The sequence below is a fragment of the Aegilops tauschii genome, chromosome 3, assembly GCF_002575655.3.
Source record: "Aegilops tauschii subsp. strangulata cultivar AL8/78 chromosome 3, Aet v6.0, whole genome shotgun sequence".
In the NCBI taxonomy this organism is placed as follows: Eukaryota; Viridiplantae; Streptophyta; class Magnoliopsida; order Poales; family Poaceae; genus Aegilops; species Aegilops tauschii.
In genome coordinates this window covers 521,647,661-521,719,749 of record NC_053037.3, presented here as the reverse complement: position 1 = coordinate 521,719,749, position 72,089 = coordinate 521,647,661, and the positions used below count along the sequence as shown (strand labels likewise).

Sequence of the window (72,089 nt, the reverse complement as noted above, 5' to 3'; positions counted from 1 at the left end):
CAGGGAGGCGCGCCCCCACCCTCATGGGCCCCTCGTGGCTCCCTTGACCAACTTCTTTCGCCTATATATATCCATATACCCTAAAACCATCGGGGAACAGAATAGATCGGGAGTTCCGCCGCCGCAAGCCTCTGTAGCCACCAAAAACCAATCGGGACCCTGTTCTGGCACCCTGCCGGAGGGGGGATCCCTCACCGGTGGCCATCTTCATCATCCCGGCGCTCTCCATGACGAGGAGGGAGTAGTTCACCCTCGGGGCTGACGGTATGTACCAGTAGCTATGTGTTTGATCTCTCTCTCTCTCTCGTGTTCTTGATTTGGCACGATCTTGATGTATCGCGAGCTTTGCTATTATAGTTGGATCTTATGATGTTTCTCCCCCTCTACTCACTTGTAATGGATTGAGTTTTCCCTTTGAAGTTATCTTATCGGATTGAGTCTTTAAGGATTTGAGAACACTTGATGTATGTCTTGCATGTGCTTATCTGTGGTGACAATGGGATATTCACGTGATCTACTTGATATATGTTTTGGTGATCAACTTGCGGACCGTAACATTGTGAACTTATGCATAGGGGTTGGCACACGTTTTCGTCTTGACTCTCCGGTAGAAACTTTGGGGCACTCTTTGAAGTACTTTGTGTTGGTTTGAATAGATGAATCTGAGATTGTGTGATGCATATCGTATAATCATACCCACGGATACTTGACGTGACATTGGAGTATCTAGGTGACATTAGGGTTTTGGTTGATTTGTGTCTTAAGGTGTTATTCTAGTACGAACTCTATGATAGATCGAACGGAAAGAATAGCTTCGTGTTATTTTACTACGGACTCTTGAATAGATCGATCAGAAAGAATAACTTTGAGGTGGTTTCGTACCCTACAATAATCTCTTCGTTTGTTCTCCGCTATTAGTGACTTTGGAGTGAGTCTTTGTTGCATGTTGAGGGATAGTTATATGATCCAATTATGTTATTATTGTTCAGAAAACTTACACTAGTGAAAGTATGAACCCTAGGCCTTGTTTCAACTCATTGCAATACCGTTTTCGCTCACTTTTATCATTAGTTACCTTAATGTTTTTATAATTTCAGATTACAAAAACCTATATCTACCATCCATATTGCACTTGTATCACCATCTCTTCGCCGAACTAGTGCACCTATACAATTTACCATTGTATTGGGTGTGTTGGGGACACAAGAGACTCTTTGTTATTTGGTTGCAGGGTTGTTTGAGAGAGACCATCTTCATCCTACACCTCCCACGGATTGATAAACCTTAGGTCATCCACTTGAGGGAAATTTGCTACTGTCCTACAAACCTCTGCACTTGGAGGCCCAACAACGTCTACAAGAAGAAGGTTGCGTAGTAGACATCAAGCTCTTTTCTGGCGCCGTTGCCGGGGAGGTGAGTGCTTGAAGGTATATCTTTAGATCTTGCAATCGAATCTTTTAGTTTCTTGTTTTATCACTAGTTTAGTCTATAAAAGAAAATTAAAAAATGGAATTGAGTTTGCTTCATACGCTTCATCTTTTTAATATCTTTCGTGAGAATGATGGAAAGGAAAATTGTGCTCAAGTGCTAGAAGAAGAAGTCTATAAAATGTTTGGCACTAAATCTTTGAATGATGAGCATGATTGCAATGTTGTTAGTATGAACTCTTTGAATATCCATGGTACTAATGATGATTGCACTATTCATGATGAAAATGTTTCCTATAAGCATGTCGATTTCTGTGGAGTGCATAGAGTTTGCAAATACATACCAAAAAGGGAAGATAGATTTTGTAAGAGGCACAAGCACTTAGAAACTAAATGGTTGCAAGAAAGGCTAGATGATTGTGCTGAAAGATTCAATATTTATCCCCATCCTTGTGAACTTTGCAATGAACATGGTCATTTAAAGCTCCAATACTATTTGTTTCATGATCAAATCGTGTCCAAAAATTGTGATAACTTGATTACCCTTGAGCATCATAAAGAGCTTAGTCTTCTTTTGGGGTATGAAGAAAGGAAACGTATAACTGAGGGTATTCCAAAATTTAATCTTGATAAATTTCTTGATTTTGATCTAGAAGAAATTTTTATGTATTGTGCGGTGAATTGCATTGAAAATCCTTATATTGCCAATTACATAAAGAAAAGAAAACAAATAGAGGATGAAGAGAATACTAATGAAAGGGAAGAGGCTTCCCAATATCCTCCTATTATTTCTTATGATGAATCAGGTAACGAGGAGGAGCCTTCTATCCAACCAATCTCATCAATAAGGAGCTCAAAAAAGAGGATTGAACCCACACATAATGTGAAGAAGAGAAAGAAAAGACGGAGAAACAAAGGTAAAAAGGTATCCCTCCCAAATGATGTTGCTCCTATTACTCCTTGTGATGATGATAATTGCTATACTATTGGTGCTATCCATACTATTAATGATGAGAGTGATTATGCTTATGATATGAAAAGGCTCAAGCTTGGGGATGCTATGTTTGATGAGAATGACATGTTTGAGAATATATTTGCTGCAATTAATGTTTGTCCCAAGCTTGGGGATGCTATGTTTAATGAAGATGATATTTTTAGCCTCCCAAGTTTTGATATGCAAATTTGTTATGATGATAGCATGCCTCCTACTTATGATGATTATATTGATGAAAGTGGGTTTGGAAGAGTGTCAACTTTAGGAAGTAATGATCCCACTATTTTGGAGGATGTTGAATCTTATTGTGATAATTATAAAAGTGGATTTGGAGAGGTCATGACTTTATTTAGTGATGAATCCACTATTTCGGAAGAAGTTTCAATTGATTATGATGAGAACAAAGTTGCTACTTATGATGATTATTGTGATGACACTTATGCTATAAAAAGTAGTGATGATTGTACTTATAAAACTTGTCATAATTATGATTACCCTTTTTCTGAACATTACTCTTTTAATGTGGAAACAATTTATAGTATTCGAGTCTCTTATGATACTCCCACTATTCCGATTGAGAAGAATTTTGCTTATGTGGAGAGTAATAAAATTTCTATGCTTGTAGATCATGAAAAGAATGCTTTAGGTGCTGGTTATATTGTTGAATTCATTCATGATGCTACTGAAAATTATTATGAGGGAGGAATATATGCTTGTAGGAATTGCAATAATATCAAGTTTCCTCTCTATGTGCTTAAAGTTTTGAAGTTATGCTTGTTTTGCCTTCCTATGCTAGTTGATTATTGTTCCCATAAGTTGTTTGCTCACAAAATACCTATGCATAGGAAGTGGGTTAGACTTAAATGTGCTAGACATATTCTTCATGATGCTCTCTTTATGTTTCAATTCTTACCTTTTATGTGAGCATCATTGAAATCATCATGCCTAGCTAGGGGCGTTAAACGATAGCGCTTGTTGGGAGGCAACCCAATTTTATTTTAGTTTTTTGCTTTTTCGTTCTGTTTAGTAATAAATAATCCATCTAGCCTCTGTTTAGATGTGGTTTTATGTTTTAATTAGTGTTTGTGCCAAGTAGAACCTTTGGGAAGACTTGGGTGAAGTCTTTATGATCATGCTGTAAAAAACAGAAACTTTGCGCTCACGAGTTTAGCTGTCATTTTTTACAGAAGAGTGCTTTTAAGTCGATTCTTTTTGAATAAGATTAATAGACAAATTCCTCAGGTCCAAAATTTTATTTCAGAATTGTTGTAGTTCCACAAGTATACGTTTGATACAGATTACTACAGACTGTTCTGTTTTTGACAGATTCTATTTTCTATGTGTTGTTTGCTTATTTTGATGAATCTATGAGTAGTATCGGAGGGTATGAACCATAGATAAGTTGTAATACAGTAGATATTACACCAATATGAATTTAGAATGAGTTCACAACAGTACCTAAGTGGTGATTTATTTTCTTATACTAACGGAGCTTACGAGTTTTCTGTTGAGTTTTGTGTTGTGAAGTTTTCAAGTTTTGGGTAAAGATTCGATGGACTATGGAATAAGGAGTGGCAAGATCCTAAGATTGGGGATTCCCAAGGCACCCCAGGGTAATATTCAAGTAAAACCAAGATCCTAAGCTTGGGGATGCCCCGGATGGCATCCCCTCTTTCGTCTTCGTTCATCGGTAACTTTACTTGGAGCTATATTTTTATTCAGCACATGATATGTGTTTTGCTTGGAGCATCAATTTATTTTGTTAGGATTTGCTTGCTGTTATTTATAATAATGTTTTGCATCTCTATTTTCAATAAAAATGACAAGGATAGCCTTTACTATGCTTGTTTTTACAAGTCTACATGTTGCTGTTTGAAAACATAAAGTTTACCGCTGTTGCAAAAATTCCCTAGAAAAGTCAGAATGTGATAAAATGTTGAAACCTTTTGCATAATAAGCTCTGATAAATTTACTACAGTGGGAATTTTCTTTCATAATGTTTGGAGTTAGGGAAGTATGATGAATCTTGCATTCTTTACAGACTGTACTGTTTGGGCAGATTGCTGTTATGTTTGCATTGTTTGCACATGTGTGCTTGTTTAATGATTCTATTTGAGGATAGGACTATTAAATATGCAGAGGCATTTAGTATGCAATGTTGAATAATAATTTTAGTGATTTGCTACAGTATAGTATGGTAAGGTTTTTGCATTGGTTTATACTAACTTATCTCACGAGTCCTTGTTGAGTTTTGTGTGGTTGAAGCTTTTGAGATTTAGGGAGACCGTGATATGAGAGGAATTAAGGAGACACAAAAGCTCAAGCTTGGGGATGCCCAAGGCATCCCAAGATAATATTTCAAGAAGTCTCAAGCATCTAAGCTTGGGGATGCCCCGGTAGGCATCCCACCTTTCTTCTTCAACAATTATCGGTTAGTATCGGTTGAGCCTAAGTTTTGGCTTCTTCACATGATGAGTGCTATTCTTGAAATGTCGTTTTATTTAGCTTTTCTTGTTGTTTGAATAAAATACCAAGATCTGAAATTCTTAAATGAGAGAGAGTCTTCACAAAGCTACATAATTATTTAACTACTCATTGATCTTCACTTTTATCTTTTTGGAGTAGTTTGTCATTTACTCATGTGCTTCACTTATATCCTATGAGTAAATGGTTGAATGATTTGAATGTCATAAATCTGAAATTATATATGTTTCATATGCCTTTCCCATGGGGAGTAATGCCTTCACATATAAGAAGTAGAGGTGGTAATTTTTTTGAAGGTTAGCAAACATTGTATTGGTCACTTGAACAATTCATGAAAGAACATTGAAGGAAGAGAGATTTCACATATAAATATACTATCTTTGACATCTTCTATGATTGTGAGCCCCATTAATTATTTTCAAACCTGAGCAAATTAGTTGAAGTTGGACAAGGAAGATAGCATAATGAGTTATGCTTGGGTATATTTGTATAGAAGTTATATTGTTATAGATCCTCCAACATGTGGTGCTTGCTATTTAGAATCCTTTGCTAGCCAAAATATCTGTACTAAGCGGGAATACTGCTTGTGCATCCATATTCCTTGAACCAAGTTTATTCCATGAGTGTCCACCATATCTACCTATATGCGGTATTTACCTGCCGTTCCAAGTAAATTTGCATGTGCCAAACTCTAAACCTTCAAATAATAATCTGTTTTGTATGCCCGAATCGCTCATGTAGCAACTAGGGGTTGTCAGTATCTTCCATGCTAGGTGGGTTATTCTCACGATGAGTGGACTCCGCTCATCATTCACGAGAAAATGGCTGGTAACTGGGATGCCCAGTCCTATGATCAAAAGATCAAAAACAATTTCGCAAATAATTTAAACAAAACTCCCCCAGGAATGTTGATAGTTGGACGGCACCCGTTGTTTCGGACAAGCCGTGGAGTGTGAATGTTGGTGGAGGGGGAGTAAAAAATTTACCTTTCTGCGTGGGAACCGCCTATGATGTATCTAGTATGGAAGATATTGGGAACTCTTGGTCGTTATGTTGACAATGAAAGCATACCTCTCAAAATTATTTTCATCTATGTTTTAGCTTCGAGCTCTGGCACCTCTGCAAATCTCTGCTCCCCTCTGCGAAGGGCCTATCTTTTACTTTTATGCAAGAGTCAGTAGTATTCCTTCTCATTCCAACCTACTCTTTAGTTGGCAAGCATCATGTGGTGGAGAAAGATCTAAGCATATATGGCCATTCAAATATATTTGATCATGAATTATTATTGCTGACAATTATCTATATGATAAATAGTTGGGAGGCAAAACATTAAGCCCCTATCTTTCTCTGTGTTCGATGGATGCTATTTGTTCTAAAAATATGCTTTGAGTGGTAGCAATCATGGAAGACTATATGATAGTTGAGTATGTGGGATTTGCTAAATCAAAGCTCTGACATAGACTCTTCCTGAAAATAAGATGAATTGTAATTGTTTGATGACTAATAACACGGTTTGTTAGTTTTCAAGAAAGTTTATGATCTATAATTTAACATGTGAATAGTTTGTTACTTGATCATGAAAAGTTTTATGAGATGAGCTACTGTTATGACATATGATGATGCTAGAAAAGGTGATTGAAATTATCATTGATCAAACTTGTGCACCTGCTAGCATTCACACTTCATAAATTATTTCTTTTATCATTTACCTACTCCAGGACGAGCAGGAATTAAGCTTGGGGATGATGATACGTCTCCAACGTATCTATAATTTATGAAGTATTCATGCTATTATATTATCTGTTTTGGATGTTTATGAGCTTTACTATGCACTTTTATATTATTTTTGGGACTAACCTATTAACCCAGAGCCCAGTGCCAGTTTCTGTTTTTCCCTTGTTTCAGTGTTTCGCAGAAAAGGAATATCAAACGGAGTCCAAACGGAATGAAACCTTCGGGAGCATGATTTTTGGAACGAACGTGATCCAGGAGACTTGGAGTTGAAGTCAAGGAAGCTTCTAGGTGGCCACAAGGCAGGGAGGCGCGCCTGCCCCCCTGGGCGCGCCCCCACCCTTGTGGGCCCCTCGTGGCTCCCCTGACCGACTTCTTTCGCCTATATATATATCCATATACCTTAAAACCATCGGGGAACAGAATAGATCGGGAGTTCCGCCGCCGCAAGCCTCTGTAGCCACCAAAAACCAATCGGGACCCTGTTCCGGCACCCTGCCGGAGGGGGGATCCCTCACCGGTGGCCATCTTCATCATCCCGGCGCTCTCCATGACGAGGAGGGAGTAGTTCACCCTCGGGGCTGACGGTATGTACCAGTAGCTATGTGTTTGATCTCTCTCTCTCTCTCTCGTGTTCTTGATTTGGCACGATCTTGATGTATCGCGAGCTTTGCTATTATAGTTGGATCTTATGATGTTTCTCCCCCTCTACTCACTTGTAATGGATTGAGTTTTCCCTTTGAAGTTATCTTATCGGATTGAGTCTTTAAGGATTTGAGAACACTTGATGTATGTCTTGCATGTGCTTATCTGTGGTGACAATGGGATATTCACGTGATCTACTTGATGTATGTTTTGGTGATCAACTTGCGGGTTCCGTAACATTGTGAACTTATGCATATGGGTTGGCACACGTTTTCGTCTTGACTCTCCGGTAGAAACTTTGGGGCACTCTTTGAAGTACTTTGTGTTGGTTTGAATAGATGAATCTGAGATTGTGTGATGCATATCGTATAATCATACCCACGGATACTTGAGGTGACATTGGAGTATCTAGGTGACATTAGGGTTTTGGTTGATTTGTGTCTTAAGGTGTTATTCTAGTACGAACTCTATGATAGATCGAACGGAAAGAATAGCTTCGTGTTATTTTACTACGGACTCTTGAATAGATCGAGCAGAAAGAATAACTTTGAGGTGGTTTCGTACCCTACAATAATCTCTTCGTTTGTTCTCCGCTATTAGTGACTTTGGAGTGACTCTTTGTTGCATGTTGAGGGATAGTTATATGATCCAATTATGTTATTATTGTTGAGAGAACTTGCACTAGTGAAAGTATGAACCCTAGGCCTTGTTTCAACTCATTGCAATACTGTTTTCGCTCACTTTTATCATTAGTTACCTTGCTAGTGGTATGATAGTTCAAAAGAGTTTTTGTTTTTTGAGGAAAATGAACCAGGGAGCTAGCAAAAACTAACTAGATGGGACTGGCAGATGTCGTTTATTTGCCACTTACATCCCTAGTTTCATCTTACCATTTTAATTTCTTTTCGGCTGATGCTGCTTCGAACCATTTAAATATAGCTTGCCATGCTCGGAAATAATTCGTATGTCGTTTACCATGTAAGATTACTGCCTGGATCATGCGATAACTATCTCTTACTTATTTCCAGCGGAAACCTTTCAGGATGCCGTTCACACTAGGACACAATGTACAACCACAGAATCTATTTGTGGAAGCAGTGCGCCATCCATGTTACCATATGGTAGCAGTTCAGAGGCAACACCATCCGAGAGCAGTCTGAGCACATATATTATAGTTCTTGAGGCTCTACTAGAGGCAGAAAGAGATGGTGTGGCTGCCATGAATGAGGTAATCTCGATCTTGAAGCTGGAAATTATGCAATTAGCTGCACACATTATGAAACCAACCCAAGAATTGGAGGAAGTAAGAATGTTGCATTTGAAGACGGAGGAGGTCCTGCTGCTTCTGCTATCTGAAGCCCAGGGTAATCCCAGTTCTTCTTTAGATAGCAGTTGAAATTGTCATTAGATTATTGTACTTGCATGTTGTGTCATGTCTCTGAATGGATTATGTTGTAAGACCCCCTATGTTGTCCATGTGTTGTAATGATCCGAATTTTTTAGGCGAGGTAATCCTCAGTACTTGTATGATTGACATAAGGTGAACTATTTTTCGTGCGAGCATATTGTTTTGGATGAAATAACTGTTTGACTCAAAGTGTATCCAACCTATTGAATTCGAAGATCACGACATTTCTAAATCATAATCATATATAAAGGTGGAATAAATCTTTGTTGTGGTTTTGAAGAAATAAATAACAAAACGTAGAATTATCTGTGGATATTCGTAATCGAATAAAAATTGGATTTGGATTTAGTTGCCAGGGCCCAGGGCAAACGTGAATGCTAATTCTCCCAAGTTTTGAACGAAGTGGCTAAACACCCACTATCATTTGTGGGCTGCCCGAAGCAAGTGTTTGCGAGATGGAAATTACTGTCTACCCCTGACACTTGACATCCTTATCGACCGGATTTACACTGCTGTCGATAGGGGTAGACTAGTAACTCCAATCAGATGTGACACGACGGCCTCTGAGCCCATTCAGACACGGTGGGCGCCAAACATGGGCGGCAAAACACATTTGATTCAAGCTCGTCCGAAAGACATGTGTCTCTCCCTCCATTTCCCCATTCATCCATGGTGGGCGGCAAAACAAACTCTCCTCGTCCGAAATCGATGTAGGCTAATATTTTAAATAGGGGCAGATGTGTAACTTCCCTCAGACGTGACACAACCGCCCTACCTGTCAGCCCCGTTCATACACTGTGGGCGCCAACCGTGGGCGGAAAAACACCCTCTCCTCGCCCGAAATCATTACCGGCAAATATTTGGGAGATGCGAGATTACCGTCCTATCCCCAACCGACGTGATGTCCGAAATTTTAAACGGGGGATAAGTTCGTAACTTTGCCACATTTCAGACAAGCGCGTCCCAAAGTTTGAGATCCCCCCTCCCCCTCCATTTCCCCATTCATACACCGTTGGCGCCACGACAACCTCCCCACTGCGGCCAGCCTCCTCCGTCCGCCACCCCATCCTCCACCTTGCCGGAGCCACTACCCCTACCCCGTCGTCCACTGCAAGAGATGGACGTCTCTCATCCACGGCGCCGGACCAGGATCCTTTCACCGCATCGTCCCGCTTCATCGGCACCGCCGTCCACTTTGCCATTGCCGCTCCTACGACCGCCTCGTCCACGGCAACAGGATTTATCCCCCAACACGGCCGTCTGCCATCTAAAGTCTTCTTCCCCGCCGCCGATAGCCATCGCACCCGCAGCGCCCTCAACGTATCAGCAGGGGCCTACACGGCGTCGCAAGAGAGGTGGTACTCTTCCATATGTGCTTAAGTTATTGATCTCACCTGGAAAATAGATCTTAAATTGTTTACTGTACTTTTCTTGTCCGTACCAAATCGTAGTGGCTAGTTGGATGCAAACATTGGTTGCGAAGTAGCTTTGTCCGGTTTGCACCTTCAGATCTGCCATGTCACGGTCACTATACTCGTAAAGCTTATGGTTTCCCCCCTTTATATTCACTACCATCATCGTAGGTGCTTCACTGCTTCGTGTCGTGCTAGCACTGCTCCTCAAGACCTCAACCCATCAAGCGAAACAACATGCCACTCATAATTCCAAAGCTTACGTGTTGAAATACGATTCTGATATGATGCTCATATTACTAAAATAGAGAATGTTTAATTGGTCACCTATTGTTCCTATATTCGTTTCGAAAAGCATGTGCGCCACCCACTGGTCCAGCTAGTTCCACTTTCCTGATTTTACTCTTGATGCTTAGGGTTTCCCCTTTTATCTACTCTACTATGTTCTGCGTAGGTGCTTTCTGTCATACTAGCATTACTCCACCCTTCAAGCTAAACAACACAACACTCAAAATTCCAAAGCTTAGTTGTTCAAATATGATTGTGATATGATACTGATATTAGTTAACAGACACATTTAATTGGTTAGCTAAAGGTCCCACTTGAGTTTCCAAATGCATGTCGCGACATATAGAGAGGCGGCAAAATTGCATTTCTTTGTCACTTGTTGACTGTACTTTCTTGTCCGTACCAAATCTTAGTTGTTATTTCAAAGCAAATATCGGTTGCTAACTACCCTTTGCGCGGTTTGCAGCTTCAGATCTGCCATCCCACTGCCACGGTCAACACTATACTCATCATGCTTACGGTTTCCCCATTTTATGATGACCACGATTAGCCTACGTGGTTCGTGTCATAATAGCACTGCTCCACCCATCGAGCTAAACAAGCTTAGTTGTACAAATTCAAATATGATATTATGCTGATATTAGTAAAACTGAGAGATGTTTAATTGGTCAGCTAAATGTTCCTACTTTAGTTTTGAAATGCATGTGAGCCACATATGGAGAGACCGGAAGGAATGGTATTTCTCTGTGCGCTCTGGTTCATCATGGGTGGCCAACCGACATTGTATAGAAAGAGTTGTAATATCTTCAATCTGCTTGCTCTTCTGCTCTTCTTTAAGATGATCCTCTTCTCTTGCGGTCGACTGGTCAGGTCGAGTTATTCTCCCTTAGTATATTTTGAATCTGTCAGGTCAGGTCGACTTGTTCTTCTTTACTATATGTTGAAGCTGTCATCTGCGAAGTATCATCACTTCTGGAGCTCTCATATTTTGAGTAGTAGGCCACATTATATTAATGCACACACCAAATTACAGCATGCATGGCACCTCTTAGAAGAATTGCAGAGATAGCACAAAGGGGTTTATAGGGAGGAAGTATTGGATTAGAATCACTTCTGCATTACAAAGATAATCTCACTTGTTTTTATGTTTTCATGCATGTCAGGTATTGAACATTATCAAAATGAATATGAGAATGGGCGGACGAGAGGAATATTGCGGAACAATCCACTGGCTAACAAACTTGGCATGGTGGAGGATGGCCTATCTTATTCACCCATCAAGGTGCATGCTCTAACTTGGCAAGGTTGCATTGGTCGCACATATTTTGCATCTGACCTCTTGCATTACTTCTACTTTGTTACACCATCTGCTTAGTTTAAGCATCATATATGAGTATATGCCATACCTATCCATTTTCTGTACCTATTCCATGTGTCGTCATACTATGTTTTCCAGTCAAATGTTGTTCTTTCGTAATAGATGTCCAAAAGGAAGAAGGTGATTGCAGATCCTCGAGGAGTACAAACTAGGTATTTGGAAAAGGTAGTGATACCTGTTAAATCAGATAGATCAGCAGCCACAGAAAACACAAGCCCAACTATAACAGACTTTACCCCTACTCCAGTGGCCAAACCCCTATTAGGACTGTTGACAGCCCAGCGTCAGGTACTGTTTATGATATCCATTCAAAATTTGAACTCCTAAATTTCTGCATGTGCCTTACCTTCTCTCTTGTATGAAAACTAATTTCAGATGAATCTCCTTGCTCAAAGGATCATAGGATCTCACGACAATACTGGGCTCTGCATTGCTCTTGTCAGTACCTCTTGCCCTTTGCCAGCATACTTACACTCATTGTTGTTTGATTATGTAGCATCACTGTAAATGTTCGCTTCTTTATCCTCCCTTTGCTTGAAATTATAAGATCTATATTTACTCTTAGATAAATGTAGAATTAACACAATGGTTATGAAGTTTTGGATTGCTCATGTAAGTCCCTGTTGTCATGTACTCCCTCTGTATCGAATTAATTGTTGATCAATTGGATGTATTTAGAACTTAATAGTGCTAGATACATCCATTTGAGCGACAACTAATAACGGACGGTGGTGGTATTACTGTACATGCATCGCGAGATAGTTGATTGTCTAGCATTACTCTACATCTTATCTGCCCTGCCCTCCACTTTCTCCAAATTATCATATCTACATTTACTCTTACCAAAATGTTGAATAAAGCCAATGCCACTGCACACATTGATGTCTGCATTCCTCTTGTCAGTACCTTTTGCCTTGTAACGCTGTACTTAATTAATTGCTATTTGATTATGTATCATCAGTCTGCACCTGAGCTTCATTATCCTCTATTTCTTCCAATATTATTTGATCTATATTTACTCTTTGCAAAATGCAGAATAATGGCAACGCTTATAAAGAATTTTCTTTGGGGAATTTATTGAATTATCTTTCCATCAACATGGAGAAGGGCTTTGTCCAGCCCGTGTTAACATGTAATGTAAGTTCATCCTTCTCAAGCCTTCAAACTTTGTTCTAGTATAGATTTGGATAGGCATCATTTCCTCCACTGCTGTTTACATCTGATTGGATGTTTGCAACAACTACCAGTTTTAAATTGTAGTTGTAAAAACATGTTCCTTATGCAGAACAGATCCATTTATTTCCTTATATAATTGTGAAACCTGTTACGTGTCTCCTTGTTTCTCTTTCAGAGTCGTATCTCTTATGCCAGGCAGAACTTTAGGAACGATAGTGAGCCAAGCCATCTTGAGGACAGCGAGATGACCCCAAGGTCCTGTCTTGATGAAGACAGTGAGTTGAAGCTACTCACCAGCAGGTGTGAGACAACCTCTGTGCAGTCGCTGCCTCAATCAGTTCGACTTCTTCAGTCTCAACTTAAAGCGCAAAGGCTTGCTTCAGCTCAGCTCCGACTTGAAGTCAAAGATGTAATGAAGATGTCAGGGGACTGCCTTGCTCACTATGGTGCCATACAGCTAGGGATGAAGCATCTATCGTTGGCACAACTGAGGTCTCATCAGCTTGTTCGGCTGCTTGCAGGGCCCGAGCTTGCCAGGTCTAGTGCCTTCTGAAGTGCTCTCAGTTTTGTATATTCTTTTGTTGGCGCGTTTATATGCACTGGTGGCGACCTTTGATGCCCTGTGTATGTAATCCGCGGTCATGTTGCGCTTTATTATCACCGGTAGCGAACTTTCATTCCCAGTGGATGTAATATGCCGTAATTTCTTTGTTGTATAGTCTAGGTTTATTCTTTGGTCGGTATGCTATAATTTAGGCCAGAAGGTTCAGTGGATCTCAGTGTTGTCGGTCTTCAGGCCGACCCGTTACTCATATGGGCCAAAACGTGGGCCTATAATCATCTTGGGCCATTAGCAGGTCTAAACCTATAGTAGTTTCCCGCCTTTAACAGGCCATGGGCTACATATTTACTGTAGTGACACTGGGCTTCCTACGGGCCGTAGAAACAATGTGCCTTCTATGGTCCGTAGAAACAATGGGCCTTCTACGGGCCGTAGAAACAATGGGCCTTCTACGGGCCGTATCATCAGTGGGCCTTAGACGGGCCGTATGATCGATTGGCCAAACATGGGCCAAAAACAGACCGCATTATGGCCGTAAACGGGCTAGAGTTGGAGTCGTCCGTTCATGGGCCGACCATAACGGGCCGTCGTTAATAGGCCGTATTTGATGACGCTATGAAAACGGCCCAACGTATTAACGGGCCACAAACGGGCCGACTGTAACCATGGGTTGAATTTGGCCCACGAGCAGAAAATGGCAGTAACGGGCCGTAAGTAACCGAATGCTGGAAATGAGCCCAAGAATAAATGGGCCATGAGAAGGTCGAAAGATAACATGGGCTGGAAACGGCCCAACGGAATAATGGGTCGTTAATGGGTATAAAGTGATACACTGTTCATTACGGGCCAGTTTCACCACGGGCCGTTAATGGGTCGATGGTTACTAAGGGCCTCATATGGGCCGAAAGACGTCATGGGCCATACATGGGCCGGAAGTTAAAACAGGCTGGAATTATATTGGATGGCCCAGATGATGCTACTGGGCCTAATTCGGATAGGTCGTAAACGGGACCTGGGTTAGCGGGCTGTAAATGGGCTATATGCGAACAGGCCGTTAACAGGCTTGCCGTGGGCCAGCCCACCACCTTTTGACCAAGTCAAACGGGCCGGCCTTTTCACAGGAATGGGCCTCTGTTGGGTCGTGCCATGTGTCGACGTATCATAGGCGCTTTGGGTCCAATGAGTGGATGACATCTGTCCCAACGGTGAGCCGACACGTGTTTCCTCCAGCCAATGATGATTTTACACGTGGAAAATCCCCATTGGTCGGGGCTGTTAACGGGTTATCGGATCCAAAACCGGACCCGATAGCTTAACGGCGTTCCGTTACGATGGATGCCACGTGTCGGTCACCCTTGACGAAAGCATTTCTGTGACGCGCGATTTATCGTCATGGAAGTGGACACTTCCGTGATGATAATTTTGGTAATGTCATGGAACACTTCTACGACAGCACAGGTATGACTATCTTGATTCTGTCATAAATTTGTCATGGATGTACATGCATGATAGAAAACATGACCTACTGTGACAAACACGTATCATCACGGAAGTGTATATTTTTTTGTAGTGAAGTGAGTGGGAGGAAAGTAGAACTTGATGAGGTAACTGTTGATACGTCTCCAACATATCTATAATTTTTTATTGTTCCATGCTATTATATTATCTGTTTGGGATGTTTAATGGGCTTTAATATGTTCTTTTATATTATTTTTGTGACTAACCTATTAACCGAAGGCCCAGTGCCAGTTTCTGTTTTTTCCTATTTCAGTGTTTTGCAGAAAAGGAATACCAAACGAAATCAAAACAGAATGAAACCTTCGCGATGATCTTTCTTGGAACGAAAGTAATCCAGAAGACTTGGAGTTGAAGTCTGGAACACCGCGAGGCGGCCACGAGGCAGGAGGGCGCGCCCCCACCCTCGTGGGCCCCACGGAGCTCCACCGACGTGCTTCTTTTGCCTATATATAATCTTATACCCTAAAAACATCAGGGGGAGCCACGAAACCACTTTTTCACCGCCGCAACCTTCTGTACCTGTGAGATCCCATCTTGGGGCCTTTTTCGGCGATCTGCCGGAGGGGGAATCGATCACGGAGGGCTTCTACATCAACACCATAGCCTCTCCGATGATGTGTGAGTAGTTTACCACAGACCTTCGGGTCCATAGTTATTAGCTAGATGGCTTCTTCTCTCTCTTTGGTTCTCAATATAAAGTTCTCCTCGATGTTCTTGGAGATCTATTTGATGTAATACTCTTTTGCGGTGTGTTTGCCGAGATCCGATGAATTGTGGATTTATGATCAAGTTTATCTATGAATAATATTTGGTTCTTCTCTGAATTCTTATATGCATGATTTGATATCTTTGCAAGTCTCTCTGAATTATCGGTTTAGTTTGGCCTACTAGATTGATCTTTCTTGCAATGGGAGAAGTGCTTAGCTTTGGGTTCAATCTTGCGGTGTCCTTTCCCAGTGATAGTAGGGGCAGCAAGGCACGTATTGTATTGTTGCCATCGAGGATAAAAATATGGGGTTTATATCATATTGTTTGAGTTTATCCCTCTACATCATGTCATCTTGCTTAATGTGTTACTCTGTTCTTATGAACTTAATACTCTAGATGCATGCTGGATAGCGGTCGATGTGTGGAGTAATAGTAGTAGATGCAGAATCGTTTCGATCTACTTGACACGGACGTGATGCCTATATTCATGATCATTGCCTAGATATTCTCATAACTATGCGCTCTTCTATCAATTGCTCGGCAGTAATTTGTTCACCCACCGTAATATATGCTATCTTGAGAGAAGCCACTAGTGAAACCTATGGCCCCCGGGTCTCTTTCTTATTATATTGCATCTCTTTTATTTACATCGCATCTCGTTTACTATTTTGCAATCTTTACTTTCCAATCTATACAACAAAAATACCAAAAATATTTATCTTACTATCTTTATTAGATCTCACTTTTGCGAGTGACCGTGAAGGGACTGACAACCCCTTTATCGCGTTGGTTGCAAGGTTCATGATTGTTTGTGCAGGTACTAGGTGACTTGCGTGTTATCTCCTACTGGAATGATACCTTGGTTCTAAAAAACCGAGGGAAATACTTACGCTACTTTGCTGCATCACCCTTTCCTCTTCAAGGGAAAACCAACACATGCCCAAGAGATAGCAACTGTACCTGCTCCCTTATTGGAAAGTAGTTCATCAGAGAAATAAGTTCCTGTGACTCCTACACCAATTAGTGAGGAAGCTAATGATGATGATCATGTAACTTCAGATCAAGTTACTACCGAACCTCGTAGGTCAAACAGAGTAAGATCCGCACCAGAGTGGTACGGTAATCCTGTTCTAGAGGTCATGTTACTTGACCATGACGAACCTACAAACTATGAGGAAGCGATGATGAGCCCAGATTCCGCGAAATGGCTTGAGGCCATGAAATCTGAGATGGGATCCATGTATGAGAACAAACTGTGAACTTTGGTTGACTTGCCCGATGATCGGCAAGCCATAGAGAATAAATGGATCTTCAAGAAGAAGACTGACGCTGACGGTAATGTTACTGTCTACAAAGCTCGACTTGTTGCGAAAGGTTTTTGACAAGTTCAAGGAGTTGACTACGATGAGACCTTCTCACCCGTAGCGATGCTTAAGTCCGTCCGAATCATGTTAGCAATTGCCGCATTTTATGATTATGAAATTTGGCAAATGGATGTAAAAACTGCATTCCTGAATGGATTTCTGGAAGAAGAGTTGTACATGATGCAACCCGAGGGTTTTATTGATCCAAAGGATGCTAACAAAGTGTGCAAGCTCCAGCGATCCATTTATGGACTGGTGCAAGCATCTCGGAGTTGGAATAAACGTTTTGATAGTGTGATCAAAGCATATGGTTTTATACAAACTTTTGGAGAAGCCTGTATTTACAAGAAAGCGAGTGGGAGCTCTGTAGCATTTCTAATATTATATGTGGATGCCATATTGTTAATTGGATAAGAGTTTTTCAATGAAAGACCTCGGTGAAGCTGCTTATATATTGGGCATCAAGATCTATAGAGATAGATCAAGACGCTTAATTGGACTTTCACAAAGCACATACCTTGATAAAGTTTTGAGGAAGTTCAAAATGGATCAAGCAAAGAAAGGGTTCTTGCCTGTGTTACAAGGTGTGAAGTTGAGTCAGATTCAATGCCCGACCACTGTAGAAGATAGAGAGAAAATGAAAGTCATTCCCTATGCTTCAGCCATAGGTTCTATCATGTATGCAATGATGTGTACCAGACCCGATGTGTGCCTTGCTATTAGTTTAGCAGGGAGGTACCAAAGTAATCTAGGAGTGGATCACTGGACAGCGGTCAAGAACATCCTGAAACACCTTAAAAGGACTAAGGATATGTTTCTCGTTTATGGAGGTGACAAAGAGCTCGTCGTAAATGGTTACGTCGATGCAAGCTTTGACACTGATCCGGATGACTCTAAGTCACAAACCGGATATGTATTTATATTGAACGGTGGAGCTGTAAGTTGGTGCAGTTCTAAGCAAAGCGTCGTGGCGGGATCTACGTGTGAAGTGGAGTACATAGCTGCTTCGACAGCAACAAATGAAGGAGTCTGTATGAAGGAGTTCATATCCGATCTAGGTGTCATACCTAGTTCATCGGGTCCAATGAAAATCTTTTGTGACAATACTGGTGCAATTGCCTTGGCAAAGGAATCTAGATTTCACAAGAGAACCAAGCACATCAAGAGACGCTTCAATTCCATCCACGATCAAGTCAAGGAGGGAGACGTAGAGATTTGCAAGATACATACGGATCTGAATGTTGCAGACCCGTTGACTAAGCCTCTCTCACGAGCAAAACATGATCAGTACCAAGACTCCATGGGTGTTAGAATCATTACTGTGTAATCTAGATTATTGACTCTAGTGCAAGTGGGAGACTGAAGGAAATATGCCCTAGAGGCAATAATAAAGTTGTTATTTATATTTCCTTATATCATGATAAATGTTTATTATTCATGCTAGAATTGTATTAACCGGAAACTTAGTACTTGTGTGAATACATAGACAAACAGAGTGTCACTAGTATGACTCTACTTGACTAGCTCGTTGAATCAAAGATGGTTAAGTTTCCTAGCCATAGACATGAGTTGTCATTTGATTAACGGGATCACATCATTAGAGAATGATGTGATTGACTTGACCCATCCGTTAGCTTAGCACGATGATCGTTTAGTTTGTTGCTACTGCTTTCTTCATAACTTATACATGTTCCTATGACTATGAGATTATGCAACTCCCGAATACCGGACGAACACTTTGTGTGCTATCAAACGTCACAATCTAATTGGGTGATTATAAAGATGCTCTACAGGTGTCTCCGATGGTGATTGTTGAGTTGGCATAGATCGAGATTAGGATTTGTCACTCCGATTGTCGGAGAGGTATCTCTAGGCCCTCTCGGTAATGCACATCACTATAAGCCTTGCAAGCAATGTGACTAATGAGTTAGTTGCAGGATGATGCATTACAGAATGAGTAAAGAGACTTGCCGATAACGAGATTGAACTAGGTATTGAGATACCGACGATCGATCTCAGGCAAGTAACATACCGATGACAAAGGGAACAACGTATGTTGTTATGTGGTTTGACCGATAAAGATCTTCGTAGAATATGTGGGAGCCAATATGAACATCCAGGTTCCGCTATTGGTTATTGACCGGAGATGAGTCGTAGTCATGTCTACATAGTTCTCGAACCCGTAGGGTCCGCACGCTTAACGTTCGATGACGATCAATATTATGAGTTTATGTGTTTTGATATACCGAAGGTAGTTCGAAGTTCCGGATGTGATCACGGACATGACGAGGAGTCTCGAAATGGTCGAGACATAAAGATCGATATATTGGAAGGCTATGTTTGGACACCGGAATGGTTCCGGATGAGTTCGGGCATTTTCCGGAGTACCGGGAGGTTACAGGAACCCCCCGGGGAGTCAATGGGCCTTATTGGGCCTTAGTGGAAGAGAGGAGGAGGCGGCCAGGTGGAGGGCGCCCCCCCAAGCCCAATCCGAATTGGGGTGGGGGCCGGCCCCCCTTTCCTTCTCCCTCTCTCCCTCTTCCTTCTTCTCCTACTCCTACTAGGAAGGGGGTAAACCTACTCCTAGTGGGAGTAGGACTCCCCCCCTTGGGCGCGCCCTATGAGGGTCGGCCCTCTCCTCCTCCTCCCCTCCTTTATATACGGGGGAGGGGGGCACCCCATAGACACACAAGTTGACAGTTGTCTTAGCCATGTGCGGTGCCCCCCTCCACATAATTCCACCTCGGTCATATCGTTGTAGTGCTTAGGCGAAGCCCTGCGTCGGTAACTTCATCAACACCGTCACCACGCCGTCATGTTGACGGAACTCTCCCTCGGCCTCAGCTGGATCAAGAGTACGAGGGACGTCACCGAGCTGAACGTGTGCAGATCGCGGAGGTGTCGTGCGTTCGGTACTTGATCGGTTGGATCGCGAAGACGTTCGACTACATCAACCGCGTTACTTAACGCTTCCGCTTTCGGTCTACGAGGGTACGTGGACACACTCTCCCCGCTCATTGTTATGCATCTCCTAGATAGATCTTGCGTGATCGTAGGTATTTTTTTTGAAATACTGCGTTCCCTAACAACCACTAGACGCGTAGTGCCGTGCAGCGGAAGAAGAGTTGGGGCAGCGCGTCCGCGTGGATCGTATCCTCCTCGTCCGATCTCCCTCAAACAGCCGGTCGTCTGATCCCACGTACAAGTTCGCCGGAGCGGCGCAGGTGCACCGCCTCTAACGATATCCGCACGTGCAGGAGGAACACCGTGCGGCGGACTGCTAGGTCCGATCACACAGTCGGCGGCGAGTGGAGGTGTCTATTCGCAACACATGCAAACCCTAGTGACAGCGCCGAAGCGACCAACTCAATAAGTGTGCCGCACCTCCACTATATGTAGGCATCTGTCGCGGGCTCAACTCTTGGGCCTCACACAGATCCTAAAGCCCACAAGTCTACTCGGCCACAATCCGAATACAGCTCGGATCACATCCGACCAGTGTCCTCGGATCCGACCTCGTAGGTTCCTTCCCTTAAGCGCGCGACCCCTTAGGTTCAAGTCGGCTTGGTCGCAGTTCGTATCACCTCCGAACTGCACGGTTGGTAGCGGCCTCTAGCAAGGCATGCCGAACACCAAGCAGACTATGAAGCTGGTTAGGCGAACCTGTACAACATGTCACACTTCTGTTCCCTTTGCCACATGATATATGTTGTCGGGCTCAAGGCGAGACTGTCATCCTTGTGCTAGCCCAACCTCTTTCTCGTTCCAGTGATGCCGACCACAAATTGGATTATCTCATAATCCTTGTCGCCTGGCCATGCTTATGTTGGTCAGATCACACGAGGGGCCCAGAGTATATCTCTACTGATCGGAGGGGAAAATCCCATCTTGCTCGACCATGTCTCGCAGCATGGGTCTGGACAATCCCGAAACCTACCTTTGTAACTACCCAGTCACGAAGTAGCATTTGGTTGGCCCAAAGCAAGTCTGTCTCCATCCAGAGTACATGTGCTAGCTCAGGTCTTAGGACATAGAATGTATGTTGTACTAGAGACTCACAGATGACATATCGTTGCGTCTCATAGTTGGGTCTGTCCGACTCGGACCTTATCTTGACTCGGATCCAACTACGTCGAATCCGACCAGACCTTTCCAAGTCCATATTATCCGTTTAGCATCCAATGCTCCATGGCTAGTGAGACCAAGCCATCGACCGTGTCATATGCTAGTCTAGTCGGCTGCGCGTCCACACAGCCCTTTCGACTAGGGACCTTTTAGGACAGTCATCATACAATGCATAGTCCCACAAACAAGTCGCGTACTTGCTGATACACATCATTGATAATGTCCAAGGACTATCTTTATTCATAAACACATAGGAAATATCATCATACATGATTGCCTCTAGGGCATATCTCCAACACATGCGAGCCGGAGTAGGCTTGTGCATCACCCATAACCGTGGAGGGTCTCCTTTCACTGGTCCGGTCTCTTGCTCTCAATGATGCCATGGTTGCTAACCATCTTCAGGGAAATTTTGCTTGGACCAAATTGCCCTTGTCCACTCTCTCCTCTTTGCAGATGATCTTCTAGTTTGTGGGTAAGCCACTACTCAGGAGGCTAACATTATGGCCCAAATTATTCAACATTTTTATGCCATTTCAAGTCAAATTCCAAACTGGTCCAAATTTGTAATTAGTTTTAGTACCCGTGTTAATCGAGTTGTTATTGTTGACATTAAGAGCATTTTCATAGTTCCTGATATTAATAAAAACTTTACTCATTTGGGGCACCCTATCCTTCTCCCTGCTAAAAACAGAGTTCGTGCATATAACTTTGTTCTTGATTTTTTTGGCAAAGATTTCTACTTAAATGGCAATATGCTTTCACATGTAGCTAGTATGGAACTCATAAATTTGTTTGTTTTTTCCTCCAGCCCCGTCTACTATATGTTAAACATTTTGTTCACTAAAAAAGTTCTTGCCAAGCTCACTACTATTATTAAGAACTTTCGGTGGACATGAATCAGGGAAAGCAATTCGACCAGAAGTATTTTGTTTTAGAGCATGAAGGATATTTGCACCTCTAAGCAAGAAGGGGATGGGTATTAGGAATCTCCAAGCCATTGATGAAGGTCTCATTCTTGTTGCTGCTTGAAGACCTTCTAGCTCTCTCAGTTCCCATTAGTATCTTGTCCTCAAATCCAAAAAAATTGTTGAATTCATTCATTTGGACAACCATTTCCACTACGCAAAAAATTGTCGTCTGGTCTTTCGTTCTCAAAACGATGTACTCCCTCCGTCCAAAAAAACTTGTCAGACAAATGGATAAAAATGGATGTATCTATAACTAAAATACGTCTAGATACATTCATTTTTCCGACAAGTATTTCCGCACAAAGGGAGTATAAATTAATAGCTCATTCCTTCTACCAAATTACTTAAGGGAATATATCTCTTTGGAGTAATCCTTAGTGTTCATCCTGGGCAACTTTTCGTAGCCATCTCATCATTCAGTCCCCTGACTTCATTTATCCTACTCAGGTCAAGTATCTTTGGCTCCCAGGACATTTTTCCTCAAACAACAATCTTATCACACTCTTGTTTCAAGAACCATTGGCCTCTACCATTATGCAATCCACTATTATTCAAGATGGTTGCCGTAATATTCTTTTCTGGGATCTTACTCGAAAAGGGAATGCACTTCCAAGTCCACTTACAAATTATGCTTGCAGGATATTCACAACCATCCGAGGAATAATCCTACACAGATTTCTTTGCAGGTTAACGAACTTCTTAAACAGGTCTGGAAGCAGAAGATGATGGCACCTCAAGTCTAAACTTTTGCTTGGAGGCTTCTTCAAGAAGCACTTTCCCACAGGTTTGAGAGATGGCCGTTTTTCTGTTCACATGTCTAAATTGTGTTGTAAATGTGGTAAAGATGAAAAATAAAATGCATCTTTTCTTTCTTTGTGATTTTGCTAGAGTAGCTTGGTTTGGTCATCTTTGGTACATTAAATCCAATCTTTTGGTTCAAAACCATTCCACCGTGCAAAGTGTTATTCTTAGCATGCTTAATATGAAGCACCCACATGCTTCGATACACAACATTTTAAAATTTATGTGGCGCATTTGGAAATCTAGGATTGATTGTCTCTTTGCTAGTTGCAACTCTCTCCCTAGTCACATGGCAAAAAATGCTTTGACTGACTAAATAGCGCTTTACTACATACTTTTGATCTAGAGCTGGTTGTTAATCGTGCTTATAAACAGGTGGTAAACAATGAAATGCCTACACAAAGCCGTACCCTCATGACTATTTTTGCTCCGATGCGACTTTTAAAAGTATAAAAAATTACATGTCTACTCCATGAAACATCTGCCTACAGATATTGGAGTTTTTCTTAAAAAAATTCTGAGTCAAACAAAAGTAAACGTGCAGATTCAAGTCTATGCTCCGATCACTAACTCGCCTCTACAAGAAGAAGCTCTTGCTCTTCTTATTGCAGCCCAGGTCGCCCATCGGCTTCAGATTTCTCAGCCTACATTTCCCGCAGATTGCCTCTACTTAGCTAAAGCGCGACAGATACAAGCATTTCGGCTGCTTCTACTCCTTGGACCATCATGAATACTCTTGCTGATTTCTTCTCCTTTACTCAAGATCTCCAAGCACAGGTGTATCACATATCGAGAGATTAATGACATATCTCATAACGTTGCTCACCAGGTTCTAAGGAGTGCTTCATAACCTGATATTAGTTGTTGGACGCCGATAACTGCCACACGTGTGGGCGTTAAGGAATCTGCCCACACGTTCTGTGTGCTGCCTAAGAGGACCAACCCACACGTCTGTGTGTGGGCAAAACAACTAGCGCCCACACGCCTTTTTTTTCCCTCCCGGTCCCTCTTACACACGTGCGTGTGGGCGAAATAGATAACGCCCACACGCCCGGTACGTCAGGCCTCGTACCTCGTGGTCCCGCACGCCCCACGTGACACTTTACCGCGCGCCCCGCAGTTGCCATGGGCCGGACCCTTGTCCATGTCGTTTAAGTGCAGTTGCCATGTCGGACAACTACAGTTGCCATGTCGGACAACTACAGTTGCCATGTCTGCTCAACTGCAGTTGCCATCTCAGGTCACAGTTTCAGATTGCCTTTTTTGGACAACTACAGCTGTTGCCATGTGTGGTCTGGTCTACTGCAGTTGCCATGATTTCAAAACTTTAGGACTTGCCACCTACTAACACTAGGCAGTTGCCATGTAGCGCTACAAAAAAAGGCATGGAAAAAAACATGTTCGGGTAAAAGAGAGAGTTGCCATGTGCTCACAAGCACGCTAGGGCAGTTGCCATTTAAAAAGAAAGAGTTGCCATCTGCTTACGTGCACGCTAGGGCAGTTTGTCATGTACCATGCAAAACATATGGCAACTGACATGTTCGGTAAAAAAAAGAGAGAGTTGCCATCTGCTTGCAATCACACTAGGGCAGTTGCCATGTACACTGCAAAACGCATGGCAACTGGCAGCTTGGGTGTGGGAGAGGAGGCGGGCGTGTGAGCGAGATGGCAAACGCCCACACACCAGCCCTCGTGCGTGACTGAAAACTGGTGTGTGGGCGAACTGCTAAACGCCCACACACCGGCCCCTCCGTGTGGTAAAACGGATGTGTGGGCGACCTCTCTCACACACCATACACGCGAGTTGTCCTACGTGGCATACAAAATCAGCTAATTCGTGTCAAGATTCGTGCAGAAGTTACTGGACGATGATGGAGGCGTGTGGGTGAGTTGGCTAACGCCCACATGTGTGGGCGTTACACTTTTCGTAGTTGTTTTGCCTAAGTAGCTCACCAAAACTTGTCTTACCCTATAGTTTATCTTCTTTCTAATTTTATTTTTCAGGGCTATGTACTTTTTGTTGTAAGATGCCTACCGAGTTGAATAAAATTTGGTGTTTTGTGCGACTTTCTCTGTTAATATTTTATTATTTGGAAAGGGACGAAGATTGACACACTCTCAGAACAATGTAGCGGGGCCATCATTGTTCAGACTTCCGAATGCATTATACTACGTATATATGTCTGGATTCAAAACCTGAAACAGGAAATAAATCTGAATTTGATCAGACCAGGACACCGTACGATTTTCTGCGAAAAAGAATCCCAATGAGAAGGAAAAGGAGCGGTTTACTAAATAAGAACAGAAAGGGGGACGGATTTGTGAAAAATAAACAACTTGTCGCCCTGGGGGTTTTCCTCGCAGCCTCCGCCCTCCTCGTGAGCCATCTCCCCCCGACCTCCCGATGCCGCCCAAATCTAAGGCCGCGGCCGCCGCCGCCGCCGAGCCGGTCTCCGTGGAGGACCTCTTCACGGCGCTCCACCGCCACATCGAGGCCGGCGAGTTCCCCCAGGCGGTCAAGGTCGCCGACCAAGGTCAGGCACCAAACCTCCCCCCTCCCCCTCTCTGCCCTACGCGCCCCCGGTGTTCTGCCCTACTCAGCACTGATACATACACGCCTGCAATTCTGCAGTTCTCGCGGCGTCTCCGGGCGACGAGGACGCGGTGCGATGCAAGGTTGTGGCGCACATCAAGTCCGACGCGACGGACAAGGCGCTCGCGGCCATCCGCGCCGCCGAGCGCCTCCCCATCGATCTCAGCTACTACAAGGTGACGCGAGCTGATCCTCTCTCTCCCGTGGTAGTTGCGCTGGATCTGTTTGTGTGGGGACTTGGTTTCGTGACTGCGTGGATCGGTAGTAGGCTGCGGTTTTAGGATCTAGTACTAGTAGTAGCCAGATCCGTTTGTGCTTATGCCCGAAGGTAAAATCTGGCGATCTGGGTGAGTAAACGGAAAGTTTGTGAAGCAATTCACCTTTGAAGCTTCCAGTGTCAAATTTAGTTCAGCCTTATGCTGTCAACTCTGCATATGAAGTATTTTCTTGGAGAACAACATTGCATAGCAAAAGTGTGCCATCGAGATTTGTATTGCGGCATGATTGTGGGCTTGTTTCGTACTACTTTTTCTTAGAGAAAATTGTTTCATACTACTGACCAAATCCACGTGCACTTGTTCACTTGCAATGCATACTATTCCAGGGGAGGGAAGGGAAAGTTTTGTGAAAGGTTGATTGGGGTATGGCAAGAACCTATGGCACTGCAAGCTAAATATGTGTGCTGAAGCATTTTTTCCATTATGCTTCTCTTAACTTCAGTTTAGAATTTGAGGTTCCAATGAGTACAAAATGTCCATCATTGCATGAGCCTTTATACAATTCTCTTTTCTTTGTCTGTTCTGACACTGAGCAGCTGTAACTATTTCTCAGGTCAGACTGTTATGCTAAACACGGTCTTTGGCACCTTAATTGATAATAATTGCCATCCACTTTTCAAATCTTGACATGGTCACCTCTTTTGATTTCTTGTATGGCTTTATGATCTACCATACTTTGTGTGAAGAATTAGGTGACGATGTTTTATTCACCAATGAATGCAGCCTAGTTGATAGCTAGTTTGGCAAAGTGTTTTATTATTCACCAAATTTTTAGAGTAGATAGAAGTAGAATTGTCGATGAACTAAGATTGTATTCGATTCTCAATTTAGTGCTGATCTTTGTCATTGGGATCCTTACTTTCCATACTTTGTGTGAAGCATTAGGTGACGATGTTTTATTCACCAATGAATGCAGCCTAGTTGATGGCTAGTTTGATAAAGTGTTTTATTCACCTATTTTGTAGAGTAGATAGAAGTAGAGTTGTCGATGAACTAAGATTGTATTCGACTCTCAATGAACTGCTGATCTTTGACATTGGGATCCTTACTTTCCTATTGTTTTTTTCTTATTTGAATTGTTCTATACATTTCGAAGACTGAGGACATTATATTCACTGGCTATAAAATAATAATATGTGCAAATGTGCTTAGTACTACTTCTATATCTATGTTCAGGCATACTGCTACTACAGGCAAAACAAATTGCAAGAAGCTCTGGATATATTGAATGGTCAAGAAGAAACAGCTGCTGTTCTCCAGCTGGAATCCCAGATCTATTACCGATTAGGAAGAATGAATGATTGCATGAGTAGCTATGAGAAGCTCCAGAAGTTCAAGGTTGACTCAATAGATCTAAAGATAAATATCATCGCTGCTCTAGTTGCTGGTGGAAGGGCTTCTGAAGTACAGGTAGCCATGAAGGCGCAAAAGGTTGATCTTACCACTAGAGCACTCAGAGATACAAGGAGCTTCGAGCTTGCATATAATTCAGCTTGCACCTTGATAGAAAATAAGAAGTATTCAGAAGCTAAAGAGCAGCTGGACTTGGCGAAAAGGTAAATTTTCTGGTGAACTATTCGCTCACTGAAATGATAATCCAGTGAACACCAATTCTCCGGTAATATTAGAGGCTTGGCAATCATGAAATATTTTATTATTAGGTCATAGTTCCAAGTTGTTTCACTCTTTCCCATAATCTTAGGTTTCTATTTATGGATAGACCACTCAACTAAGAAAGTTATGCAACGCCATTGGCCAGTCTATTAAGCTCCTACAGTTAGCTATACTTTAATTTCTTATTTTATTTGCAGAATCGGGAAAGAGGAGCTTATGGTGGAAGATTACGCAGAAGATGAGATTGAGTATGAATTAGCTCCTGTGTCTGTTCAACTTGCTTATGTACAGCAGGTACCTAAATCTGGTTCAGTTCTCTCTATTCCGAACTTTATTGAATCGTATTAACGTCTTATCTTATTTTGAGCTACAAGTACTTAACTTCCCTGTTTGTATTTTCAGCTACAAGGACAGACTCAAGAAGCCATGGAAACCTATGCCAATATGATAAACAAGAAATCAGGAGACCCCTCATCACTTGCCGTGGCAACAACCAACCTTATTTCAATAAAAGGTACAAAGGATGTTGCTGACGGCCTGAGGAAACTTGACCGGCTTGTCGAGAAGTCGACGGCGCCGAACCAGCTGCAACTGATCGAGAGCCTTGAATTCAAGTTATCTTCAAGGCAAAAAGAAGCCCTATACTCTGCTCGTGTTCTTTTGCTCCTCCATGCAAATAAAATTGATCAGGTTTGCATATTTGATCCATTTCCTGTTTACCTATTTCTGTATTAAATTTAATGTTTGTTTTCATCTATTCTAACTTTTATTTGCTGTACTTGTGAGACATTTATATTTTCTTTCAGTGAGCTCATGTTGAATTTTAGCTATAGTGGCATGAGTCACATTGATTGTAGTTGGGGAACCAGTGAGAAATAATTTTTTCACTGAAAACTAGTGGAAAGGTCTGCTTGATTGGTTAAATCAACATCATTGGCCTCACTTAACCTTTTAGTAAGGAGGGAATTGCACAGGGGATCCTAGGTGCTGCACCCCTCTACATCTCCACCATGCACCTGCATTTAGATTCGAAATGTATAGTACGCGTGTTGTGTATAGTTCTCCGTATCACTTAATTGTAGCAAACATATCTCCGTGTATATGCATGTCCTTTTTGCAGCGTCGGTCCCACCAGTGGGATAGATGCTGTTCTGTGCTCCCACCCAGATCTTCTCTGCTTAATACATAGTTAACGGTTAATCTGATGTGAGGTTAGCGTTCCAGGTAGCACCAAAGTACTGGTCTGTGCTGTAATCCTGTCCCCCCCTAATATATATGTGCTTTTTGATTGTGATATTTGATTTTTCTATATTTTTGCACTGGATTGTTATCTTATCTGCCAGCTCACATGTTATGTTCTTGTTAGAAAAAGTGAATTTTCATTCAAATCTGTGTGCCCAACTTCTCTGGACAGTTATCCATGCTCCCATGTTAGCTGCAAATTAATACTCCTGTCATCCTTCCTGTCTGCTAATACATCAATGGATTTACTGTCACATGCCTGGGATTTTCGACATACATTAATCCTGCTAAATGTTATAATCGTCGCCACCTGGTCATCTTCAGCTTATTTCACATCTTACCTACATTTCTTTTCTCCATTATGTTTTGTTCTCTGCAATCTTGCAACCAACTTTTGTTTTAACTACAACTTGCATCCAACTTGCTTTTCTAACTGAATTATGCTCCCAAGTTTTCTATGAATTAACATTCTCGTCTCAAATCATAACTGCTTCCTAAAAATGAGTTATGTTGTTTTCTTTTCCAGTTCACTCCCATAAATGAATGTTGAGCACAACGTGCCCGAATCCCAGAGACACACTCTCTGCACCATCTGCCACCTGCAAGCCCCACACCCTTGTATTTAACTACACCGTGCTGCTCCTCCTCATTTCAAGCCACTCCATCTCCTTCCTCTTAACATATGAACCAACTGTTATCATCCGTTCTTAGTAGTCTAATCATTGAAGGGCACTCTGTACGAATAGATGATGTGTTTTGTTTAATTGGCTTACCCTGATAACACGAAAACGGAAACTTTCTCAAAATACTGAAACAATATATACAACTCCGTCATTAGAAAAATATAAATTGAAATGAGGAGAAATGTGAAACAAAAATGTACTCACATCGCAGTTGCATAGGAATTCTTTCATTGATTTCACACCCTTAACATTGTTCCTGCTCTTACCATACCTGATACCAAAACCACACTCCCAGGAGTGCAGATTGTAGAAATCATAAGGTTCCAAAATTGAATCAAATGTAAGTCCAATTGCAGGAGCAACAACAGCTTTAGTTTTCCTTTCAGCAAATCCACGAAAAGCACTCTCTAAGGCAGTGATCCGTTCGCACTGGCTGCCCTTTCATCCAGCTTTGCTCCATGCCTTTGCCTGTTAAAGTCTTACACATTAAACAACCTGATAGCTTTACGTAATTCCTACCTTTTACTAGTTACAACAATCTTGTTAATATGCCACTAGAAATACAGCAACGACAAATGAATATTAATAATTGGAACAAGTAATATTACCTTCGAACCCAACCGTTTTTCTCTCTTTCTACATCCATGAGATTGGCCCTCCTAGTGCCATCAGCGTCCGAATTGATATCATGGTTTCTCTAAATCTAATCTGGTGCTGTTGTTAGAGGATATCGCATCACCATCTTCATGCAGCACATCTTCTTCCTCATGCACAGGACGCAGAGGAGTCCTCCAAAGACCCAAAACCAGTAGATTTGTCCAAAGGAACAATTGATCTGAAGAAATAGCAATCTTGAAGACTACTGCTTTGTTCAAATCATGGGGAGACTATTACTAATTCTGTACAAATCTAAACTGAAAAAATTGAGATAGGATACCAGTAGAGATTAGTTCGAAAACAACTGCCTATTCTAATACGTAGCAGTGTCTCCCATTAGCCCGACTCCACAGCAACTTCACTTCTTTCTAGATTTCTTGCCTGGATCTGTCCGGTTGATACGAGGAGTGGTCTCAACTGAAATCAAGCGACGCGAAATAAATGTTCTGTCCTAGACTGTACTAAAAGTACAGCTAACATTTAATAATGGCCCCATCTCAGCACGTATCTAACGATTGTATTTACCCGGTATGTGAGCATAAAGATGATTTATAACAATTAATGTGATCTGCCTATAGTAACGAATGCTGATGATATCAGGGGGGACAACACCTCAGCCACAAATCCTCGTCCTATTCTTACAATGTTTCATTCTGCTTAGTAACTGCACATGTTTGCATCTATTCGTGTGATTGGCTTGCAGAGGTTATCAAGTAACATAATGAAACCATTTAATGGTAACATAATGAAACCATTTAATATGAAAATTCTCATCTTATGGCAGGCTCCTTTCATTCATGCGTATTTGGACACATACATCCATTTGACATATTGTGGCTAATTTCATTATATTTCTGAGCCTAGCCTAGTGACCTATTACGTATTTATTTTTGTTTCGTTGTACATACTGACATATAGTGAGTGTGTTGTATATTTCAGGCACAAGAGTTGGTCAGTGGGCTGCTTGGTATGTTTCGAGACAGTGTGTTTCCTGTTTTACTTCAAGCTGCAGTTCATGTGAGAGAAAAGAAGGTCCCGAAAGCTGAAGAAGTTCTAAGTCGGTATGCTGAGAAGCATCCTGATAATTCTAAAGGAGTCCTCCTTGCACTTGCCCAGATTGCTGCCAATGCCAACCATTTTCAGATTGCTGCTGATTCGCTATCAAAGATATCTGACATCCAGCACATGCCTGCTACGGTTGCTACACTGGTAGCTCTAAAAGAGCGTCTAAATGACTCTAATGGCGCTGCTTCTGTGCTTGATTCTGCTATCAAGTGGTGGAAAAACGCCATGACTGAAGATAACAAGTTGGATATGTTCATGCGGGAGGCTGCTACATTTAAGCTCAACCATGGGCGTGATGAAGAGGCCTGTCAGCTGTACGAGGAACTTGTGAAGAGCTATGGAAGCACCGAAGCGTTGGCTGGGCTGGTAGCAACGTCCGCATGCACTGACCTTGCGAAAGCTGAGCAATATGAGAAGCAGCTGAAACCGTTGCCGGGTCTTCAGGGAATTGACGTAAAGAGCCTGGAGAAGACATCTGGTGCAAGGCATGTAGAGCAAGCCATGAAGGTTGATGCTCCCGAGGAAGTGAAGAAGCAAAAGGCTAAGAAGAGGAAGAGGAAGCCTAAATATCCGAAGGGATATGATCCAGCGAACCCAGGGCCACCCCCAGATCCCGAGAGATGGCTGCCCAAGAGGGAGAGGTCGACCTACCGTCCGAAGAGGAAGGATAAGAGGGCTCAGGTCAGAGGTGCTCAAGGCTCTGTGAGTAGAGAGAAGCATGATGCATCTGCTGCCAATGCCAGCGCCACCTCTTCGAAACCCACCACCTCGGCCAAGGCTCCAGAACCACCAAAGGGTTCCAACAAGTCCCGGAAGAAAAAGTCGAGGTCTTAGGCGACAAAGTTGTTATGTCACAAATTAACAGTATACAAAGGACACTGTCCATTTTAGTATCTTGACTTGATTTTTTTGTGTTATCTGCATTGGATTGCCCTGCGCTGTGCTTTTAGAACCATGTTTATGGTGACTTGAGATTCTAGACTTGTTGCAAATTTTGTTAAGGCTGTCTGACTTATCTGGTTGAAATTCCATTCTTTCCATACTATAATAACTTTCTTTGCAATTTTATGGGCGCTCCCTCCGCTCGGCATTGATCTAGTGGCAGAGGCGCAATGCTCTCTCCGATCTGGCCTCCCCTGCAACCGGCCTCTATCTTAGTCCGCTCTGAATATTCTTGCTTCAAAATGCCTATAGGAATTAGTACTGACACCCACTGTTCTATCGTCAGGTACCTATAGAATATGAATCGGACACTAGGTTTAGGCAATGGATCATGATCGCTGATCATTAGACTTGGAGGACTTCGATGGTTTGACCTTATTTAGTTTCCTTTGTTTCTGCTCAACCGACAGACTTCTACCTGACGCATATGTACTCTATTCAAACTCGCATATTTTGGTACCATGTAAATGATCATCTTATAAAATACCAGATGTAGTGCCAATGCACGGTCATTTCTTTTCCTATCTTGCTCACAAAGAATTACTTTATGTAACAAATCCGATGCCTCCATGTAGCAGTTTTTCCTTTATCATTAGTTTTCTTCTGCTTCCGTGCTTGCTCTGTTTTGAGTATCTTCAGTTAAAAAAAGACAAATCAACAGCTACTACAAAAATATACCATATGTGAATGCGCAACGACATATTTTTCTTTATGCATTGGACTATAAGCCAAGCAGGCCTATTAGTATCATTCTAAAGATGAATACAAGAAAGGGTTCAGAGAAGAAAGGCCATGAATGTCAAGAACAAATTCTGGAGATGCTCAGTACTACGACTAGAAAAAGTTTTGTCATGGCTCCTCAATTGTTCTGGTATGTTGCTATGAACAATTTTTATTTCGCTGCCATGGAAAAACAATTTTAGCAATGGATTCATCCGCGTCCATGTGCTTGCTATTCACGACAACGAACCCAAATGATCTAAAACAAGACAGGAGCCTACCGTCCTAACCAGCACGGCCATACCAGTGCTGTTTTTACCAACGCTAGCTTCGCCAACTACCAGTATTATTTTTCCCTAAAAAAAAACTACCAGTATTGTTTGTACCACCATATGGTAACTATTTCGTTTTTGCTATGTAACTGTATCCAATAAATAAACAAGATCAAAGACAAAATGTGATGACCATGCGACAACATCAAAGGTCGTTGAGGCAGCTAATTCCTCTAAATAGGAGGCGTTGAGAACAAAGAAATTATTGGAGCTATCGTTTTCCTCTAACATTAGTAGAATTCATTGGTGTTAAGAAAAACGTCGATATAACTCAAACAACAACGTGATTATACACGGACGCGGCATACTGCCGCGCCTTCTGCCTGCTAGTAAGATACAAGGGTACTCAAGATACAACACTCATCAGCTGCAAGCAGCATTTCTAGACTACTGCTGCGACACGAGTGCTACCAACAGCTACAGGCTACAGCTACAAATTTACATTTATAATCATGCAGTTAAAACGCATACGTTATTCTAGCATATATGCACACCATATTTGCCAAGCTATTAGAATTGATCGGTTCGCGGGTTGCAACTAGTCCCTATTGTCATTCAGCAGGGAGTTGACATCCGGGGTCACCACGACATGCTGTCTTTCGATCTCCCCAAGCTGGCAGCAATGTTTCCTTCTAGTGTTCACCGCTACTGCGTGCTGCTGCATCCCGCATTCCGTGCCTGGGCTCACCTGCAATGGAAGAACCTAAACAGTGAACACCACACATATCGATATCGTGCTAGATCTTCAAGAGAACATATCGCCGAAGGCATGAACTAACATCGAACACGGCATCTCCCAGCTTCATCTTGACCTTGCCGCTCTTGTACACCAGCATCTTGCCCATGTACCCCCCTGGCAGATCATTCAGGTTGTACCCTTCTTTCACCTCCTTGACAATGGCCCTTCCGTTCCTATGAACTACAGTGGATGGTGTTCTGAGCAGAGGAAGAGATTTCGGCAACTGGAACAAGAACATCCTTGTCTTGTCGTCGTGTTCCTGTCATTCCAAATTGTGAACGAGTTATATAAGTGCCTGACAGTATCAAGGTAATTGGTGTAGGGTTCAGAGAAGCCTACGAGCAGATTGAGCTCTTTCGCTGGATGGATGGAAGATTCACATTCGATTGAGCTTGGGAGAGACTCTGGTAACTCAACATCATTGTCATCTTCTCGAACAACATTATCATCATCTTCGTCCTCGTCCTCGTCCTCGTCATCTTCATCACCGTAGAACCTTTCTGTCAACAAATGAACATTCCCATGATTATTCCTAGTGGAATGTTTTGGTCAAACGTTTGGAACGAATGAACCGAAGTCTCAGATTCACCTGGATTGGCAGGGAAGGCCCTAGGGATTTGAAGTGCCTTCTTTTGCCAAGGCAAGTACAGACCAAAGAACAAACATAAGTCATGTGCCTCTCATGACAAGGGAACTGTATACTAGTATTTTCTAACGGAGTAAGGTTGAAACCTGAGAATTTTTTGGTTGCTTCTGCTTTCCCGACTGTGCCGCTTGGAAGCTAACTCCGGCTGCAGAAGAAAGCGTCTTCGAGTCGGAATTCTGTGCCGATTGCTCATCTGCAAAGCGAATACAAATAGTGTTACAGCAAGGCTTTGCCATGTTTAAGAAAGATTGCTGATTAAAAGCTCATTTTATGTGTACTTCGCTGATCTGGTTGACCAACCTTTTATAACTCGCAAAGTTTTTGCATCTCCTCGTCCTGTCTGATAAAAAGAAAAAACAAAACAGACAGTCAGCCCCAGACAGAAAGGAACAATTGTGTCCTGAGTAAACAACCACTATATAGTACTATCAGACCCCAATCCCAATACATAATATATGACTAATCACTCACCCTCAGCGTCTTCATTAACTCTTCATCAATTGGTTTTGTCTCTTCCAGTTGCGGCCTGAAAGAGCAGATAATGTGCTTGGTAATGTAGTAAACTGTAACATGCCAGGTGAACAAAATTTGAGAGATATTGTACTAGCAGTAGCAGCTCAAATCAAGGAGAAGAGAAGTGTACTTTTGTGCAGGTGGTTTCTTTGGCTTGCGCAACGGCACTTTCGGCTTGAACTTGAGCTTCTGTGGCTATTTAATAAATTTAACAACAAGAAAACACCTATCAGTAAGATACTAATCGTGTCCAACTCAGTATTAGCCATTAAAAAGAACCAGAAGCAGAATCCTAGAACCCACCTTGTTAGGAGGACGACGACCTCTCTTGGAGGTACCTGCTGCGTCCATTTTTCTGCTTTACCCCTGTGATAAAAACATGTGGATTTGCTCAGTGTGGCCATAAGTAACATTTTTTTTTACAGAGCATCATTTGCTCTCCTGACTGTCCCTCAACTTCGGTGCTCTGCTGCCAGGCTCTGTTCTCGCTACACAGTACTACATACACAGCTACTCCGTGTCAAAAACGCTCTTATATTATGGGACAGAGGGAGTAGTAGAATTCTGGCTGCAGAAATGTAAAGGAGCAAAGCCCCGGATTCACAGGCGCGGCCAAGGGCTACCAGAATCACAGGAAGTGGCCGTTCCCCGGGCGGAGAACCGAGGAAATTGGAGGCAGGCCAGGCAGAGAGAATGGGGGAAAGCCAGACCCCCAAAATCCTCAAGCGCTGACCTAGCAAACTGGTAATCAGAATCAAGCAAGCAAGCAAAGCAAGAACCAGAAATCTTAGGAGCACGGGTATCTCGTCTAGCTAGCTCGCTCTTCTTCTCTGCACCCCATGGATTCCTCCTATTCGGCCTACAGTGAGCTCGCAGGGCAGGCGGCCAAGAAATCGAGCAAGCGGAATTCGCAGCTCCCAGAGCATAATCCTCCCCAAAATCCTAGCCCAGAAGCGCACGTACCTACCGCCGGGAGTGAGGGACAGGACCTCGAGCTCGAGCTCTTCGCCGGAGAAACGGTCGCCGCTCCGGAGCCGCAGCTGCTGTTCTTCCTCTGGATACTGCAGCTGGTGCTGAACTGCTGATGCTGCTTTGAGACGTTTGGGAGGGAAAGCCGGTGAAACATTTTTACAGTAGGCAGCACGGGCCCGCGTTCCAGTGACCCGTGGACCGAAGAGCCGGTGCACCCAGCGAGGCGGGAGAAGGTTGGCGGGAGGATCGGGTGAGACGTTCGCTCCAGGAAAGACGACGGCCGACGGGCTGCAGAGACACATGGCTTCGCAGAGAGGACACGTGTTCACTCGTGCCGTGAGCCGCACCAGAGCCGGTGATGTAAGCGGCGCAGAGGATCCGATCGGATCGCGCGCCTGTGCCGGACTTGTGGATGTGTGAAGTCCGCAGCGAAACGAACGGAGACTGACGGTGTTTATCCTCCTGGCCGGCCGGCTGGGCGATTGGTTGGTTGGGCTGCCATGTGGGACCACAGGGTCAGCGACTGAGCCAGGCTGATCTGCCTAAATAGGGATGCTTTCTTCTAGCGCGATCATTCACGAACTTAACTGATAAACAATGTATACAATGCGGAAATCCCCTTCGGTGCCCGGGCTCTGATGAGCCCGATGAACAGTACCATAATTCATAATAGAAAAAAGTGTCAAAACATTCCGAATTTTGTGTGCAAGCAAGATGTGCATGTGCGTGATGTTCGTGCAAAATTTGGTGATGTTTGGACATACGAGTAGCGCGCAGCAAAAAAGACAAATCCAGGCATGAATAGTGCTGTTTTTCAAATGTTTCTGTCAGCCCCGAATTTCTTTTTTTTTTGCCACGAGCTCCTCAAATGTTCAAACTTCTCCAAATTTGGCACGGACATCACGCACTCAAGTATATTTACTCACAATTTTTTTTAGAATTTTCTGAATTTGTTTACTATTTTAAAGCATGGCACTGTTCACTCCCGGGCTCATCTGAGCCCGGGAGCCAAAACGCTGCTCTCCAATGCAATGCTCCAAGATCTCAAGAAGGCAGAGATAGTTTCAGCTGACCACATGACAACTTTTGCTTCTGAAATCTAGGAATTGTTTCAAAAATTGACTGTGTGTGTTCCTATTAGTCTACCACTATTCTTCTGTTTCAAAAGTGTTTCATTGATTCTTGATGGCTAATGATTGTTTCAATTTGTTATGTGTGCGTTTTATGATGGATCAATTTGGCCACATCCAAACAGAACATATAAATAAGATGAATCGAGCTGTCCACATCCTTTTACACTTACTGATTGATTTGAGTAATTTGAGTTTGCTGTGCATATCAATCTAGCTGATTTTTAGAGTTAATCACAATAAGTGAAATATTAACCTCAAGCCTCTTCACTAATTTTAGAGTTTATTTTTCTATCCACCTGTAGTAACGCCCGAAGTGCTTTCGGCCATAGCAATATGCGCATACAAGTGCTTGGAAGCAGGCATGTTGATTGATTTTTGGGAGACTAGCGTGCACGAAGAAGCCAGCTAGATATGCTTTCGGCCATAGCTCACAAATATATCACAACAAATTTCAGGCTATGCATCCAATCAGGAATCTGTATAGACTTGAAGAGAAGGCTGGGTGTTGGCTGACATTGTTTTGGTTAGTTCCATTATGTGGTTCTAGGTTAGTTGCATCATTGTCGGACAGGGAGGGGGACAACGAGGACTTGGCCCACGTTCGGTGTGGTGTTTTCACGTTCTGATAGTTTGTCGTCTGGCGCCAGGAAGCCAAGAACAGGTAATTGATGGGCGCTTGAGCACTATTTTTTTCCTAAATGCATACAGAGCAATCATATATCAGGAGCAAGTAGAACATGCTGCAATTGCAATACCTTCAAAGGATGATGAACCTTGTAAACATGTGTTTTTTTTTTCATTTGGTCCAGTTGTTGGAGCATTGCTAATGGGTACGATTATCTTTACATGTTTGTTTGAAACATGAAATTACATATTATGACATTTTAAGTTGACGAATTGTGCTGGCTTGTTTTTAGTCAAAGTATATTGGATGATATATATATTGTAAGACCAAATTAAAGAATCGCTTGCATATAGTGCCTCATAATTTTGTTAATCATATACTCCCTCCGTGCGAAAAAGCTTGTCCCAAGATTGTCCCTTGCTAGATACATTCATTTGAGGGACAAACTTTTTCGGACAGAGGGAGTATTACATTATTACTTCCAATATTTTCCTGGGTTTACATACACATAGTCCTACCTTTTGCAAGTTCTATAGCATAACTTGCTTGTGCACATGGTTTATGAACTGATTGTAACCTCTCTTTTTTTCTTGCCGGATAGATGATTGTAACCTATAAGTTCTACTCATGATATATTGTTTCCAAGGAAACTATAAGGTGCTTGTTTTTTTATCATTTTACGACATGTTTTTTATACCATGTTGACAAAAAGTGAGCTATTCTTATAATGGTAATCATTTTCCCTTAGTACTCCTGGATTGCAAAGTTGTTAACTGTGACACAGTGTATATTGAATTAATTGTTGGAAAAAATCTGACAATGACACCAATGATTAAGGCAAAGACTACCTACAACAAGTTGATCACGAAGGTTATTCTATTATTGCTTATGATCTACTGTACCATAGTGTATTTGACCATGCTTTTATTTTTAGGTGGATTACGCTTTTACCCTTTTAGGTGGCAAATATGATTTTCTTGTTTGTTTGCTTGCAGTCTGTAAGACTATGTTTTTGGAAGTAGCTATAACTATTACTGAATTTTTTTTCCATGAGCAAATTTTATGGCTACCAAAATCTACGAGGCTAAACACTTGAAATCAATAGCCTAAATTAATGGTTGTCTCTTCATATGAATTCCAGTGAACACTTGAATTTCCTTGTTGGTGTTACACTCTCTAATTATTCATTTGGCAATTCCTTTCTCAAATCTTGCTTTAGCAAACCCGGTTCAAGTAATTTTTTTAACTTCTTGTTGCTTTCATGTTTTCCAGTAAACCGAATTGATTCCTTTCCACTCAAGATGGATGTCTAATAGTAATAGGCAGTGGAGTTCTTTAATCATTAATTGTTGCAATGCTTGCATTTGTATGAAGAGCTTTGAAAATCAAATACTGCACCCCTCTACTATGAAGTGCTTCAATGTACATTTCGAGAAGAAAAACCGCATAAATCAAAAAGCAATGAATGGTATCAACCAAACCTGTGAAACTTAAGAATACACACCCCTTCATATTGTAAAGCATAGCTGCACATAAGCTACTGTCAAGTTCTCATTATAGTACAAAAGATATTTTTTTTTGTTGATTACCAAAAAAAGGACCAGATTAGCTTGTAGTGTGGATGCTAAGGCATTCATCATTGTATTGTCTGGCTAAGTCTAAGTTTAGCTAGCAAAATTGGCAAATACTCCCTCCGTAAAGAAATATAAGAGCATTTACATCACTACTAATATAAGAGCGTTTACATCACTACTTTAGTGATCTAAATGCTCTTATATTTCTTTACAGAGTGAGTACAACATAATGCATATAGTTTAAATTCTGCATTTATGGGGGCTTCTCTATCAAAATAAATTCTACATTTAAGCAACCATTAACAATGTTGGTAGCTACTGCTGGGAAACATACGAGCTAAGAGCATCTACAGCCGGGTGCCCTATATCCGTCTCAAAAGCCCGGGCAAGCCGACTAGTCACAGAAAACCGACCCAACCAGAGCTCTTAAACGGGCCTCAAACGCCCGGGTTGACCGACACCCGTCATATCCGCCCCAAATGTAGAGCAGATATGAGGCCGCCCGAGCACGCCCGGGCGCGTCCGCCACGTCAGCCTAGCCCACCCCGACCCCACAAAATCCCCCGTTCGGAAGAAACCCCAGATCACTCCGCTCCGCTCCCCGACGCTCCCATTTCCCCAATCCGTCCAATCCCTAGCGCCGACGAGCATGTACAGCACCGGCAGCCACTCCGACGACAACTCCAGAGATGAGGAGGAGCTAGTGATGTCTACTACGCAACCTTCTTCTTGTAGACGTTGTTGGGCCTCCAAGTGCAGAGGTTTGTAGGACAGTAGAAAATTTCCCTCAAGTGGATGACCTAAGGTTTATCAATCCGTGGGAGGCGTAGGATGAAGATGATCTCTCTCAAGCAACCCTGCAACCAAATAAAAAAGAGTCTCTTGTGTCCCCAACACACCCAATACAATGGTAAATTGTATAGGTGCACTAGTTCGGCGAAGAGATGGTGATACAAGTGCAATCTGGATGGTAGATAAAGGTATTTGTAATCTGAATTTATAAAAACAGCAAGGTAACTAATAATAAAAGTGAGCGTATACGGTATTGCAATGCGTTGAAACAAGGCCTAGGGTTCATACTTTCACTAGTGCAAGTTCTCTCAACAATAATAACATACTTGGATCACATAATTATCCCTCAACATGCAACAAAGAGTCACTCCAAAGCCACTAATAGCGGAGAACAAACGAAGAGATTATGGTAGGGTACGCAACCACCTCAAAGTTATTCTTTCCAATCAATCCATTGGGCTATTCCTATAAGTGTGACAAACAGCCCTAGAGTTCATACTAAAATAACACCTTAAGATACAAATAAACCAAAACCCTAATGTCACCTAGATACTCCAATGTCACCTCAAGTATCCGTGGGTATGATTATACGATATGCATCACACAATCTCAGATTCATCTATTCAACCAACACAAAGTACTTCAAAGAGTGCCCCAAAGTTTATACCGGAGAGTCAAGACGAAAACGTGTGCCAACCCCTATGCATAGGTTCATGGGCGGGACCCGCAAGTTGATCACCAAAACATACATCAAGTGAATCAATAGAATAACCCATTGTCACCATGGTTATCCCACGCAAGACATACATCAAGTGTTCTCAAATCATTAAAGACTCAATCCGATAATATAACTTCAAAGGGAAAACTCAATCCATTACAAGAGAGTAGAGGGGGAGAAACATCATAAGATCCAACTATAGTAGCAAAGCTCGCGATACATCAAGATCGTGCCAAATCAAGAACACGAGAGAGAGAGAGATCACACACATAGCTACTGGTACATACCCTCAGCCCCGAGGGTGAACTACTCCCTCCTCGTCATGGAGAGCGCCGGGATGATGAAGATGGCCACCGGTGAGGGATTCCCCCTCCGGCAGGGTGCCGGAACAGGTCCCCGATTGGGTTTTGGTGGCTACAGAGGCTTGCGGCGGCGGAACTCCCGATCTATTCTGTTCCCCGATGGTTTTAGGGTATATTGGTATATATAGGAGGAAGAAATACGTCAGGGGAGCCACGAGGGGCCCACGAGGGTGGAGGGCGCGCCCCCTGCCTCGTGCCTTCCTCGTTGATCCCCTGACGTGCACTCCAAGTCTCCAGGATTGCTTTCTTTCCAAAAATAACTCCCCCGAAGGTTTCATTCCGTTTGGACTCCGTTTGATATTCCTTTTCTTCGAAATACTGAAACAAGGGAAAAAACAGGAACTGGCACTGGGCTCTGGGTTAATAGGTTAGTCCCAAAAATAATATAAAAGTGTAAAATAAAGCCCATAAACATCCAAAACAGATAATATAATAGCATGAATACTTCATAAATTATAGATACGTTGGAGACGTATCAGCTAGTGCTTCGTATCGCGCTCGAGCGCTCGCGGGTCGATGCGGGCGGCAGCTCCAGGTCAGGTGTGGAGCCACCTGTCGCCCGTCATCGCAGCGCCGACGCCTGCCCTTCCCGCCCCGCTGTGAGGCCTGCCCGATCTGCTCCTCACGCTCGAAGGCCTCCTCCACCTCCAGCCGCTGCTCTGCGCGGGCAGCGGTGGGTTCTAGTGCCTGCTCCGCCGACGCCGCGGATGCGGACTCCAGAGTCGAAGGCACGTGCCGTCCGCCGCGAGAGGCAGCGGGCAAGGGAGATGGAGGGCGGGTCCGACGTGGCTACGCAGTCTACTTGCCTCCGCCGCGTGATGCCGGTGCCCGACGATGAGGACTGTCTCCTCGAGTGGGTGTGCCGTTAGTCACTTCCTCAGGTGGAGACGAAGGCCCGACGGCTCCAGAGGATCAACGCCAAGCAGCTCCGGCTCGGCATTCAGCAATCCGAGCGGGAGGCGGCGAGGGTGGCCAAGCTCAAGCGCAAGCAAGACCGCAACGCCCGACACTTGCAAGGCTACATCGTCATCTCCGATTCCTCCTCTGACGACGGGTCCGACGGCTCCGACGTGGACCCTTCTCCTGCCGCGGACTCCTACAGCTGCACCGGCGGCCGGAAGGGCAAAGGGCCGGTGAGGAAGTGGTGAAGCTCGTCCTCTCCTATTTATAATCTAGTTCTAGTATGTAGTTACTGTTGGGAAACGTAGTAATTTCAAAATATTTCCTACGCACACGCAAGATCATGGTGATGCATAGCAACGAGAGGGGAGAGTGTCATCCACGTACCCTTGTAGACCGAAAGCGGAAGCGTTATGACAACGCGGTTGATGTAGTCGTACGTCTTCACGATCCGACCGATCCAAGTACTGAACGCACGGCACCTCCGAGTTCAGCACACGTTCAGCTCGATGACGTCCCACGAACTCTGACCCAGCAGAGCTTTGCAGGAGAGTTCCGCTAGCACGATGGCGTGATGACGGTGTTGATGATGCTACCGACGCAGGGCTTCGCCTAAGCACCGCTACGATATTATCGAGGTGGAATATGGTGGAGGGGGGCACCGCACACGGCTAAGAGATCAATGATCAATTATTGTGTCTCCAAGGGGTGCCCCTCTCCCCGTATATAAAGGAGTGGAGGAGGGGGAGGGCCGGCCCTCTCTATGGCGTGCCCTAGGGGAGTCTTACTCCCACCGGGAGTAGGATTCCCCCTTTCCTAGTTGAACTAGGAGCCCTTCCAAGTAGTAGGAGTAGGAGAGAAGGAAAGGGAAAAGAGAAGAGAAGGAAGGAGGGGGCGCCGCCCCTCCCCCTAGTCCAATTCGGACTAAGCATGGGGGGGGGGGGCGCAGCCTCCCCTCTCTCTTTCCCCTATAGCCCAATAAGGCCCATATACTCCCCAACGAATTCCCGTAACTCTCCGGTACTCCGAAAAATACCCGAATCACTCGGAACCTTTACGTCTCGACCATTTCGAGACTCCTCGTCATGTCCCCGATCTCATCCGGGACTCCGAACTACCTTCGGTACATCAAAACACATAAATTCATATTACCGATCGTCACCGTACGTTAAGCGTGCGGACCCTACGGGTTCGAGAACTATGTAGACATGACCGAGACACGTCTCCGGTCAATAACCAATAGCGGAACCTGGATGCTCATATTGGTTCCTACATATTCTACGAAGATCTTTATCGGTCAAACCGCATAACAACATACGTTGTTCCCTTTGTCATCGATATGTTACTTGCCCGAGATTCGATCATTGGTATCTCAATACCTAGCTTAATCTCGTTACTGGCAAGTCTCTTTACTCGTTCCGTAATGCATCATCCCGCAACTAACTCATTAGCCACATTGTTTGCAAGGCTTATAGTGATGTGCATTACCCGAGAGGGCCCAGAGATACCTCTCTGACAATCGGAGTGACAAATCCTAATCTCGATCTATGCCAACTCAACAGGTACCATCGGAGACAGCTGTAGAGCACCTTTATAATTACCCAGTTACGTTGTGATGTTTGGTAGCACACAAAGTGTTCCTCCGGTAATCGGGAGTTGCATGATCTCATAGTCATAGGAACATGTATAAGTCATGAAGAAAGCAATAGCAACATACTAAACGATCAAGTGCTAAGCTAACAGAATGGGTCAAGTCAATCACATCATTCTCTAATGATGTGATCCCGTTAATCAAATGACAACTCATGTCTATGGCTAGGAAAATTAACCATCTTTGATTCAATGAGCTAGTCAAGTAGAGGCATACTAGTGACACTCTGTTTTGTCTATGTATTCACACATGTATCAAGTTTCTGGTTAATACAATTCTAGCATGAATAATAAACATTTATCATGAAATAAGGAAATAAATAATAACTTTATTATTGCCTCTAGGGCATATTTCCTTCAGTCTCCCACTTGCACTAGAGTCAATAATCTAGTTCACATCGCCATGTGATTTAACACTAATAGTTCACATCACCATGTGATTAATTCACATCGTCATGTGACCAATACTCAAAGGATTTACTAGAGTCAGTAATCTAGTTCACATCACCATGTGATTAACACCCAAAGGGTACTAAGGTGTGATCATGTTTTGCTTGTGAGAGAAATTTAGTCTACGGGTCTGCCAAATTCAGATCCGTATGTATTATGCAAATTTCTATGTCAACAATGCTCTGCACGGTGCTACTCTAGCTAATTGCTCCCACTTTCAATATGTATCCAGATTGAGACTTAGAGTCATCTGGATCAGTGTCAAAACCTGCATCGACGTAACCCTTTACGACGAACCTTTTGTCACCTCCATAATCGAGAAACATATCCTTATTCCACTAAGGATAATTTTGACCGCTGTCCAGTGATCTACTCCTAGATCACTATTGTACTCCCTTGCCAAACTCAGTGTAGGGTATACAATAGATCTGGTACACAAAATGGCATACTTTATAGAACCTATGGCTGAGGCATAGGGAATGACTTTCATTCTCTTTCTATCTTCTGCCATGGTCGGGCTTTGAGTATTACTCAATTTCACACCTTGCAACACAGGCAAGAACTCTTTCTTTGACTGTTCCATTTTGAACTACTTCAAAATCTTGTCAAGGTATGTACTCATTGAAAAAACTTATCAAGCGTCTTGATCTATCTCTATAGATCTTGATGCTTAATATGTAAGCAGCTTCACCGAGGACTTTCTTTGAAAAAAATCCTTTCAAATACTCCTTTATGCTTTCCAGAAAAATTCTACATTATTTCTGATGAACAATATGTCATTCACATATACTTATCAGAAATGCTGTAGTGCTCCCACTCACTTTCTTGTAAATACAGGCTTCACCACAAGTCTATATAAAACTATATGCTTTGATCAACTGATCAAAGCGTATATTCCAACTCCGAGATGCTTGCACCCGTCCATAGATGGATCGCTGGAGCTTGCACATTTTGTTAGTACCTTTAGGATCGACAAAACCTTCTGGTTGCATCATATACAACTCTTCTTTAAGAAATCCATTAAGGAATGTAGTTTTGACATCCATTTGCCAGATTTCATAAAATGTGGCAATTTGCTAACATGATTCGAACAGACTTAAGCATCGCTACGAGTGAGAAAATCTCATCGTAGTCAACACCTTGAACTTTGTCAAAAACCTTTTTTTCGACAAGTCTAGCTTTGTAGATAGTAACACTACTATTAGCGTTCGTCTTCCTCTTGAAGATCCATTTATTTTCTATGGCTTGCCGATCATCGGGCAAGTCAACCAAAGTCCACACTTTGTTCTCATACATGGATCCCATCTCAGATTTCATGGCCTCAAGCCATTTCGCGGAATCTGGGCTCATCATCGCTTCTTCATAGTTCGTAGGTTTGTCATGGTCAAGTAACATGACCTCCAGAACAGGATTACCTTACCACTCTGGTGCGGATCTCACTGTGGTTGACCTACGAGGTTCGGTAGTAACTTGATCTGAAGTTACATGATCATCATCATTAGCTTCCTCACTAATTGGTGTAGGAGTCACATGAACAGATTTCTGTGATGAACTACTTTCCAATAAGGGAGCAGGTACAGTTACCTCATCAAATTCTACCTTCCTCCCACTCACTTCTTTCGAGAGAAACTCCTTCTCTAGAAAGGATCCATTCTTAGCAACGAATGTCTTGCCTTCGGATATGTGATAGAAGGTGTACCCAACTGTCTCCTTTGGGTATCCTATGAAGACACATTTTTCCGATTTGGGTTTGTGCTTATCAGGATGAAACTTTTTCACAGAAGCATCGCAACCCCAAACTTTAAGAAACGACAGCTTAGGTTTCTTGCTAAACCACAGTTCATACGGTGTCGTCTCAACGGATTTAGATGGTGCCCTTTTAACGTGAATGCAGTTGTCTCTAATGCATAACCCCAAAACGATAGTGGTAAATCGGTAAGAAACATCATAGATTGCACTATATCCAATAAAGTACGGTTATGACGTTCGGACACACCATTATGTTGTGGTGTTCCAGGTGGCATGAGTTTGTGAAACTATTCCACATTGTTTTAATTGAAGGCCAAACTCGTAACTCAAATATTCTCCTCCACGATCAGATCGTAGAAACTTTATTTTCTTGTTACGATGATTTTCCACTTCACTCTGAAATTATATGAACTTTTCAAATGTTTCAGACTTATGTTTCATCAAGTAGATATACCCATATCTGCTCAAATCATCTGTGAAGGTCAGAAAATTACGATACCCGCCGCGAGCCTTAACACTCATCGGACCGCATACATCGGTATGTATTATTTCCAATAAGTCAGTAGCTCGCTCCATTGTTCTGGAGAACGGTGTCTTAGTCATCTTGCCCATGAGGCATGGTTCGCAAGCATCCACTGATTCATAATCATGTGATTCCAAAAGCCTATCAGCATGGATTTTCTTCATGCGCTTTACACCAATATGACCTAAACGGCAGTGCCACAAATAAGTTGCACTATCATTATTAACTTTGCATCTTTTGGCTTCAATATTATGAATATGTGTATCACTACGATCAAGATTCAATAAACCATTCACCTTAAGTGTATGACCATTGAAGGTTTTATTCATGTAAACAGAACAACAATTATTCTCTGACTTTAAATGAATAACCGTATTGCAATAAACATGATCAAATCATATTCATGCTTAACGCAAACACCAAATAACATTTATTTAGGCTCAACACTAATCCCAAAAGTATAGGGAGTGTGCGATGGTGATCATATCAATCTTGGAACCACTTCCAACACACATCGTCACTTCACCCTTAACTAGTCTCTGTTCATTCTGCAACTCCCGTTTCGAGTTACTTCTCTTAGCAACTGAACCAGTATCAAATACCGAGGGGTTGCTATAAACACTAGTAAAGTACACATCAATAACATGTATATTAAATATAGCTTGTTCACTTTGCCATCCTTCTTATCCACCAAATACTTGGGGCAGTTCCGCTTCCAGTGACCAGTCCCTTTGCAGTAGAAGCACTCAGTTTCAGGCTTAGGTCTAGACTTGGGCTTTTTCACTTGAGCAACAACTTGCTTGCCGTTCTTCTTGATGTTCCCCTTCTTCCCTTTGCCCCTGTACTTGAAACTAGTGGTCTTGTTAACCATCAACACTTGATGCTCTTTCTTGATTTCTACCTTCGTCGATTTCAGCATCGCGAAGAGCTCGGGAATTGTTTTCGTTATCCCTTGGATATTATAGTTCATCACGAAGTTCTAGTAACTTGGTGATAGTGACTAGAGAACTTTGTCAATTACTATCTGAGTACATGCAATTGTAGTACCCAGACAATCTGAGTACATGCTCACTGGTTGAGCTATTCTCCTCCATCTTGTAGGCAAAGTACTGTTAGAGGTCTCATACCTCTCGACACGGGCATGAGTATGAAATACCAATTTCAACTCTTGGAACATCTTACATGCTCTGTGGTGTTCAAAACATTTTTGAAGTCCCGATTCTAAGCCGTAAAGTATGGTGCACTAAACTATCAAGTAGTCATCATACCGAGCTTTGTCAAACGTTCATAACGTCTGCATCTGCTCCTGCAATAGGTCTGTCACCTAGCGGTGCATCAAGGACATAATTCTTCTGTGTAGCAATGAGGATAATCCTCAGATCACGGACCAAGTCCGCAACTTTGCTACTATCATCTTTCAACTTAGTTTTCTCTAGGAACATATAAAAAAAAACGGGGAGCTATATCGCGAGCTATTGATCTACAACATAGTTATGCAAATACTATCAGGACTAAGTTCATGAAAAATTAAAGTTCAATTTAATCATATTACTTAAGAACTCCCACTTAGATAGACATCCCTCTAGTCATCTAAATGATCACGTGATCCAAATCAACTAGACCATGTCCGATCATCACGTGAGATGGAGTAGTTTTCAATGGTGAACATCACTATGTTGATCATATCTACTATATGATTCACGCTCGACCTTTCGGTCTCAGTGTTCCGAGGCCATATCTGCATATGCTAGGCTCTTCAAGTTTAACCCGAGTATTCTGCGTGTGCAAAACTGGCTTACACCTGTTATATTTGAACGTAGAGCTTATCACACCCGATCATCACGCGGTGTCTCGGCACGACGAACTTTCACAACGGTGCATACTCAGGGAGAACACTTATACCTTGAAATTTAGTGAGAGATCATCTTATAATGCTACCATCGATCAAAGCAGAATAAGATCCATAAAGGATAAACATCACATGCAATCAATATAAGTGATATGATATGGCCATCATCATCTTGTGCCTTTGATCTCCATCTCCAAAGCACCGTCATGATCACCATCGTCACTGGCGCGACACCTTGATCTCCATCGAAGCATCGTTGTGGTCTCGCCAACTATTGCTTCTACGACTATCGCTATCGCTTAGTGATAAAGTAAAGCAATTACAGGGCGATTGCATTGCATACAATAAATCGACAACCATATGGCTCCTGCCAGTTGCCGATAACTCCGTTACAAAACATGATCATCTCATACAATAAAATATAGCATCATGTCTTGACCATATCACATCACAACATGCCCTGCAAAAACAAGTTAGACGTCCTCTACTTTGTTGTTGCAAGTTTTACGTGGCTGCTACGGGCTGAGCAAGAACCGTTCTTACCTACGCATCAAACCACAACGATAGTTCGTCAAGTTAGTGTTGTTTTAACCTTCTCAAGGACCGGGCGTAGCCACACTCGGTTCAACTGAAGTTGGAGAAACTGACATGTAACACCCCGCATGTAACTTGCCATATTTGTAACTCTGACTCTTGCCATTTTCGGCTATGTGATTTGTTTTTCCCTCCGTTGTTGGGTTTTGTCTTTCGTTTTGTATTTTGTCATGTCATGCATTTTCATATCATGTCATCATGTGCATTGCATTCGCATACGTGTTCGTCTCATGCATCCGAGCATTTTCCCCGTTGTCCGTTTTCCAATCCGGTGCTCCTATCTCCTCCGGTGCACCCCTCTTGTTTTCTTTCGTGTGCGTGTGTCAAACTTTCTCGGAATGGACCGAGGCTTGTCAAGTGGTCTTAATATACCACCCGGAGACTACCGGTCAAGTTTCGTTCCATTCGGAGGTCGTTTGGTACTCCAACGGTTAACCGGGCATCCGCTAAGTCCATTTGAGTATCCAGCAAAAACCCCCTCTAAAACCAGCCCAAAACCCACCAAACTCTCTTCCATGCTCTAGGTCGTTCGATCACGATCGTGTGGGCGAAAACCGCACCTCATTTGGAGTCTCCTAGCTCCCTCTACCTATTTATATGTGGGCATCCCGAAAAACGCAACTGCAGACGAACCCTAGAAATTTTCCCACCGAGCCGCCGGACGCGTCCGCCCGCGCCGGACAACGTCCGCCGCCGCCCGCACCGCCACGTGGCGCGCCTGCCCGCGCCGCCGCCGAGGCCCGCCGGCCCGCTCCCGGCCCTCCGGCCCGTCTCCTCCCGCCGCCGCTGCCTCGGGCCCCGTGCCCCGCGCAGCCGCTCGGGCTCCCGTGCGCCGCCGCACTCGCCGGCGCGCCGCGGCCTCTCCGCCGCCGGCCGGCCCCGCCGCGCCTCCGCCGGCCGGCCCCGGCGCCGCTCCGGCCGCCCCTCCTCCGGCCATCTCCCTCGCCTCCTTCCCGTTCGCCGGTCCGAGCTCCTGTAGGTTGCTCGATCGGATCTGGTATGGGACCCCGTTGACTTTGTCTCGATTCTCTCTCAAATATTTTCTAAGTCCTGTTAATTTCTCAGCATGTGCCTCTGTTCCCGATGCGATAACTCCGTGCATGTAGCTCCGATTCGCGCGTCTAATATGTCAAATTGTTCGTCTCGTGATTCTCTTCATTTTGTTCAATTGCACCATTTTCATTAGAGGTCATCTTGATGCCCAAATCTTCGTTGGAAGAGGGCTAGTTGCTGTTAATCTCTGGTTCTTATCAGAACTTGGAGATTTGTCATTTTTGTATCATTTATTCTGCGCATCGTTTGAGCATGAGCTCTACATGTGTTTTGAAGTATGCCATGCCATATTTCCAGTGGTGTAGTCCATGTATTTTTGTGATCTCTGTGGTGACTAGCACAAGCATGCAAAGTAGGCCCCATAATATTTCTGATTTCAGGGACTTAGTGATTTCTCTAAGTCCTCGTCTGCTGTAACTTTGTTGCCATGTAAACTTGATGCTACAGAGAGATCCATGCATATTTTGGAGATGTTCAGTAAGGATGTTTTGTAGCTATAGTTGTAATTGATCCATTCCTGCAATTGTTTGCAATTTTAGAGTGCCATAGCATGACTCAATCTTGCTCTACTTTTGCTATAAAATATTTCTGGCAGATTCTTGACAAGATTTGCAATCTTGCCAAGCTTATTGTAGTTGATCCATACATGCTATGTAATTGTTCTTGCCATGGATAGATTCATAAACATGCCATCTTGCCGTAGGTATGCTTGGTTTGTCATGCATTCCTCTGTAGTGAGTGCATCAAGCTCACAAAGAGGCCTACATATTAATATTTCTGCCATGCTCTGTTTTCTGCTAAGTCTGAAACCTGATAACGAAACTTGCTATGTTTACATGCTTGCCATCATTTCTTCTGTTCCTTTTTGGCTTATAGTCAGTAAGAGACTTTTGTCATGTGCATTTAGTAGAACACTACCATGCCTTGTTTTGCTATGTTAAGTTCCTGGAGCATGTTGATTTCGTGCTCTGAACATTGCTACCTGATGCTGTTTTCTGCCATGTCCAGTTTTTCACTAAGTCTGTGAACCTGTAATCTTTTGCACTTTTGCCATGCTTGTTTGAGCTTGATATGTTGTGAACTAGCCGTAGCTCAGTGTTCATATTTTGTCAAGCATCTCCTTTAGTTTACTTTAATGTGATTTGTGGCTATGTTGGAGTGCTGTAGCATTGTCACTTGTTGCATTTTAAGTGCTATCTTGCTGTTTATCGCAGATTAGTGTCATTCTTGTTTTGCTTGCCATTTGCAAACCGTGCATCCGATTCCGGTGATCTTTATATCGATTTCGACCGAAATCATCTCATCTTTCTAGTGGCATGCTTGGTTTGCCAAGTTACTGCCATGTTCATCATTTTCCTTCCGGAGCACGCATATGCATCGCATATCATATCTTGCATATCATACCTGTTTTGCATCATATTGCTTGCGCATTTCTCGTTGTTGATTGTGGTTCCGTTTGCTTGTGTTCTTGTCTTGGGTAGAGCTGGGAGACGAGTTCGTGAACGAGGAACCTGTCGAGTACGCTTATGAGGATCAAGCTTTCGACAACTCTGAGAATCTTGCAGGCAAGATGACCACCCCTCGAAATCACTTCTATCTTTGCTATGCTAGTTGTTCGCTCTATTGCCATGCTTGCTACCTATCACTTGCTATATCATGTCTCCTATTTTTAGCCATGTCAGCCCTAACCATCCTTTCCTAGCAAACCGTTGTTTGGCTATGTTACCGCTTTTGCTCAACCCCTCTTATAGCGTTGCTAGTTGCAGGGGAAGTTGAAGTTTGTTCCATGTCGGAACATGGATTTGTTGGGATATCACAATATCTCTTATTTAATTAATGCATCTATATATATTTGGTAAAGGGTGGAAGGCTCGGCCTTATGCCTGGTGTTTTGTTCCACTCTTGCCGCCCTAGTTACTGTTATACCGGGATTATGTTCCTTGAGTTTGCGTTCCTTACGCGGTCGGGTGATTTATGGGACCCCCTTGACAGTTCGCCTTGAATAAAACTCCTCCAGCAAGGCCCAACCTTGGTTTTACCATTTGCGACCTATACCTTTTTCCCCCGGGTTTTCGCGAGCCCGAGGGTCATCTTATTTTAACCCCCCCAGGCCAGTGCTCCTTCGAGTGTTGGTCCGAACTGAGCAGACTGCGGGGCCCCCTCCTGGAAACTCGAGGTCTGGTTTTACTCGTAGGATGTCTCATCCGGTGTGCCCTGAGAACGAGATATGTGCAGCTCCTATCGGGATTTGTCGGCACATTCGGGTGGCTTTGCTGGTCTTGTTTTACCATTGTCGAGATGTCTTGTAAACCGGGATTCCGAGACTGATCGGGTCTTTCCGGGAGAAGGTTTATCCTTCGTTGACCGTGAGAGCTTATGATGGGCTAAGTTGGGACACCCCTGCAGGGTATTATCTTTCGAAAGCCGTGCCCGCGGTTATGAGGCAGATGGGAATTTGTTAATGTCCGGTTGTAGATAACTTGTCACTTGACCCAATTAAAACACATCAACTGCGTGTGTTGCCGTGATGGTCTCTTCTCGGCGGAGTCCGGGAAGTGAACACGGTCTGTGTTATGTATGATGTAAGTAGGAGTTCAGGATCACTTCTTGATCATTGCTAGATGACGTCCGTTCCGTTGCTTCTCTTCTCGCTCTCATTTGCGCAAGTTAGCCACCATATATGCTTTTGCCGCTGCAGCTCCACCTCTTGCACCTCCTTGTCCTATAAGCTTAAATAGTCTTGATCTCGCGGGTGTGAGATTGCTGAGTCCCCGTGACTCACAGATACTTCCAAAACCAGTTGCAGGTGCCGACGATGCCAGTGCAGATGATGGCGTCGATCTCAAGTGGGAGTTCGACGAGGAACGTGGTCGTTACTATGTGTCTTTTCCTGATGATCAGTAGTGGAGCCCAGTTGGAACGATCGGGGATCTAGCATTTGGGGTTGTCTTATTTTCATCTGGTTTTTGACCGTAGTCGGTCTATATGATTGTATTTTGGATGTTGTATGAATGATATTTATGTATTGTGTGAAGTGGCGATTGTAAGCCAACTCTTTATCCCATTCTTGTTCATTACATGGGATTGTGTGAAGATGACCCTTCTTGCGACAAAACCACTATGCGGTTATGCCTCTAAGTCGTGCCTCGACACGTGGGAGATATAGCCGCATCGTGGGCGTTACATGACACCCGCCAGCCACCTGTGTGCAAAGCACGTCGGTAGAACCAGTCTCGCGTAAGCGTACACGTAATGTCGGTCCGGGCCGCTTCATCCAACAATACCGCCGAACCAAAGTATGACATGCTGGTAAGCAGTATGACTTGTATCACCCACAACTCACTTGTGTTCTACTCGTGCATATAACACCTACGCATAAACCTGGCTCTGATGCCACTGTTGGAGAACGTAGTAATTTCAAAATATTTCCTACGCACACGCAAGATCATGGTGATGCATAGCAACGAGAGGGGAGAGTGTCGTCCACGTACCCTCGTAGACCAAAAGCGGAAGCATTATGACAACGTGGTTGATGTAGTCGTACGTCTTCACGATCCGACCGATCCATGTACCGAACGCACGGCACCTCCGAGTTCAGCACACGTTCAGCTCGATGACGTCCCACGAACTCTGATCCAGCAGAGCTTTGCGGGAGAGGTCCGTCAGCATGACGGCGTGATGACGGTGTTGATGATGCTACCGATGCAGGGCTTCGCCTAAGCACCGTTACGATATTACCGAGGTGGAATATGGTGGAGGGGGGCACCACACACGGCTAAGAGATCAATGATCAATTATTGTGTCTCCAAGGGGTGCCCCTCTCCCCGTATATAAAGGAGTGGAGGAGGGGGAGGGCCGGCCCTCTCTATGGTGCGCCCTAGGGGAGTCCTACTCCCACCGGGAGTAGGATTCCCCCTTTCCTAGTTGAACTAGGAGCCCTTCTAAGTAGTAGGAGTAGGAGAGAAGGAAAGGGAAAAGAGAAGAGAAGGAAGGAGGGGGCGCCGCCCCTCCCCCTAGTCCAATTCGGACTAAGCCTTGGGGGGGGGGGGCGCAGCCTCCCCTCTCTCTTTCCCCTAAAGCCCAATAAGGCCCATATACTCCCCGGCGAATTCCCGTAACTCTCCGGTACTCCGAAAAATACCCGAATCACTCGGAACCTTTCCGAAGTCCGAATATAGTCGTCCAATATATCGATCTTTACGTGTCGACCATTTCGAGACTCCTCGTCATGTCCCCAATCTCATCCGGGACTCTGAACTACCTTCGGTACATCAAAACACATAAACTCATATTACCGATCGTCACCGAACGTTAAGCGTGCGGACCCTACGGGTTCGAGAACTATGTAGACATGACCGAGACACGTCTCCGGTCAATAACCAATAGCGGAACCAGGATGCTCATATTGGTTCCTACATATTCTACGAAGATCTTTATCGGTCAAACCGCATAACAACATACGTTGTTCCCTTTGTCATCGATATGTTACTTGCCCGAGATTCGATCGTCGGTATCTCAATACCTAGCTCAATCTCGTTACCGGCAAGTCTCTTTACTCGTTCCGTAATGCATCATTGATGTCTACTACACAACCTTCTCCTTGTAGACGTTGTTGGGCCTCCAAGTGCAGAAGTTTGTAGGACAGTAGCAATTTTCCCTCAAGTGGATGACCTAAGGTTTATCAATCCGTGGGAGGCGTAGGATGAAGATGGTCTCTCTCAAGCAACCCTGCAACCAAATAACTAAGATTCTCTTGTGTCCCCAACACACCCAATACAATGGTAAATTGTATAGGTGCACTAGTTCGACGAAGAGATGGTGATACAAGTGCAATATGGATGATAGATATAGATTTTTGTAATCTGAAAATATAAAAACAGCAAGGTTACTAATGATAAAAGTGAGCACAAACGGTATTGCAATGCGTTGAAACAAGGCCTAGGGTCCATACTTTCACTAGTGCAAGTTCTCTCAACAATAATAACATATTTGGATGATATAACTATCCCTCAACATGCAACAAAGAGTCACTCCAAAGTCACTAATAGCGGAGAACAAACGAAGAGATTATGGTAGGGTACGAAACCACCTCAAAGTTATTCTTTCTGCTCGATCTATTCAAGAGTCCGTAGTAAAATAACACGAAGCTATTCTTTCCGTTCGATCTATCATAGAGTTCGTACTAGAATAACACCTTAAGACACAAATCAACCAAAACCCTAATGTCACCTAGATACTCCAATGTCACCTCAAGTATCCGTGGGTATGATTATACGATATGCATCACACAATCTTAGATTCATCTATTCAACCAACACAAAGTACTTCAAAGAGTGCCCCAAAGTTTCTACTGGAGAGTCAAGACGAAAACGTGTGCCAACCCCTATGCATAGGTTCATGGGCGGAACCCGCAAGTTGTTCACCAAAACATACATCAAGTGGATCACGTGATATCCCATTGTCACTACAGATAAGCACGGCAAGACATACATCAAGTGTTCTCAAATCCTTAAAGACTCAATCCGATAAGATAACTTCAAAGGGAAAACTCAATCCATTACAAGAGAGTAGAGGGGGAGAAACATCATAAGATCCAACTATAATAGCAAAGCTCGCGATACATCAAGATCGTATCACCTCAAGAACACGAGAGAGAGAGAGAGATCAAACACATAGCTACTGGTACATACCCTCAGCCCCGAGGGTGAACTACTCCCTCCTCATCATGGAGAGCACCAAGATGATGAAGATGGCCACCGGTAAGGGACCCCCCCTCCGGCAGGGTGCCGGAACAGGGTCCCGATTGGTTTTTGGTGGCTACAGAGGCTTGCGGCGGCGGAATTCCCGATCTATTCTGTTCCCCAAAGTTTTTAGGGTATATGGATATATATAGACGGAAGAAATACATCAGGGGATCCACGAGGGTGGAGGGCGCGCCCCCCTGCCTCGTGCCTTCCTCGTTGCTTCCCTTACGTATACTCCAAGTCTTCTGGATTGCTTCCGTTCCAAAAATAACTTTCCCGAAGGTTTCATTCCATTTGGACTCCGTTTGATATTCCTTTTCTGCGAAACACTGAAACAAGGGGAAAAACAGGAACTGGCACTGGGCTCTGGGTTAATAGGTTAGTGCCAAAAATAATATAAAAGTGTAAAATAAAGCCCATTAAACATCCAAGATGGATAATATAATAGCATGAATACTTCATAAATTATAGATACGTTGGAGACGTATCAGCATCCCCAAGCTTAATTCCTGCTCGTCCTCGAGTAGGTAAATGATAAAAGAAATAATTTATGAAGTGTGAATGCTAGTAGGTGCACAAGTTTGGTCAATGATAATTTCAATCACCTTTTCTAGCATCATCATATGTCATAACAGTAACTCAACTCATAGAACTTTTCATGATCAAGTAACAAGCTATTCACATGTTAAAGCATAGATCATAAACTTTCTTGAAAACTAATAAACCGTGTTATTAGTCATCAAACAATTACAATTCATCTTATTTTTAGGAAGAGTCTATGTCAGAGCTTTGATTTAGCAAATCCCACATACTCAACTATCATATAGTCTTCCATGATTGCTACCACTCAAAGCATATTTTTAGAACAAATAGCATCCATCGAACACAGAGAAAGATAGGGGCTTAATGTTTCGCCTCCCAACTTATTTATCATATAGATAATTGTCAACAATAATAATTCATGATCAAATATATTTGAATGGCCATGTATGCTTAGATCTTTCCATCACATGATGCTTGCCAACTAAAGAGTAGGTTGGAATGAGAAGGAATACTACTGACTCTTGCATAAAAGTAAAAGATAGGCCCTTCGCAGAGGGAAGCAGGGATTTGTAGAGGTGCTAGAGCTCGAAGCAAAAACAGAGATGAAAATAATTTTGAGAGGTATGCTTTCATTGTCAACATAACGACCAAGAGTTCCCAATATCTTCCATACTAGATACATTATAGGCGGTTCCCACGCAGAAAGGTAAAGTTTTTACTCCCCCTCCACCAACATTCACACTCCACGGCTTGTCCGAAACAACGGGTGCCGTCCAACTATCAACATTCCTGGGGGAGTTTTGTTTAAATTATTTGCGAATTTGTTTTTGATCTTTTGATCATAGGACTGGGCATCCCAATTACCAGCCATTTTCTCGTGAATGATGAGCGGAGTCCACTCATTGTGAGAATAACCCACCTAGCATGGAAGATACTGACAGCCCCTAGTCGCAACATGAGCGATTCGGGCATACAAAACAGATTATTATTTGAAGGTTTAGAGTTTGGCACATGCAAATTTACTTGGAACGGCAGGTAAATACCGCATATAGGTAGATATGGTGGACACTCATGGAAGAAACTTGGTTCAAGGAATTTGGATGCACAAGCAGTATTCCCTCTTAGTACAGATATTTTGGCTAGCAAAGGATTCTAAATAGCAAGCACCACATGTTAGAGGATCCATAACAATATAACTTCTATACAAATATACCCAAGCATAACTCATTATGTTGTCTTCCTTGTCCAACTTCAACTAATTTGCTCAGGTTTGAAAATAATTAATGGGGCTCACAATCATAGAAGATGTCCAAGATAGTATATTTATATGTGAAATCTCTCTTCCGTCAATATTCTTTCATGAATTGTTCAAGTGACCAATACAATGTTTGCTAACCTTCGATAAATTTACCACCTCTACTTCTTATATGTGAAGTCATTACTCCCCATGGGATAAGCATATGAAACATATATAATTTCAGATTTATGACATTCAAATCATTCAACCATTTACTCTTAGGATATAAGTGAAGCACACGAGTAAATGACAAACTACTCCAAAAAGATATAAGTGAAGATCAATGAGTAGTTAAATAATTATGTAGCGATGTGAAGACTCTCTCTCATTTAAGAATTTCAGATCTTGGTATTTTATTCAAACAGCAAGCAAAACAAAAGAAAATGACATGATGCTCCAAGCAAAACACATATCATGTGGTGAATAAAAATATAGCTCCAAGTAAAGTTACCGATGAACAAAGACGAAAGAGGGGATGCCATCCGGGGCATCCCCAAGCTTAGGCTCTTGGTTGTCCTTGAATATTACCTTGGGGTGCCTTGGGCATCGCCAAGCTTAGGCTCTTTCCACTCCTTATTCGATAGTCCATCGAATCTTTACCCAAAATTTGAAAACTTCACAACACAAAACTTAACAGAAGATCTCGTGAGCTCCGTTAGCGAAAGAAAACAAAACACCACTTCAGGGTACTGTAATGAACTCATTATTTATTTATATTGGTGTTAAACCTACTGTATTCCAACTTCTCTATGGTTTATAAACTATATTACTAGCCATAGATTCATCAAAATAAGCAAACAACGCACGAAAAACAGAATCTGTCAAGAACAGAACAGTCTGTAGTAATCTGTAATTAACGCAAACTTTTGGAACTCAAAAAATTCTACAAAATAGGACGACCTAGATAATTTGATTATTGATCTGCTGCAATTGGAATCAATATTTTATCACGTTTTGGTGATTTTAAACAATTGTTTTCGTGAACAGAAAGTTTCTGGAATTTTCAGCAAGATCAAATAACTATCATCCAAGAAGATCCTATAGGTCTTACTTGGCACAAACACTAATTAAAACATAAAACCACATCTAACCAGAGGCTAGATGAATTATTTATTACTAAGCAGAACCAAAAAGCACGAAACAAAAATAAAATTTGGTTGCCTCCCAACAAGCGCTAACGTTTAACGCCCCTAGCTAGGCATGATGGTTTCAATTATGCTCGCATAAAAGATAAGATTTGAAACATAAAGAGTGCATCATGAAGAATATGACTAGCACATTTAAGTCTAACCCACTTCCTATGCACAGGGATTTTGTGATCAAACAACTTATGGGAACAATAATCAACTAGCATAGGAAGGCAAAACAAACATAACTTCACGATTTTAAGCACATAGAGAGGAAACTTGATATTATTGCAATTCCTACAAGCATACATTCCTCCCTCATAATAATTTTCAGTAGAATCATGAATGAATTCAACAATATAACCAGCACCTAAAGCATTCTTTTCATGATCTACTTGCATAGAGATTTTACTACTCTCCACATAAGCAAAATTCTTCTCATTCGGAATAGTGGGAGTATCATAAGAGACTTGAATACTATAAATTGTTTCCACATTAAAAGAGTAATGTTCAGAAAAAGGGTAATCATAATCATGACAAGTTTTATAAATATAATCATCACTACTTTTTATAGCATAAGTTTCATCACAATAATCATCATAAGTAGCAACTTTGTTCTCATCATAATCGATTGAAACCTCTTCCAAGATAGTGGACTCATCACTAAATAAAGTCATGACCTCTCCAAATCCACTTTCATAAATATTACAAGATTCAACATCCTACAAAATAGTGGGATCATTACTTCCTAAAGTTGACACTCTTCCAAACCCACTTTCATCAATATAATCATCATAGGTAGAAGGCATGCTATCATCATAACAACTTTGCATATCAAAACTTGGGAGGCTAAAAATATCATCTTCATTAAACGTAGCATCCCCAAGCTTGGGACAAACATTAATTTCAGAAAATATATTCTCAAATGTGTCATCCTCATCAAACATAGCATCCCCAAGCTTGGGCCTTTTTATATCATAAGAATAATCACTCTCATCATTAATAGTATGGATAGCACCAATAGTATAGCAATTATCATCATCACAATGCGTAATAGGAGCAACATCATTTCGGAGGGATACCTTTTTACCTTTGTTTCTCCGTCTTTTCTTTTTCTTCTTCACATCATGTGTGGGTTTAACCCTCTTTTTTGAGCTCCTTATTGATGAGATTGGTTGAATAGAAGGCTCCTCCTCGTTACCTGATTCATCATAAGAAATAATAGGAGAATATTGGGAAGTCTCTTCCCTTTCGTTAGTATTCTCTTCATCTTCTATTTGTTTTCTTTTCTTTATGTAATTGGCAATATAAGAATTTTCGATGCAATTCACCGCACAATACATATAAATTTCCTCTAGATCAAAATCAAGAAGTTTATCACGGGCAAATACTGGAAGATAGTTAGTTATACGTTTCATTTCTTCATAACCCATAAGCAAACTAAGTTCATTATGATGTGCAAGGGAAATCAAGTTATCACAATTTTTGGACACGATTAGATCATGAAACAATTTGCATCGGATAGTTAAATGACCACGTTCATTGCAAAGTTCACAAGTACGACTAAGAAAATTTAAATTTTCAGCACAAACATCTAGCCTTTCTTGCAACCATTTAGTTTCTAAGTACTTATGCCTCTTACAAAATCTATCTTCCCTTTTTGGTATGTACTTACAAACTCTACGCACTCCACAAAAATCGACATGCTTATAAGAGATATTTTCATCATGACTAGTGAAATCATCATTACTACTATGGATATTCAAAGAGTTCATACTAACAACATTGCAATCATGGTCATCATTCAAAAATTTAGTGCCAAACATTTTAATGCATTCTTCTTCTAACACTTTGGCACAATTTTCCTTTCCATCATACTCACGAAAGATATTAAAAAGATGAAGCGTATGAGACAAACTCAATTCCATTGTTTTAGTTTTCTTTTATAGACTAAACTAGTGATAAAACAAGAAACAAAAAGATTCGATTGCAATATATAAAGATATACCTTCAAGCACTCACCTCCCCGGCAACGGCGCCAGAAAAGATCTTGATGTCTACTACACAACCTTCTTCTTGTAGACGTTGTTGGGCCTCCAAGTGCATAGGTTTGTAGGACAGTAGCAAATTTCCCTCAAGTCAATGACCTAAGGTTTATCAATCCGTGGGAGGCGTAGGATGAAGATGGTCTCTCTCAAGCAACCCTGCAACCAAATAACTAAGAGTCTCTTGTATCCCCAACACACCCAATACAATGGTAAATTGTATAGGTGCACTAGTTCGACGAAGAGATGGTGATACAAGTGCAATATGGATGATAGATATAGATTTTTGTAATCTGAAAATATAAAAACAGCAAGGTAACCAATGATAAAAGTGAGCACAAACGGTATTGCAATGCGTTGAAACAAGGCCTGGGGTTCATACTTTCACTAGTGCAAGTTCTCTCAACAATAATAACATATTTGGATCATATAACTATCCCTCAACATGCAACAAAGAGTCACTCCAAAGTCACTAATAGCGGAGAACAAACAAAGAGATTATGGTAGGGTACGAAACCACCTCAAAGTTATTCTTTCTGCTCGATCTATTCAAGAGTCCGTAGTAAAATAACACGAAGCTATTCTTTCCGTTCGATCTATCATAGAGTTCGTACTAGAATAACACCTTAAGACACAAATCAATCAAAACCCTAATGTCACCTAGATACTCCAATGTCACCTCAAGTATCCGTGGGTATGATTATATGATATGCATCACACAATCTCAGATTCATCTATTCAACCAACACAAAGTACTTCAAAGAGTGCCCCAAAGTTTCTACCGGAGAGTCAAGACGAAAACGTGTGCCAACCTCTATGCATAGGTTCATGGGCGAAACCCGCAAGTTGATCACCAAAACATACATCAAGTGGATCACGTGATATCCCATTGTCACCACAGATAAGCACGACAAGACATACATCAAGTGTTCTCAAATCCTTAAAGACTCAATCCGATAAGATAACTTCAAAGGGAAAACTCAATCCATTACAAGAGAGTAGAGGGGGAGAAACATCATAAGATCCAACTATAATAGCAAAGCTCGCGATACATCAAGATCGTATCACCTCAAGAACACGAGAGAGAGAGAGAGATCAAACACATAGCTACTGGTACATACCCTCAGCCCCGAGGGTGAACTACTCCCTCCTCGTCATGGAGAGCGCCAGGATGATGAAGATGGCCACCGGTGGGGGATCCCCCCTCCGGCAGGGTGCCGGAACAGGGTCCCGATTGGTTTTTGGTGGCTACAGAGGCTTGCGGCGGCGGAACTCCCGATCTATTCTGTTCCCCGAAGTTTTTAGGGTATATGGATATATATAGGCGGAAGAAATACATCAGGGGATCCACGAGGGGCCCACGAGGGTGGAGGGCGCGCCCCCCTGCCTCGTGCCTTCCTCGTTACTTCCCTTACGTATACTCCAAGTCTTCTGGATTGCTTCAGTTCCAAAAGTAACTTTTCTGAAGGTTTCATTCCGTTTGGACTCCGTTTGATATTCCTTTTCTGCGAAACACTGAAACAAGGGAAAAACAGGAACTGACACTGGGCTCTAGGTTAATAGGTTAGTCCCAAAAATAATATAGAAGTGTTAAATAAAGCCCATTAAACATCCAAGATGGATAATATAATAGCATGAATACTTCATAAATTATAGATACGTTGGAGACGTATTAGTCATCCCACAACTAACTCATTAGTCACATTGCTTGCAAGGCTTATAGTGATGTGCATTACCGAGAGGGCCCAGAGATACCTCTCCGACAATCGGAGTGACAAATCCTAATCTCGATCTATGCCAACTCAACAAGTACCATCGGAGACACCTGTAGAGCACCTTTATAATCACCCAGTTACGTTGTGACGTTTGGTAGCACACAAAGTGTTCCTCCGGTAATCGGAAGTTGCATGATCTCATAGTCATAGGAACATGTATAAGTCATGAAGAAAGCAATAGCAACATACTAAACGATCAAGTGCTAAGCTAACGGAATGGGTCAAGTCAATCACATCATTCTCTAATGATGTGATCCCATTAATCAAATGACAACTCATGTCTATGGCTAGGAAACTTAACCATCTTTGATTCAACGAGCTAGTCAAGTAGAGGCATACTAGTGACACTCTGTTTTGTCTATGTATTCACACATGTATCAAGTTTTCGGTTAATACAATTCTAGCATGAATAATAAACATTTATCATGAAATAAGGAAATAAATAATAACTTTATTATTGCCTCTAGGGCATATTTCCTTCAGTTACAATGTGCCAGATCATTGAACTGTATGACTTATGCCCGTTTGGTGATCTTTTGGTGATGTTTATGTGAATTATGCCCGTTTGGTACCAGTTTATATGTCAGTTTTCTGTCGATTTTGATCGTTTGGTGATCTATGTAGTAGTTGCATGAATTTGTATGGATATAGGGTTGGGAATATGAGATATGCGGGTGTGGAGGCGCGGATTTAGGGAGTGTCCGGTCAGTGTCCGCGGGCGCGCCCAGGCGCGTCCGCGGACGTATAGGGGGGCGGATTTGCCAAGTCCGTCTGCCGATGCACTAACTATGTGGTTCGATTGTACAGGATGAGGTGTGAGCTATCGATGGGAGTGGTATGCTGCTGAAAGCAACCAACGACGACAAGACCTAAGTGAATCACAAAGGCCGCTGATGACACCCGCCTGCCTTTTTTTCTCCCCGATGACATCTCATGGAACCTCTACTCCCTAAAGCAAGAATTTTGATAACATCGTCTGTTCAGAGTTCAGTTCTTTTCTTGTCCAAAACTCTGCCATATTTTACAATGTGCGTTTTTTGAGCAAAAGAGGGTTTCCCCTCCGATTTCCATTAGAGAAACCAGCATAACGAGTACAAAGAGTAGAGTTTTGAATACACCATAAGCTAGACCGAGCAAACATCTTTTACCGTTATGATCATTAAAGCACTAGACATTACATCAAAAGACATTTATCAGAAGTAAACAACATCTAGGCAGTTGAAGACGCCTTCCATCATCAGCCACCACCGTCACATCTTCAGTCGCATTACTCCAAAATGCCATCCTTGAGCAGCCTGGTAAATCTCACTTGCCACATGTTTTATGAGTCTTGCTCCCAACATCAACATTTTTTCCTCTGGGACCATTTTCTACAAAACAGCCCAATCAGTAATCCAGTTGCACATCATTTTAATGATCCCCATTGGGTCATTAATCTTTTTTCTATCAAAAATACTATCATTCCTGCAAATCCAGATTGCCCAAAGCAGAGCTCAAGTGCCAGTCAAAATAAGTTTCTTGTCATTTTTCTAGAATCTACCAACCCAACTACCAAAACATTCTTTTAAATTGGTGGGGATTTGCTTTAAATCAAAAGCACATCCAACTAAACTCCAAACTAATCTGGCAACTGAGCAGGAAAAGAAGAGATGATCAATAGTCTCCTCTTTCCCACACAAAATACAATGTTTCTCACCTTTCCACCCTCTTTTCAGTAGATTATCTTTTGTCAAAATGCTCTTCTTATTCAGAAGCCATAGGAAAAAAATATTTTTGCTGGGACTTCCGTTTTCCAGAGGAATTTTTGTGGAAAGCCAACATCAGGTTTGATAAGATAAAGGTATAAAGATTTAACAGCGAATTTCCTATCCGTAGTTAACATCCACATAGGCCTATCCCTTCCTCCATACATTAAGACTTCCTCACATCTTCCCTTCAGGCTCTTCCATAAGTGGCCAGACTCTCTAAACAGATCCCTTCGGAATGAAAGAAGTCCCCACCCTCTATCATTAACATCTCTAATAGAAATGCCATGATCATTATTTATAAAATATAAAGAAGGATAAGCCTACTTCAGAGGTTTATCTCCTACCCGCCAATCTTCCCAGAACCTGGTGTTTCTTCCATCCCCAATTTTTTTCTTGATGTGTGGATAGAAGAATTTTTTAATCTTGATGAGACTAGACCAAAACTGGGAGTCTCCATTTTTGTGTTCAAGACCAGATAGCCATTTGTTTTTGACATATTTTTCTTTAATGATATTTTGCCATAATCCCTCCTCATCTTCTAATTTCCACAACCATTTAGCCATGAGAGCAATGTTAAAGAGTTCTAAATTAGTGATTCCCAATCCCCCTTGTTGTTTTGGCAAATAGCATGTCTTCCAGTTTACTAAGTGGTATTTATTTTTATCCTCCTCAGCCCGCCACACCATCCTGGCTCTGTAGAAATCTACCTTTTTCTTCACTCCAGCATGTAAAAGAAAGAAGGACATCATATATATAGGTATATTTGTAAGACAAGATTGCACTAAAGTGACTCTACCACCAATATTAAGCAATCTTTTTAGAAACAGGCAGGCCAAGATATTTCAGAGGCATCCCCCCAAGAGCACAAGTGAAAATTTCTTGATATAAAGCACTTTAGTTTTTAGCTTCCCCAAACAGATATATTTCACTTTTATGGAAATTAATAGTTAGTCCTGACATCTGTTCAAATGCAGTTAAGATAAATTTGAGGTTTCTAGCACTATCCTCATCATCTTGTAATAAGAATATAGTGTCATCTGCATACTGTAGCATGTTCACACCATTTTTGTGGGAATCAGTAAGTACCCCTTTGATGTATCCTTCTGTTCTGGCTTTGTCCAGAATAATGGCTAGAGCATCTACAGCTAAGTCAAAAAGCAGAGGAGATAAAGAGTCTCCCTGCCTGAGCCCTTTGTGAGTTTTGAAAAAAGGTCCCACACTGTCATTCACTTTAAACCCCACCTGGCCCCTCTCATAGTGTGCATAATCCAGTCACACCACTTGTCAGGAAAGTTTTTGAGTTTTAACATTCTATGCACAAAAGGCCATTTAATTTTATCATATGCTTTCTCAAAGTCCACTTTGAATAGCATAGCACTTTGTTTCTTAGTATGGATATAATTCAAAGCTTCATGCAGGATAACCACCCCTTCCATGATATATCTCCCTTTCACAAAGGCTGTTTGAATGGGGGATATGATGAGATTAACCACCTTACTAAGTCTATTCATCAAGACTTCAGTAATAATTTTGAAACTGATATTCAGAAGGAAAATAGGCCTAACTTTCTGAATTTGTTTAGCTTCTTTAGTTTTAGGAACCAATGTAATAATACCATAATTGAGTCTGGCTAGATATATTTTGCCACTATAAAATCATCCAATATGGCCTTCATATCCATTTTAATCACATCCCAAAAGTGTTGGTAGAAATCTACAAAAAAACCATCAGGACCAGGACTTTTGTTTTTCTCCATGGGAAACACCACAGAGTGAATTTCTTCCATAGTAAAAGGTTTTAATAAAGCTTCTTGCTCCTGGGAGGATATACTTTCAAGAGCCTGAATGTTAAGATTGATTTCAGATACATCTGCATGTCCAAATATTTTTTTGTAGTATCCAGTGATATAGTCCATGAGTTTTTTCTCCCCTTCGATCACTCCCACTTCTTGTTCTAATGATAGAATTCTATTTTTCCTCCTTCTCCCATTTACCTTGGCATGATCATATCTGGTGTTAGAGTCACCTTCTTTGATCTCTTTGTCCTTGTATCTCTGCAACCATTTAATTTCTTCTAATTTGAGAAGATCTTTAAGTTCTCTTCTCAATTTTTGTGTAACTCTCTATCATGTGCACATAGGCCCATGAGCTCAGCATTTTTATCTATCTTATCAAGTTGATCTAAAAGCTCCCTTTTCCTTTTCCTATATAAAGCATTGGCATTCATAATCCATCCTTTAATCTTTTGTCTCATGTTTCTTAATTTTTTCTGCCAGATATCCAAACTGGATCCTTTGCAATTAATCCACCAATTATTTTCAATAAATTCTTTAATCCCTCCATCAACATCCAAGCATTTTCAAACCTGAAAATAGCCTGAGCAGGTTTGTGTTCCGCAGTATCTAATAAGAGAGGGGTATGGTCTGAGACATCTCTTTCTAGAGCATTGACTATCGCCAAAGGGTATTTATCTTCCCAGTCAGGGCAAATCAAAACCCTATCTAGTTTTTCAAAGGTAGGCTCAAGAAAATTGTTGGCCCAGGTGTATTTTCTTCCATTCAAAGGCAAGTCTCTAAGACCAGCATGCTCTATAATTGCATTGAATATAAAACTGAAGTGATCAGTCCCCCCCCCCCGGTTTGTTTTTCAGAACTGTTTCTAATTAAATTAAAGTCTCCCCCAATCACACAAGGTTGAGGGTTAGCCTGGAGAGCTCAGCAAGGAAAGCAGCTTTTCCATCTTTCTAAGCATCACCATAGACTGTAACCAAGTTCCAATTGAATTTTGCTTTTTTATCAAATAGTAGTAACCTAACAAAGTATGTCCCTTTTTCAACTTGAATCAAGTCAAAGGAATCATTATTAATCCCCACAAGAATCCCTCCAGACTTTCCTCTGGGAGCAATCCATTCCCAAAGGAATTTTTTTCCTCCAGAAAGGTTATGTAATTCATTCTTAGTAAAGTTAGATTTAATAGTTTCTTGTAATCCAACAAAGTCCAGCTATTTTTCTTGTATAGTATCTCTAATAATTTTTTTCTTAATATCTGCCCTATCCCTCTCACATTCCAAAACATACATATCATTTTTTTTTCTTTTTTTCCTTTTCACCCCCCCTATGGAGATGGCATCCTTCCCAACACTATTGGTTGGGGAGCCACCCCTCAGTTTTTTATTGCTAGAGAAAATTTTCTTAAGATTATCATAATAATCCAACTCTAATTCAGCATTAGAGTGGTCATTTTCAGAACACAACTCCCCTGAATCAGCATCTCCAATGTCAATAGGACTTGAAGAACTATCTTTTTTATTTTCTTCGTCATTTTTCAAGCTCTGGAGATATATATCTCTTCTAGTCTACTCCATATTAGCAATCAGGTCTAGATTCTAATTCACCATATCACTAGTGCAACCCAGATCAACTCCTACTTTACTAGACATATCAAATAAGGATTTTTTTGGTAGTCAGAGTAAATATCTTACCATAGTTATCTTTCTCAGCAGCCCTTTCCTTGGCTAAATCCTCAATCTTAGCATCTTTCTTGTCCAAGTTCCTATCACTTCTCCTTGTTGGTCCATCCTTATCCTTATCTCTATCAACATCATCCTTCTTAGCGAAGCCCAACTTAGTGTCTAGAGATTCCACATAATCCTGACTGGCATTATAATCTATAGGTTCACCATAGGCATCTTCCAACCCAGGGTCTTGTGGTAATTCCATATTCACCTTTTCCACCAAGGTCCTCACCAGTCAGATCTTTCTCTTCCCACATTTCAATTTTCTCCATGCATCTGTTAATTAACTCTTGTTGTCCCTTAATCATCTCCATCAGATTTAGCTTCTCTGTTTCCCAACCGATACTCTTCTTTTCTTCTATAGCTCTCCAAGCTTCTTGCCTGGTTTTGTTTTCTTCAATTTCCTGCATTTTCAAGATGACCTTGTCCAGATTCGCTTCCACTTTTTTCCTCAGTCCCACTTCAGCCAGGTATTCCTTCTGTATCAGCAACAGTTCCTCACTCTTCTGTCTCATCTCCTCAAATTGTTTCAGCCCCACACTTCCCCCGAGAGATATTTTCTTTGCTTCCACCAGTGTCCATCCCCCCAATTCTCAGTTTTTTCCTCATATCATCTGCAGCTCCTTCTTGTCCAGTCTCAATAGAATCATGTTTCCTTTTCTCCTCGTACCATCCTTGCTCCACCACCTCTTCCAACTCCATGGTAATTCTATATATCACAGTTCCTTGTCAGTGACTTCAGTATGTTTAGTCAGTTTTTCAAAGTCCCTCACACCCATTTTAGCTCTCACCTTTTCCTGAAGAATAGTAGTCATATCAATTCCCAACACAGGGTCAATAGTGGCAGCTACCTCACACATTCCAAAAAAAGTGTCTAAAGCATTCAAGCACCTTTCCAAATTTCACCCACACATTGTGTAATTTTCCAATTGCTTGTGTGTCATAGGTACAGCTATCAATATTTATTATTGCCTTAGTTCCCAATAGATTGAAGTCACCAAAATTATGTAGTTCTATCAGCCTGCTTTTGTTTGGAAATCTCACAAGATAGGCCATGTTTCGCTGCTTTTTGCATCTCCACTGCCAATTCCAGTTAAACATATAGTTGAACCCTTCCAGAAATTGCGTTTCGTCTATCTTCTCAGAAACAATGTTGACAATTGCCATAGGATTAGTTTGTTCACTACTCACCACCTCTTTTGAATTCTGGATCAGAAGCACCCCAAGTCCCTGGCCTCATACGCCACAAACTTGGGAGCTGGTTTCATTTGCTTCAATCAGGCACACTCTTCAGTGATATGTGTATTTTTCCCACAGATTATGCAATTAGGCAACTTGCAGTCCCTGGTCAGATGTCTAGGATCTTTGCACTTATTTACACACCACTCTGTAATTCGGTCCACTTTTGCTCTGCTCTGCACCATCTCTCTGCCAAGTTCTGTTGATTTGTCCCCAATTGTTCTGCCCTTGTCTACTACCTAGTCCTGAGTCAATCTCTTTCCTCCTGTTAGCATCTCTTTCTTCCAATGCACTGCTCTTTCTCCTATCAGTCTCACCTTCTTTTCCACTTCCATGGGAAGGAGCACTGCCTCCCCCAGACGACCCCCCACTCCCTGTTGAGCAATCTGCGCCAGCAGGGCCCCAAACCACTGCTGCTGCTGAATCATCTCTAGAAAGGGGGTTACCACGACAACAACTTCTTTTCCTTTTGGATCTTGATCCTTATGCTCCACCATGTTTCTTGGTATGGGATCATCATCCCCTCCACCAGAGTTCACCACTTCCCTCCGAGAGCCACCTCCTCCATCTGCCCGCGGATTGAAACCCCAAACTCCATCTCTAGGCCCAGATCTGTCCTTTCTTCTCTCATTGTATTGGTAATTCTCTCGAGATCTGTCTACTTCCTCCTTTTTTTCTGTATTGGAAATTTTCTCTTCCCCCTCTTTTTTACAATGTGTGTGATGGAGGTTCATTGGTGATACCAAGGGTTCATGCTCGGAAACGACGGTGCTTTGCTCCATTTCGTCGGCTGAGCTGAAGCGCTTAATCCTGAGAAGATGGGACACGTCGACAGTTGCAAGTGTACTTTGTCAAATTCTAACCAATAGATTGAAAGCGTGCCTGACTGATTGTTCTTTTCAGTTCCGACGAATCTTCCTTTTCTTTCCGAATCCAGAGTAGGAGCGATCATGTGAAAGGCTGCTGACTGTCCCAACGTTCTTCCCTCTACAAAAAGTGTAAACATCTTTCCTCTTACTTAACCGATGATTGTTTCCAACATGCAAGGACGTGAGCGCACACATTTATGCATCTAGTATATGCTATGAAGCTTTTCAAGTGCAGTTACCAAGGGCCTTTCTGATTTAAGGAAAAAGTTGCTGATTTTATTTAAATAATTTCTTATTATGTAAGTGAATGAAAAGAATTCTTTCCCCTGTTAGTCGTGCGTTGCACTTACTAGTGTAAACAATGTATACAATGTTCATTACTCAAGAAGGAACTTTTGTTTCTGAAACCTTACACAAGTCGATCGCCACGTAGCGTTCCCGGTATGCAACTGCGATGCAAATGAGACAGAATCTGGGTGAAGACAATGCATATACACTGAATCCCAAGGGGACGCAGTTTACTTCTGCCATCCAGATAACAGCTTTTATTTCCTACTCGATAACCTCTGACAATACTCTATCGTGCATATGGTGCTTACGCTCCACGCTCCACGCTCCACGTATCTTTCCCCGTAAGAGCTAAAACCTGTGATACGAAATGACATAAAATCTGCGTGAAGACGTGAAGTCCGCGGCATGCAGTATGTAATGCTACTATTATCAAGTATCTTATCAAGTATCTGTCGTATCCCTATCAAATCTAGTCTTTCCTTATCAGCACCTCAATCTACTCCTGGATGTTGGTAGACGCCGCCGAGCTCTGGTCCGTCTCGCTCACGGCGGAGGAGACTTCCTCCCCGGCTGCCGCGGGTGCCGCCACCGCGATGTTGACGCCGAAAATCCTCAAGACGCCCGGCGCGACCGGCGCTGGCGCCGGCTCCGATCCTCCCGACAATGCCGGCGAGATAATGCCAGGCTGCGCTACTTCCGTGGCGGCGGGCGCGGGCGGGGACAGGGACAGGGACAGCGCGAGCTCATCGGGCGCGTCCGCGGGCGGGGACAGGGACAGGGACAGCGCGAGCTCATCGGGCGCGTCAGCGGGCGGGGACAGGGACAGGGACAGCGCGAGCTCATCGGGCCCGTCCGCGGGCGGGGACAGGGACAGCGCGAGCCCGTCGGGCGGGGACGCGCTGGTCGACGTCTCGGGGGACGCCTGGGCGGAGAAGAGCGCGGCCGCGAGCTCCCGCGCCGACACGGGAGCCTCGACGCGGCGCCTCCTCGCGATCACCTTGCCTTCGTAGTGCATCCTCATGTGCCCGCCGAGCTGCACGCCCGAGTTGAACACCTTGGGGCAGTGCTTGCACGGGTGCAGCTTCGCCGGCCTGGCGCTCGCCAGGCACGGGTTCAGCCCCGCGGCCGCTGCCGCCGCGGCGGCCTCGTTGTTCTTTCTCATCTTGTGGGCGGCCATGTGGCCGCCGAGCCCCTGGTGCGAGTTGAATCGCTGGTAGCACCCTTCCTCCTTGCAGACCCACCGGCCTTGCTCGTCCCGTGAAGTCGGCGACGGCGCCGCGCGCCGAACGTGACGCGCGACGGCCTGAGGAGGCGAGGCGAAGAAGTCCGTAGGCGCCGCCGCTGCGAGGTGGCCTTGGGCGACCGCTGGCTGAGGTTGGGCGACGACGGCCCGAGGCGCGGCGGGCTGGTGCCCGGCGCCGCATTGCGGTGAACAGGATGGGCGCACGCCGACCTGGTTGGGAGGATTGTCCGCTGCAAGAGCGATGGCCATGGATGGAGGATTAGGCTCGGCGCTGCTGGTCCTGCTCGCGAACGCGATGGGCGCGGCGTCGATCACGGGCTCCGCGACCGCAGTGGTCATGGACGTGGAGTCGCCCACTCCTTCCTCCTCCTCCTCGTCCTGGGGGGGAACGGAGACGGACCTGCCGCCGACGTAGCCCCGCTTGCCGGTCACGGCCCATCCACCGCTGACGACGATTCCCTGGCGGCCGCCGCCGTGCGGATGGTGGACGCGCATGTGGCCGTGCACCGCCCTGCCGCTTGCGAACTCCCTCCGGCAGATGGGGCAGGGGAAGCCCGGCTCCCGCGCGAGGCCCTCGTCGTCGTCGGCGTCCATGTCGCTGACGGTGCCGTCCGAGTCGCCCTCGCGCGAGGGCGTGGGCGACGGCAGGGCGTCCCCGTCGAGGATGTCCTCGAGGCGGCGCACCTTGATCTCCA

The 72,089-nt window shown here is 43.0% G+C and overlaps 2 protein-coding genes across 2 annotated transcripts; one reads left to right on the top strand and one right to left on the bottom strand.

Moving 5' to 3' along the window:
* Positions 1-25,312: 25,312 nt before the first annotated feature.
* Positions 25,313-32,175, top strand: LOC109780770 (uncharacterized). Its single transcript, XM_020339351.4, has 6 exons — positions 25,313-25,526; positions 25,625-25,761; positions 27,040-27,419; positions 27,675-27,771; positions 27,880-28,167; positions 30,999-32,175. Exons 1-6 carry the CDS (start codon positions 25,397-25,399, stop codon positions 31,956-31,958), a joined length of 1,992 nt encoding a protein of 663 aa, XP_020194940.1. The 5' UTR covers positions 25,313-25,396; the 3' UTR covers positions 31,959-32,175.
* Positions 32,176-33,335: 1,160 nt separating this feature from the next.
* On the bottom strand, positions 33,336-36,305 carry LOC109780771 (uncharacterized). Its single transcript, XM_073510965.1, has 10 exons — positions 35,980-36,305; positions 35,355-35,382; positions 35,147-35,211; positions 34,975-35,029; positions 34,804-34,843; positions 34,590-34,696; positions 34,447-34,486; positions 34,197-34,357; positions 33,898-34,116; positions 33,336-33,806 (listed from the first exon to the last, which is right to left on the bottom strand). The coding sequence occupies exons 1-10, from the start codon at positions 36,288-36,290 to the stop codon at positions 33,657-33,659; spliced, it is 1,176 nt and encodes a 391-aa protein (XP_073367066.1). The 5' UTR covers positions 36,291-36,305; the 3' UTR covers positions 33,336-33,656.
* Positions 36,306-72,089: the final 35,784 nt, after the last annotated feature.

What these genes read in the sequence shown, in the direction of transcription:
- LOC109780770 (XM_020339351.4), top strand. Translation starts at nt 25,397, where the DNA reads ATGCCGCCCAAATCTAAGGCCGCGGCCGCCGCCGCCGCCGAGCCGGTC. An exon ending in TCGATCTCAGCTACTACAAG is followed by an intron (nt 25,762 to 27,039) that starts GTGACGCGAGCT and finishes ATCTATGTTCAG; the next exon opens with GCATACTGCTACTACAGGCA. An exon ending in CAGCTGGACTTGGCGAAAAG is followed by an intron (nt 27,420 to 27,674) that starts GTAAATTTTCTG and finishes TTTTATTTGCAG; the next exon opens with AATCGGGAAAGAGGAGCTTA.
- LOC109780771 (XM_073510965.1), bottom strand. Translation starts at nt 36,290, where the DNA reads ATGTGTCTCTGCAGCCCGTCGGCCGTCGTCTTTCCTGGAGCGAACGTC. An exon ending in TCCCTCACTCCCGGCGGTAG is followed by an intron (nt 35,383 to 35,979) that starts GTACGTGCGCTT and finishes TTTTTATCACAG; the next exon opens with GGGTAAAGCAGAAAAATGGA. An exon ending in GGCCTTCCCTGCCAATCCAG is followed by an intron (nt 34,358 to 34,446) that starts GTGAATCTGAGA and finishes ATTTGTTGACAG; the next exon opens with AAAGGTTCTACGGTGATGAA.